Here is a 72089-nt window from a genome sequence, read left to right as displayed (position 1 = left end):
AATGCAATGAATGTGCCACACTAATGAAAGATTTTGGTGATGTGCGAGGAATGGGGGTGAGGAGTGGGGGTATATAGGATTCTCTTATATTTTTTAATGTAACATTTTGTATGATCTATGTATATTAAAAATCTATTTTAAAAATGTATATAGAAGGGTAAGAGATTCTGATTAGCCAAAGCCATTTTGAAAAAAAAGAGCAAAGTTGGAGGACTTGTACTTCTTGATCTTAAAGCAAATTACAGAGCCACAGTGATCAAAACAGCATTGTACTGGCACAAGGACAGACATACAGACCAATGGAATCAAACAGAAATCAGAAACCAAACCTCACCTTCATGGCCCACTGATTTTTGACAAGGACCGAGTCTACTGAATTGGGAAAGAGTCTCTTCAAAAAAATGGTGCTGGGAAAAGTGGAAGATCATATGCAAAAGAATGAAGATGAACCTCTACCTCACACCATATACAAAATTCAATTCAAAATGGAAGAAAAGACTAAATATAGGAACTATAACTATAAAACTCCTAGAAGAAAACATAGGGAAGTATCTTCAGAACTTTGTGTTAGCCAATAGTTTCTTAGCTATTATACCCAAAGCACAAGCAACAACAACAAAAATATTGTTTAGTTTCCTGGCTGCTAAAATAAATAACATAGTATGACTTAGTTTAACAACAAGAATTTATTGGTTCATGGTTTCAGAGACTAGATACCTCCTGGAGTTGGTATCTCTTGACTGACTGTCAAACTTTGGGGTTCCCTGGCTTTTCCTTCTCATGGTAATGCACATGTTGGCTTCTTCTCTTTCTCTTCCAGGTTCTGTTGACGTCCAGGTTCTGACAACTCCCTATGCCTCTCTCTCTAACTGACTTTCACTCTGCTTAAAAGGACTCCTGTAATCCAGATTGAAGCCCGAACTGATTCAGTTGAGCCACACATGGACTGAAGTAACATCTGGAAAAATTTTATTTACAATGAGTCCACACCACCAGAATGTGAACCAAGACCAAGAACATGTCCAAACTGGGGTACATATTTCATTCCACCACATAGATAATTGGACTTCATCAAAATTAAAAACTTCTGTATATCAAAGGACTTCATCATGAAAATAAAAAGACAATCTACAGAATGGGAGAAAATGTTTGGAAACCAGACATGTGATAAGGGGTTTATATCTAGAATATTTTAAAAAATACTACAACTCAATAACAAAAAAATAAAAAATAAAAAAAAATAGACATTTCTCCAAAGAAGATATACAAATGGCCTATAAGCAAATGAAAAGATGTTCAACATCATTAGCCATTAGGGGAATGCAAATCAAAACCACAATAAGATACCATTGTGAGTAGCCATTCGCACCCACTAGAATGTCTACTATTAAAAAAAAAAACAAACAGAAAACTGCAAGTGTTGGAGAGGATATAGAGAAATAGGAGCACTTGTTTATTGTTAGTAGGAATGTAGAATGGTGTCCCTGCTGTGGAAAAGTTTGGCCGTCCTTCAGAAAGTTAAATAGAGAATTACCATATGACCCAGCAATTCCACTTCTAGATACATACCCAAAAGAATTGAAAAGAGGGACTCAAACAGATATTTGCAAACTGATGTTCATAGTAGCATTATTCACAACTGCCAAAAGATGGAAGAAACTCAAGTATCCATCCATCAATGAATGGATAAACAAAATGTGGTATATACACACAAAGGAATATTATTCAGCAGGAAAAAAACAATGAAATTCTGATACATGCAACACATGGATGAACACTGAGGACATCATATTAAGTGAAATAAACCAGACACAAAAGGACAAATATTGTATGATCTCACTGATATGAAATAATTAGAACAAGCAAATCCATAGTGTCATAAACCAGGTGACAGGTTATAAAGGACTGGGATGGGAGGAGGGAATGGAGAGTTAATGCTTGATTGATACAGAGTTTCTGTTTGGGCTGATATAAAAGTTTGGTAATGGTTGTGGGTGATGGTAGCACAACATTATGAATATAATCAACTCCCACAATTATATATTTGAATGTGGTTAAAAGGGGAAATTTTAGGTTGTATATATGTTGCTAGAATTTTTAAAAACCTGTACATTAGTGAACTCTAATGTAAACTATGGGCAATTGTTCCTAATATAATTATAATAATATTCTTTCATCAACTGTAACCAAGTTACCACATCAATGCAGAGTGTTAATAACAGGGAAAACTGCATGTGTAAGGGGGTTAAATGGGAACTCTATTTTCTAAACAACTTTTCAGTAAATCTACAACTTCTGTAATTAAAAAGACATTTTTTTAAAATCAGAAGGTAAAGGAATACCTTATTCAGAGACAAGAAATTTAGAAGAATGTTTGTTATGGGGATACGGTGTGTGGGAGAGAACAGACTGAAAAACATTTTGAACAGAATTTTCAAGGGATTTAGGGCCAATTTTTGACAAAGCAAGTCAAGGGGATTTGATTGATTGCCAATTTTTCTGTAGCAATGATATTTATTTATTATTTTTTTTAAAGATTTATTTTATTTCTTTCTTTCCTCTCCCCCCTCTTCTCCCCTCCCCCCTTTTCCCACCTCCCCCCATCCACCCACCCCCGTCTGCTCTCTTGTGTCCAGTCACTGTGTGTTCTTCTGTGTCTCCTTACATTCTCGGTGGCACCAGGAATCTGTGTCTCTTTTTGTTGCATGATCTTGCTGCATCAGCTCTCCATGTGTGCAATACCACTTCTGGGTGGCTGCATTTTTTTTTTTCCACAGGGTGGCTTTCCTTGTGGGGTGCACTCCTTGCATGTGGGGCTCCCCTACGTGAGGGACACCCCTGCGTGGCAGGGCACTCCTTGCGTATGTCAGCACTGCGCATGGGCCAGTTCAGCACACAGGTCAGGAGGCCCTGGGTTTGAACCCTGGACCTCCCATGTGGTAGGCGGATGCTCTATCAGTCGAGCCACATCCACTTTCCTGCAATCATATTTATTGAAGAGTACTGTTGACTTTTTTGCTACTGCTTTTAGTTAAAATGCATTTCCTCAAATATGCCATCACTGTTTCCTAGACTAGGAGGGCCCCAGGTTTTAATTTCTTATAGCACCTTGAATACTTGCCTTATTTAGTTCCCTAAGGTGGCATGCTCATGATTGTGTAGTTTCTGCCACTGAAGGGGCAGCATCTTTCAAATATCCTGAAACTGATAGCCATAGCTGGCTGGCTAGCAATTTTCAGGTCAGCAAGAACTTCACTAGTGTTTTAGTTTGTTAAAGGCTGCCAAGCAATATACCAAAAATGACTGGCTTTTACAATGCGGATTTATTCATTTAAAATCTTACAGTTTGGAGGCCATGAAAGTGTCCAAATCGGGCATCATCAGAAGATGCTTTCTCCCTGAGCTGCAGCCTTGGGTGATCAGGCACATGGCAGTGTCTTCTGATTTCCACCTCTCCTCCGGGTCTCACTGATTTCAGCTTCTGGCTAAAATAGCTTCCTCTCAGCTTCTGTGTTCTGTTGATTTCAGCTTCTGGCTCTTGGGGACTTCTGTCTCAGCTTCTGGGTTCTTCTCTATCTCTGCAGCTATTTTCTGTGCCTGTGGCTTTTTATTCCTCTGCTTATAAAGGACTCCAGTAAGAGGATTAAGACTCACCTGTGTCCTGCAATCGTATCAGAGTCCCCTAACCGAAGTGATTTAATCAAAAAGTTCCACCTACAATCGTTTTACACACACAGGTATGGGTTAACTCTAAGGATATAATTTTCTGGGGTCTATAAAAGACTTAAACCACCACTACTGGGTTTTTGAATCTTTGTAAATCAAGACTAAACCTAGGCTTGGTGATAGTCATTGAATCCAGAGTGCTCAACATTTTACAAGATGTCTTGAGCATTTGTCTCCAATCTTGGACTGTGGTTCTGAAAGCACTGGCAGATACTCTTGTTGTTTTTTAAAAATAAATAGCAAAGTCATGGAGTCAGACTTGCTTCTCATCTCCCATCCCAGCCCCTTCCACCCTACACATGTTTGCACCCTGGCATGGCACCATCTAACTCTACTTGGAAGGAAGGTACAAGATCATCAGCCACACAACCCTTTCTCTCAGCCCCTGCTCCTAAGTCATGGGGCATTTATTTTCCAGACTAAAAATTTCCCTAAGGAACCAAATGACAGACAAATATTGCCCAGTGTATTTTGATTACCATAGGCTGAAAGAAACATAAGAATGATTGATTGAGGTGTATAAATGAATTGGAGCAATATATATAGTCACCATGTATGAAATCACTTAGAAGGAAGCTGCAAGACATTATATGTTTATTTAATAATGGAAAATGAAATGTGCTTTGAAAATGAACCTTTCAACAAGAGAAATGAGATCATATTTTCTGGAAAGAACTCTGTCGGAAATGGAAGAAATTTCCAACATTATGCCTTTGCATCCGAGGATTTTAAGAGGCTGGAGGCCAAGGCTTTTTATGTACCAAGGGTGTGGAGTTGGTCCTGCTTTTTGTTCTTAAAGAAGAAGAATGAGAACATAGAGAACATTTTAAATATCCGTAACTACCTAGAGTCTCACATGATAAACATGTGGCCTAGACAAATAACCAATCTGTGTCTCATTGCCTCTCTTCATAGTCTCAGGTACTTTAATGTTATCTTTGGAAGCTTGTGGAAAAGTTATAGAGAGGAGATTAATTTATTCATGTCTCCATAACCTTCTGGAGTAAAAATGGCAGGTCAATCCCAATCTTGGTGAGAAGAGGGAAAATGGGAGAAGTCACCAACAGAAACAAAGATGATTGAGTTTGAACTTCCAGGAAGACAGAATATTAGAGAGACAGGACTCATTTATCTCCCAGAAAAGTAGCTAGAGGAGAGGCAGAAATGGCCTGAAAAAAGTGTCTTAGGGTTTAGGGCACCAGGAGAATGCTGGACACCACACAGAAGAGAGTGTGTCAATGGGAAAGAATCTTGATAAGAAGACTGTGAGTACGAGCTGCAGCTGCAGGCACTCTCTCCCCCACCCTCAGAGCAGACAGCTGTGAATTCTCCAACCTCTGTCTGGTGGCTAGAGACTGAGGGGGGTGCAGGTGTCCCCCAGGAAAAGGGAAAGAAAGGGATGCAGCCTCAGTCTGATTCAGCTTTTAGCCAACAAATTTGGTCTGCTGTGTCCCATAGCCTTTCCAGGCCAAATGGGGCTGTGCCATTGTTGCCCTGAGAGCGAGCAGGGGTGAAAGAGATCCAGCTCTCACAAACACCCTCCCTATTGACTGGGACTGGTTAAGAGAACGCAGAGGAGAGTAGGACTATTTCCTACCCAGGAAAAGGGAGGAGGTCACCAGCAAAAGTTGGAGATCAAGCTCCAAGAAAGTTTGATTTGCGAGGCTCTGAAAAGCCCTGAGGCAGGATTCTCAGTCACCTTGTTCCAGCTAGGGTTGCCGCAAACACATTCCAACCAGAGTTTGAAATGGGAAACCTGCTGAAGAGCACCATCTGCTGGTTGACCATAGGAAATGCATGGAAGATAATTAAAAGTAAATAAGAAGAGCTTTTTCCTGCCTTTATAGCCTCCCTCCCAAGACCCTTGGAAGAAGGTCTGCAACCCATTACTGGGTCCAAGGCCCAGATTAGAGCAACTAAACATGGGCAGGTTGAAACAAGAATCAAAGAATGGCAATAACACATAGCCTCCCAGCACTAAAACCCTACACAAGAGAGAGAAATTGGGCATTAGAGTAAACTCACCATCATAATCAGATGCTTAAACATCAGCAAAAAAAATTACAACCCATACTAAGAAAATGGAAAACATGGACCAAGCGAAGGAATATATCAAAGCCCCAGATGAGACACAGGATTTGAGACAACTAATCAACAATGTTCATACATATCTCCTATATCACATCAACAAGTTGAAAACAATATGGCTAAAGGAATAAAGGATATTAAGAGGACTGGATGAGCACAAAGAAGAATTTGAAACCTGAAGAGAAAAATAACACAACTTATGGGAATGAAAGGCACAATAGGTGAGATCAAAAACACATTAGAGGCATACAACAGCAGACTCGAAATGATAGAAGATAGACTAATTGATACAGAAAACAGAATAGTTGAAATTGAAGAGAGAGAAGAACAGAGAGAGAGAGGAATGGAAAAAATTGAGCAGGGGCTCAGGGAGTTGAATGACAACACAAAATGCAACAACATATGTGTCATGGGAGTTACAGAAGGAAAAGAGAAAGGAAAGGGGGTGGAAAGAGTATTAAGGAAATAATGGATGAAATTTCCCAAATCTCATGAAAGAAATGAATTTAATGTCCAACAAGCACAGCATACCCCATTTGGAATAAATACAAATAGGCCTCCTCCAAGACACATACTACTCAGAATGTCAAATGCCAAAGAGAAAGAGAAAAATCTGAAAGCAGGAAGGGAAAAGCAAACTATCACATACAAGGGATGCCCAGAAAGTCTTCATGTGGATTTCTCATTGGGAACCATGAAGGCAAGAAGACAGTTATATGATATAATTCGGATACTTAAAGAGAAAAATTGCCAGCCAAGATGTCTTTCTCCAGCAAAATTGTCCTTCAAATATGAAGGTGAGGTTAAAATATTCAAAAACAAACAGAAGCCAAGAGAATTTGTTCAAAAGAACCTGGCTTTGTAGGAAGAATTAAAGGGAGCCTTACAGCACAGAAGAAAAAGACAGGAGGAAGAGCCTTGGAGAAGAGTGTAGAAGGGAAGACTATCAGAAAGGATAACCAAAAGAGTAAAAAAACAGATGAAAATATGATATGACATATGAAAACCAAACAATAAAATGGTAGAAGTAAATAATGCATTTACAGTAATATCGTTGAAAGTGAATGGATTAAACTACCCAATCAAAAGATATAGACTGACAGAATGGATTTTAAAAAACATAAACCATCCATGTGTTGTCTACAAGAGACTCACCTTAGATCCAGATGGCTTTACAGGTGAATTCTACCAAACATTTTAAGAAGAATTAACACCAATCCTGTTTAAACACTTCCAAAAAATTTAAGAGGAGGGAAAATTACCCAACTTATTTTATGAAGCCAACATCACCCTAATACCAAAGCCAGATAAAGACACTTCAAGGAAAGAAAATTATAGACCAATCTTTCTAATGAACATAGATGCAAAAATTCTCAACAAAATACTTACAAATAGAATCCAACAGTATATTAAAAGAATTATACACAGTGACCAAGTGAGATTTATTCCTGGTATGCAAGGGTGGCTCAATACAAGAAAATCAATTAATATAATACACCACATTAACAAATTGAAGGAAAAAAATCACATGATCATCTCAGTTGATGCAGAAAAGGCATTCAACAAAATTCAGCATTCTTTCTTGATAAGAGCACTTCAAAAGATAGAAGTAGAAGGAAAGTTCCTCATCATGATAAGGGGCATATATGAAAAACCCACAGCCACATTGTACTCAATGGGGAAAGACTAAAAACTTTCCCTCTAAATATTGGGAACAAGACAAGGATGCCCAATCTCACCATTGTCATTTAACATTGTGCTAGAATTTCTAGCTAGAGCAATTAGGCAAGAAAAAAAAATAAAAGGAATCCAAATAGGAAAAGAGGAAATAAAACCCTCACTATTTGCAGATGACATGATCCTATAATTAGGAAATTCCTAAATGTCTATGACAAAGTTACTTGAGCTAATAAACAAGTTCGGCAAAGTGCCAGGATATAAGATCAACATGCAAAAATCATTAATGTTTCTGTACACCAGTTGAACAACTTAAGGAGGAAATCAGGGGTCAGGGGGAAATTTTCCATTTACAATAGCAACAAAAAGATTCAAATACCTAGGAATCAATGTAACCAAAGATGTACAGGGCCTATAATCAGAAAACTACCAACCACTGCTAAAAGAAATCATAGAAGACCTAAACAAATGGAAAGACAGTCCGTGTTCATGGATTTGAAGACTAAATATCACAAAGTGATTTATAGATTCAATGCAATACCAATCAAAATTCCAACAGCCTAATTCACAGAAATAGAAAAGGCAATTACCTAATTTATTTGTAAGAAAAAAGGCACCCAAATAATCCAAAACATCCTTAAAAAGAAGGGCAATGCCTGAGCCTCAGCAGACTTGCAACTCCTACCCTCTGGTTTATTGGACTTACCCCGGCCAGCTAACAGGGAGGTGAAGAAGGTCAACCACCACACCAGGGAGCGAAGAGTGCCTACAACTGCAAGCAGGAGAATTGCATCCATCATCCATGTGGAATCTAAGCCCCTTCTCAATATAGAGGTGGAGTGGACATAACCATCCCAGGGTCCACAGGAGTAGGAATAGAGTATGGATTAGAGTGGACTTACTGATATTCTACTATGGAACTATTGTGATTAGTAATGGAAGAAATTGTAGCATTGATGTTGAGAAAGTGACCACGGTAGCTACTGAGGGTAAGGAGAGGGGAGAAAAGATGTGATGTGGGGGCATTTTCAGGACTTGGAGTTGTCCTGGGTGGTACTACAGGGACAGATGCTGGACATTGTATGTCCTGCCATGGCCCACTGGGTGGACTGGGGGAGAGTGTAAACTACAATGTAAACCATTATCCATGTGGTGCAGCAGTGCTCCAAAATTTATTCACCAAATGCAACGAATGTCGCACGATGATGAAAGAGGTTGTTGATGCGGAAGGAGTGGGGTGAGGGGGGTGGAGGGTATATGGGGACCTCATATTTTTTAATGTAACATTAAAAAATAAATAAAGAGAGAGAAAAAAAAGAAGGGCAATGTAGGAGTACTGTCACTGCCTGACCTTGAAGCATATTATAAAGCCACAATGCTCAAAACAGCAGGTAATTGGCATAAATATAGATACATTGATCAGTAGAACAGAACTGAGAGTCCAGAAATAGACCCTCACCTCTATGGCCAACTTGCCTTTCACAAACCTACCCAGGTCCACATTACTGGAACAAAACAGTCTCTTCCACAAAGGGTACTAGGAGAACTGGACACCCATAACCAAAAGAATGATGGAGGACCCCTAGCTCACTCTCTATACAAGAATCAGCTCAAAAAAGATCAAAGACCTAAATATAAGAGTCAGGACCATAAAACTACAGAAGAAAATGTAAGAAAACATCTTCAAGATTTTGTGGTAGGTAGAAGTTTCTTGGACCTTATACCAAAGCAAGAGTATCAAAAGAAAAAATAGATAAATGGGACCTCATCACAATTAAACACTTTTGCACCTCAAAGGACTTTGTCAAATGGGTGAAAGGCAACAGACCCAATGGGAGAAAATATTTGGAAAGCACATATCCACTGAATTTTTCATATCCATAATATATAAAGAGATGCTGCAACTCAACAATTAAAAGGAAAATAACCCAATTAAAAAATGGGCAGAAGTCTTGAATAGACATTTGTCCAAAGAAGAAATAAAAATGGTGAAAAAAAAATACACACAAAAAGTGTTCAATGTCACTAGCCATTAGGGAAATGAAAATCAAAGCTGCAATGAGATTTCATTTCCCATCTAATATAATGGTCATTATTAAAAAGACAGAAAAAGTCAAGTGTTGGAGAGGATGTGGAGAGATAGGAATGCTTATGCATTGTTGGTGAGAGTGTAGAATTGTACAACCACTAGGGAGGACTGTTGGCAGTTCTTAAAGAAGTTGAATATAGATTTGCCATGTGACCCAGCAATACCACTACTAGGTATACACCTAAAAGAACTGAGAGCAGTGACATGAACAGACATCTGCACACGATGTTCATAGCAGTGTTATTCATGATTGCCAAAAGATGGAAACAACCCAGGTCTTTCCAGACTGATGAATGGATAAACAAACTGGTATATGCACATTATGGAAGAAATAATGAAGTCATGAAGCATATGACAACATGGAGAAACTTGGAGGAAATTATGTTGAGCAGAGCAATCCAGACACAAAAGGACAAATACTGTGTGATTGCATTACTATGAACCAAATATACTGTGTAAACTCATGGAGTTAATAACTAGAATATAAGTAACCAGAAAATAGGTTGAGGTTCGAGAATGGGAAGCCGAGGGTTAATCTGTGCAGAACTGTTTTAAAAAAAAAAAAGGTGTTTGTAAATCTTTGGAAATGAATAGAAATGGTGAAAGCACATCATAGTATTTGTAACTAGCAGTGTTAATATATGGGTATGACAATGGCTGAAATGAAAAGTCTAAGGTCATGTATATTACCAGCAGGAAAGCTAAAAAATGTAATGAGAGGTGGTGAAGCTTAGCAAAAACTCACGTGAAGTATGAATATGGGTAATACTGCATATATAAGACTGTTTTTCTTTGAAACTGAACAAATGTATGCTAATGTTACAAGATGTTAATATCAGGCAAAAATACAACCAAAGAAAAATATGGACAGTAGTTTATAGTAATATATGAATAGTCTTCCATTAATGAAGATTATTCCTTCCAAAAAGGAAATATACTAAGTGAAAGAAACTAGACAAAAGATACTACATATTGTTTGACTCTGTCTATACAAAATATAAATACAAACAAAATGAAGAGATGTAAACAGAATCACAGCTATGTATGGCAGGGGAAACAGATTGAGAGGTGATTATTAAGTAGAGCATTTTTGTTTGTCTGCTTTTTGCTTATTATTATTATTATTATTGGAATAATGAAAATACTCTAATAACAGCTTAGGCGATGAATGCCCAACTATTTGATTATATCAAATACCACTGATTGTACACTTTGGATAGACTGTATACTTTGGATGGACTGTCTGCTTTATTAATATGTATCAATAAAATTTATTTTAAAAGATATCAGGTAAAAACTTAGGATAGAAAGCATGGATTTTAGGTAATAATAATGTATCTATATTGGTTCATTAATTTTAACAAATGTACCATAGCCATGTAAGCTATTAATAAAGGGGAAACTGGGTGCTGGTATATGGGAATTCTCTACACTAGGTTCACAATTTTTCTGTAAATCTAAAACTATTCTAAAGTTAAAAGTTTAGGGGGAAAAAAGATGATTGAAGTTGTGAACCTCAGACAAAGGAAGAAAAATGGCTCTCAACAAAAAATGAATAACTAGAGAAGAGCAGCCAGTTCCAATTTGAGATTTGATGTAATTGTAGGATATCAAAGTGAAAACATCCTGACAGAAAGTAGAAATGTGGGGCTGCATCTTAAGTGCGATTACAGAGCTGGTGATTTGAACTTGGAAGGTATCAATTCAGATATATCATTTAAAATTCAAGCTTTTACAAGAAAATGAATTTGAAAAGAGAAAACCTAAGGGGATAATGCCTTACCGGAGCCTGATGTTAGGACACAGAAGGAAGAGGAGATTTAAAAAAAAAAAGGAGGGAAGCGGACTTGGCCCAGTGGTTAGGGCGTCTGTCTACCACATGGGAGGTCCGCGGTTCAAACCCCGGGCGTCCTTGACCCGTGTGGAGCTGGCCCATGCGCAGTGCTGATGCGCACAAGGAGTGCCCTGCCACGCAGAGGTGTCCCCCGCGTAGGGAAGCCCCACGCACTTGCACCCCGTAAGGAGAGCCACCCAGCGCGAAAGGAAGGGCAGCCCAGGAATGGTGCTGCACACATGGAGAGCTGACACAAGGTGACACAACATAAAGAAACACAGATTCCCATGCTGCTGACAACAACAGAAGCGGACAAAGAAGATGCAGCAAAAATAGACACAGAGAACAGACAACCGGGGTGGGGGGGGGGGCGGGGAGAGAAATAAATAAATAAATCTTTAAAAAAAAAAAAGGAAATGTCAGAAAGAAATAAAAAATATTGTGTGGTTCTGGGTTTTTGTTGGAGTAGAGGAGAGAGGGATTTGAACTATTTGAATATGAAGTCTATGCTTCTCCCAACATGCCAGTACTTCCGGAAAAGGACTGCAACTTCTCAACGCAACTCCTCCTTTACTTTGTCTCCAAAGTCTTTCAGAAATACGGAAACCTAGGACTACAGAAAAGGACTTTGACTTAAGGCCACGGGCAGAGAGTTGGAGTGGACCATAGTTCAGACATAGAGGGCACAGACTAAGTGGAGTGCCGCAGAAGCCCAAAGAGTCTCACAGCTGAAAGGTAAGTTGGGATTTCAACAGAAGTCTCCCTGATGCTGGAGGCCAAGCTCTTTTCACAATCCTCCACTGCTGGAAGGAGAACGTTTTGAAAAAGAGATGGGCATTTGTCACCAAAAAATCAGGGAGGCTTTGAGATGCTGGTGAACAGTTTGATTATGGTAGAAGATTATCAGTGACTTTCAAATATCCAGCTTTGGATGGGTAAAGGTTTAGGGAAAAGAAAATTGTTGTAAACCACGTAATCGGGAAACTTGGCCCTGATGGGCATGAGATTTACCAATGAAAGCTCAAAGCAGGCTTAAGGGCACTTAGGATTTGGGGAGGTAGCTGTTTAAAAGCAGGACATAATGAGCTCTTGGAGACTGATCTTGAGATGGGAGCATACATTCAATTCAATCAACCACCAATGAGTACATGCCTGTGCTAAGTACTGGAGATACAATCGTACATAAGACACAGTTCCAGCACCTACAGGAGCTGGAGTGTGTAGGGAGGTGGGAAAGCGGCAGACCCAGAAGTAAACACCTGTAATATGGAGGTAGCAATACTCTTGGCACCAGGCATAAAGCGCCATCTGCAGTAGATGGATCACCTTATGGTCCTGACTCCTCCCTCCTCCCTGTACTTATGCCCGTTGCCCTATAATCAGCCAGGTGACTTGCTTTGTGTTGACCAATGGGATGTTAGCAAAGGGAGCCCCTGGAGGGTTGGAAAGGCTTGCGTGTTTGGCCTTGTTCTCTCTCCTGTTCTCTGCCACCCCACGAGAACATTCCCGGGCTAACCTGCTGGAGGAACATGCAGTGCTTGGGGTCCAGTCAGCCCCCAGGCCCAGCTGCTGCCAGCTGACTGCAGACTCGTGAGTGAGTCCAAGACCAGAGCTGCCCTCCTGAGACACCCATGTCCTCCACCCAGAGACCTATGCGTTAAATAATTGCTTATTGTCTTAAGCCATGAGATTCTGGGCTTGTTTTTATGCAGAGCTTTGTGGCAAGAGATAATGGATACACTATTTGAATAGAAAGAAGGGAGTAGTTGTTTCTGTTTACTTTGGAGGGGTGGCAAAAAAAAAAAAAGAGTTAGAAAAGAGAAGGGATTCAAGACTGGGGGAACTACACGAGCAAGGAAGGGGCACCAAAAAGTATATAGCGTGGGGGCGTAGATATAGCTCAGTGGTTGAGTGCCTGCTTCCCATGTACAACATTCCTGGGTTTGATCCCCAATACCTCCTAAAAACAAAACAAATGAAAAAGCCAACTCTCATTGGGGAACGATGTGGCTCAGTGGTTGAGCGCCTGCTTCTCATGTACGAGGTCCTGGGTTCAATCCCTGGTATCTCCTAAAAATAAAATATAATAATAAGATAAAATAGTACATAGTGTGAAAGAAAGGGCAAGTAGTTGAGTATGGGGAGAGTTTCAGAATGAGGCTGGATGGGTAGGTGGAGCCCAGCTGTGAAGGGCCTTGAAGGCCATGCCAAAAAAGCTTGGATTTGAGCCTATAGGGCAAGGGGGAGAAGCTGATCCTTCACGGGTGGAAGAGATAAGCTTAAAAGGTTAAGCAGAGGGCAAATTTTGAACAGACAACTCTGTGTCCAAAGGAGGCCAGAATAACAGCGAAAGCACCCAGCATTTGTGGAGTAATTTCTCTGAGTCATGCACTGTTCTGTTGCTTAGTTTAAGCCTCACAAGAGCCCGTTCGTCCCATTTACAGATGAGACAAGCATGTCCCAGAGAAGTTAAGCAACCTGCCGAACACACCCAGCTCATAAGTGACAGACTGGGAAGTGAATCCAAGAGTGTGACCTTCGCTGCAGCTCTTTGGTGCCTCTGGAGAAGAGCAAGAGGTAGGAGCAGAGGCCGATGCAAACAAAGCAGGGACCTCTGTTTTCAGAGATGTCGGAGGAAGGTCCTGTAGAGTGACGATTGGGCTGGAACCGGGGCTTAAGAAGTGACAAGACAGGACACAGCTGAAGCGAGGCTGGGGCGGCTGTGCCTGGGAGGGACAGGTTGCCAGACAGCACCGAGCAAAGCTCTCGCCAACTCTGCTCAGCAGCCAGAGGCAGGAGCAGGGCGAGCCAGTGGGGGAGGTTCAGAGTCTGGGCTCTGGTCCAGCGCTGGAGCAGAAAATCGAGGCGGCCAAGGAATTTAAAGTGGGGGAACAGACATGTGGGTGAGGAAAGAAACCAGGAAATCAAAGAGAGGGGGCTGAAGGCATGGGAGAGAGCAAAGAAGATGAGCCAGCGGGTCCCCCCAAGAGCGGGACCGTGTGGGTGAGGGCATGAGAGCTCCCAGGGCAGGGGGTCCGATGGTAGGGGGAGTGGGGGGAGAAGCTACATAATGGGGCACTTGGCAAACCCCTGCCTGTCTTCAGTGCTGCTGAGGTCCCACGAGCCACCACCACGTGTCTGAAAGGGCTTTGTATGGCTCTCTGTGAATATAAGAGACCCTTATCCCGCTGGGCCTGCAGGTGTGAAGACACAAGCTGTCTCTCTGAGATCTTTACAGGGACTGGTGGGAATGGCAGGAGACACAAAAACTCTTCCAAGATCTAAGTATATCCAGGCAGTGGGGGAGAATCGAGCCCACCTCTTTGCCTCTCAAACTTGGCTGCTCCATCGTTCTGCCACTGCGCCAGCCGAGGCCGGCCTGATGGGAAGGCCAGTGGCATCCACGCGGGGGTGGTTGATGGCTCGGGGCTTAGGAACTTGGGCTTCCCTGGAAAAGCCCTTCTTGCTCACCTTGTCCAGGGAAAATATTGACGCTGTCCACAGGGAGACGCAGGCTCCCGGTGGCCCGTGAGACCACCCAGCAGCTGGCAGGGCAGTCGCTGTTCCAGGACGGTGTTAGCTGGTGAGGGGAAAATAAAATTCCCCACCTCTCCTGCCAAAAGTCCATTCAAACCAACGGCACCGAAGGAAAAGGGGGGTTGGGGAGAGCTGGTTGGGGAGAAGCAGGATGTAGACAGAAAATGAGCCGTGCGATAGCTCGAAGAGAAGCAGGGGGTCCAGGGGACGGCTTTGCCAGCAGCCCAGGGGACTGGGGACTCGGTTGGCCTGAATTTCCAGAAACAGGCCCTGGGTGAGGCCTGCCAGTGGGCGTTTCCTGCTCCAAAGCCCGGGAACTCACGACTAGGGTGCATTTGCCTCTGGGCCTCCACTCCTTTCCTTCTCTGCCTCCACGTCCCCACGGCTGGCCCAAGGCCGCAGGCCGGCCACCGAGGCTGGGGCAGGAGGGTCTGAGAACAAAATGTCTTAGAACCTGGTCGTCTGCCTGGTCCAATCTGTGGAGCCGAGTTCTCAGGAGGCCATCCTCCCAAGCCCCGGACTGCCTCTGTTGATAAATATCTGACCGGTCCTAAAGAGAGCAGGAAAAGAGCAGGTTTTTAGGTTTTGTGGAGGAAACAGACAAAACTATTTCTGTGCATCTAGAAGGTGGGATGTCTTAGTGGGCTGTGACATACCACAGGTGGTAATTTCTTTTTATCCAGAAAATGATCCCTAGGTTGCAGGCAGCACCTAGTACCAAATCACACCCAGACAAAGGGGGACGGAGGCGCTGAGCTGGGCCAGCCATCCACCCAGGAGAGCATGAGCCTGAGGACAAGGAGCCAGAGGGAAGGATGACAGCAGGAGCACCTGGTTCCAATCACTCGGGCAAGGCGCCCCACTCCACGGCTGAGGGAAGAAGCACATGTGTGTCCAATTGGCGCTTCCTCCCCACCCCCAGCTTCTCCCCCCAGCCCATCGCCTCGGGGCAGGATGCAGAACCGCTCCATCTCCACAGCTTTAGAAGCCCTGGACGCACCACGCAGGCCTGGAGTTTAGACCTCTGGATGGTACGCGATGGAAAGAGCCTCGGGCGCCACTCTGTATTCTTAGTGTTTTTCTGGGTCATGGGCCCCTTTGAGAATCTGAATTTTTAAAAAGTTACTGGCCCTTTCCTCAAGAAAATGCACAGAATTTTAAAGGATTCATAGGGTCAAAATCCCCCGTTGGTCAAAATCCCTTATCTCCTCTGTTTCCCTCAAGTTACAGATGGAGAAGCTGAGGCATAGTAAGATGAAGGGACAGAGCTGATTACTTGCGGAGCCGGGACTTGACTCCAGTTCTCCCACTGCAGGGCTCTCTTTCCTTTCCACCACCACATCCAACTGCCTGATGGATTTCAGCGCCTTTTGAGACGCCCTGAGAACTGGAAGCTTCCTCATCTCTGTTCTAACCTGGGCCACATCCACCGTTGTCATAAGAGTCCCAGTCAGGCCCTGAGGCTCCTCCTACCACCATGAATTGTGGTGATGGCCTGGCTTGGCATCCCAAGCCCCTGGGTCAGTAACTCAGGGTTGTGTGGGATTGAGAAGTCACAGGCTTGTCGTAGAACTGCCACCTCCCTGAAATCACCAGGATTGGCCTGTAGCAGGCCTCAGCCAAAAGATCTCGTCTTGGCCACAGGGTACCCAAGAAAGTCATAAGGCATACCACAGGGATTTTTCCAGGCCCAAATTGTAGCCTGAACTAAACAGATGGAACTTGCTCATTACATTAACTGAATTCAATGGGGAAGCAATCAAGGAATGCAATTTTTTCCTCTATTGATGACAGTGATGCTAACTCTATCAATTCCCTCTTCTCTCTCTTGGACAACACCTCTGACATACCCTCATAAGGCCTTCTTGGGAACAATGACTCACTTCCTGGTACTGAAATGTCCATTTCAAGCCACCTTCTGAGTGTCCCCTTGACCTATGGGGGAGCCCCTGCATCTTGACCACTCCACGTGGTGGACACGCAGGCTGTTCCTGCTGCCCTCCTCTCCTCTAGCCCAGCTTCCCACTAGGGACCAAGATGAAGAGCTAGAGCAAAATGGCAGCATGAGTCAGGACAGACACCTGCTACCTGCCAGACAGTGCTCTGTAGGGGCTGGCAATTCAGCCAGACTGACAGAGTCCCTGCCCCCCAGGAGGCTTGTGTTCTAGAAGACATGCAGGTAAATGGTGCTTTTACGTGTAGCAGGAAGGTGAATCTGTTCTGCACTATGACTCAGCTCTTTTTTTTTTTTTTTTTTTTAAAGATTTATTTATTTTATTTTATTTCCCCCCCTACCCTGGTTGTCTGTTCTTGGTGTCTATTTGCTGCGTCTTGTTTCTTTGTCCGCTTCTGTTGTCGTCAGCGGCAGGGGAAGTGTGGGCGGCGCCATTCCTGGGCAGGCTGCTCTTTCTTTTCACGCTGGGCAGCTCTCCTCACGGGCGCACTCCTTGCACGTGGGGCTCCCCCACGCGGGGGACACCCTTGCGTGGCACGGCACTCCTTGCGCGCATCAGCACTGCGCATGGCCAGCTCCACACGGGTGAAGGAGGCCCGGGGTTTGAACCGCGGACCTCCCATATGGTAGACGGACGCCCTGACCACTGGGCCAAAGTCCGTTTCCCAGCTCTTAAGGCCACAGAGAGCAGGCACTTATTCCTGTGGATTTTTATTTAAGTTGAATGCAGAAAATGTTGAAAATAACACATGTCTTGTGCTTGAGACTTGTGCTTGAGACTTGTGCTTGAAACTTGTGCTTGAGAAAGCAGACTTGTGCTTGAGAAAGAGGGCAGTTTGCTGAGCCCAAGAACCTGCAGGCTCTGAGGATAGGTAGGGAGGCCTCCTTCCTTGTGAACCTAGCGCAGGACTTGTATTAAACACCTGGATTTCTGACTTGCCTTTGCTATTGAAGATAAATATTGATGTGGCAAAACTGTGAGCCAAGTATGCAAACTACCGAATAGAGCTGTCACAAAATTCCAGGGGGTTGGGGGCACTTCAGGGAGTTTGATTTCAGACTGCTTTACTAACTAGTGAGATAATAAAAATAAATGACATTTATTAAGTAAATATTTGCTCTGTGTCAAGCACTGTTGAATATGCTTTACATGCATCACTAATTTAATCCTCTAAACAAACCTATGACTTTGAGCTATTATTTTCCCATTATCATAAATGAGGAGCACAGAGAACAGAAAAGTTACCTGTCTTATGTGACTTATCAAATAAGAAGGTACTCAGAAAACAAAAATTTTTGCTGTGGGTAATTAAAGAAATTGGTAGTTGTGGCCCTGACTGGTGTGATCACAGAAGGGCAGGAGAGGCTTTTTGTAAGTGGCCTGGTTCTCAAAAGAGGGCAATTCATAGAATATCATATTCTCGTAAGTGGCATTGCAGAGTGGCCGGGGCCAGAGCCCTGTGGGACTTGGGATGCAGCAGGGAAGTGTCGGGGAGGGAAGCTGTCCAAAAGGGCCAGCCTAGAGAGCCCCAGGAACTACCAGAAACACTGCTTCAGCATTTGCCAAGTTAGGGATAGAGGCTGACAGCAATAAGAGATTCAAGGAGAAACAGGCCGCTCTGCCTGCTTCTTGTGGAACCCTGGAGCCATGCTGTCTGCCCTTGCATGGCCCAAGTCGAAGGAGAGCCAAGACCCCAGGCTAAGCAGAGCTGGATCTGCAAGGGCTGGGAGACAGAAAATAGTCTGCAGGCCCAGCCTGCTGGGACCAAAGCTGGCCCCCTGCCCTTCCAGCTGCCCAATTCCTGCCAGGACTGCTCAGCACTTATCTCCATCCACTGTCTCCAGTGCTGGCATCTGCCAGGCACCCATGTGTCTGGAAGGAGAGCTGGGGAGCTGGGCAGGCAGGAGGCTGGAGGATGGGGGCTGCATGTTGGAGGGAACTACCAAATTTCAGCCTGGCCCAGCCCAGACCTCTATACAATCAGGCCCTGGGAGTAGGAGGGGGGCCAGAAAGAGGGAACAGCAGACGCAGCAAATCACACTGCACGCAGCCTGCATGCAAAGTGGGCATGCAGGTGAAAGCTGATTAAAATGAAGATCAAGAGCAGTCCACAGATGGGAAAGAAGTCACCAAGTGGCATGACGCCCTTTTGGAGGATGGGCAGAACCTCTGGCATTGACTTGGAGATGGTGGAGAGGAAAGGGCACGGGAATGTAGCACCAGTTGGCTTCCTCTCCAATTGCCTCCCTGAGTCATTGTGGAATTGCTAATAAAATTACTGGCTAGATGTATTAGTCAGGGTTCTCGAGGGAAACAAACCCAATAGGAGATATCTGTAAACAGTATGAGATTTCATAAATTGTCTCACATGACTGTGGGGATGCACAAGTCCAAATTCTGCAAGGCAGGCTGCAACCCAGGGGCTCCAATGAATGTCCTTGATGAGTTCCCTGGAGACACTGGCTATCTGAAGTAGAGCTGGGAACTCTCTCCCTGAATGCTGAAATCACTTCCCCTTTTAAGGCTTTCAACTGATTGGATGAGACGTCACTCGTTGCTGATGTTAAGCTCCTTAGTTAATTGTAGATGTAACCAACAATTTATGCAATCAACTCAGTGATGATTAAACTCCATGAAATGCCCTTGTGTTACAATTAGCCCAATGCTTGCTTGATCCAACAACTGGGCACCATTACCCAGCACATTACCCTAACCCTCACACTGCCCTTTACGGAGTGTTTACTCTGTGCCAGGCATTATGTTCACAGCAATTTTTTCGCATCCTCCCTGCAAGGTAGATCTATCCTTCTGGCCAAGGTTACATAATCTAAAAAATCACACAGTCGGGATGGAATCTCAGTCTGTATGACTCCAAAGTCTATTTTTAATCCCTCGACCCTTCTGTCGATACTTACCTGGAACTCCTAAAGCTAAGAAGGGAGGGGGCAACCACCAGGTCCCCACCCACTGAAGAGCAGGTGAGTCGGTGTTACTGTTCCTGAGATTGAGAAGGAATGAAAACTCAGTGGGAGTGGGCACATGATGGATCCAAGGTCACGGAACAACCCCTCTAAGATTCGGGATGATTAGGGCTGAGGTGTCTTCAGTTCCCCAGTTCTAGTAGCCTCACCTGTACTCCATGCATCTCTCCCACCCCAGCTGGGCTCTTGGTGACCCTTTTGTATAAATTGCCTCTTTTATAAATTTTAGAGGCAGTGACTTCTTCCTGAATTGTTTTCCCTTGCTAACCAGCAGTGGACCCCATAGAACCCTCTGGCAAGGCCCCTCTGAGGGTATCTTCCAGCTCCAGGCCTCCAGCAATGGCATCTGGGGTGACAACTCCAAGCCAGGACCTTAGCACAGGTATTGGGCTGACCCTCCCATCGGGTGGGGTAGAAAGCCGAGTTTAACACTAGGCCTGAATGTACCACGAGGAAGTTATTGCACTCAGGAAAAGACACCATTAGACTATTCTCCAAATCTCCAAAAGAGAATGTCTCCGAACTATTCTTGTTTAAAAGAGCATTCATTTATTGACTGTGAAGGCCTTGGGCACTCCCCTGTGCATGGGTATTTCTGAAGCGGCCTCTGGGGTCTCTGAGCAGCAACCAATTTTTCCCCACCCCAAAGGCTGCCATTGGGCCAGCTGTCCAGGTCCCACATCCAGCCCTTCTCCCTTCTCTTCCCCACTCCCCATGCCCCTGCATGCTGTCTTGGCTCTACAGTTGGATGCATTTACAGAGAACTCAACCTCTATGTTCTTCTGTTTCTTCAACTGGAGACAATTATCATTACCATCTTCCTTGGGAGGTGAAGAAGTCCTTGTGAAGAATAGTCTCGTAGGCCTGCCAGGAGCTGCATTATCAATGACTGGGAGATGAGGGACACCATAATCTTCATCTTCTCCAACAAGCAGGACCTGCCTGACACCATGAAACCCCATGAGATCCAGGAGAAACTGGGCCTGACCCAAAATCAGAAGAGTTACTGGTATGTGCAGTCTTCCTGTGCCACCTCAGGGGCTGGACACTCTGAGGGGCTTGCATGGTTAACCTCTAACTATAAATCCTAATGAGCCCTTGATATACTTGACTGCCCTAACCCATTGGGAGCCACCAATTCTCTTGGAGGTACGATTCCCTCTGATAGAGAACATCAGTCCTCCCCAGGATGTGGGTACACCTTCACTCTCATTATATGAGTCTCCACCCAATGATACAACCCACTATGACAAAATGAGCACTCACACACTCCCTAGAAGCCTGCCCTGTGTCAGATGCCCCCTTTAAGCATCTTAAACAGGTTACCTTCCTTATTATATTTTCTGAAGAGTTTTCTCAACATTATAATTTCAACCACATACCTGTCAATCTCCTATGTTCAAATATTCCCCCTACACTCCCCCAATTTCTTGGGCCATCTGACCCATCCTCCCATCCCTAGTTCCCCTCAAGCCCACAAAGCCCCACCCAAAGGTATCACTATGCCCCCATTTTATCCCATCCCTGTACAAAAACTGATAGGGAAAGGGAAGATGAGATATGATGTGGGGGCATTTTCAGGACTTGGAGTTGTCCTGGTGGTACTACAGGGACAGATGCTGGACATTGTATGTCCTGCCACGGCCCACTGGGTGGACTGGGGGAGAGTGTAAACGACAATGTAAACCATTATCTATGTGGTGCAGCAGTGTCCCAAAATGTATTCACCAAATGTAATCTATGTCCCACGATGATGAAAGAGGTTGTTGATGTGGGCAGAGTGGGGTGAGGGGGGTGAGAGGTATATAGGGACCTCATTTTTTCAAAAGTAACATTTTTAAAAAATAGAAAAAAAATTCCTAATGAGCATTCTCAGCCCATCTCCCTGAAGAAGAGCTACCACAAACCCATCCATAGGGTTGTCACCACCATCACCTTTCAATTGCCACTTTCTCTCTCTCTCTCTTTTTTTTAGGTACCAGGGCCAGGGATTGAACCCGACCTCCTTGTATATGGGAAGCCAGTGCTCAACTACTGAGCCACACTGGTAACCCTTCTCTTCTTTTTCATTTGAGCTCTGGAGTTACTGTTCTACATTTTTGGGGGGATGTTTTGGGGGTTTTCTTTTTCTTTCTTTCTTTCTTTTTTTTTTTTTTTGCTTTGCATTAGGATGCTATGATCTGACATTTGGCATGAATGCAAAGTGTCAAATGGGATGGGGGAAATATAGCAATTCTTGGTAAAGTCCTTTATAATAATGGTTTGGTTTTTTTAATTTCAATAATCTTTTTTTCCAATGTATGCTTTTATCCCCCTTTTGTCCAGTTTCCTTATCAGTTGCTGTGGATGGCTTATTTTGCATTCATGCAGACTATGTCGTGAGTCTGTTTCATCTAGTAAACTGAAAATTATTACTTAAAGAAAAAAGAATAATGTCTTAAAGTTTCAAAACAACATTGATTATTTAGAAGAAAAGCAGTGTACTATTCTTTGAGATCATCTTAATTTCTTTCTTGGCTTGCAATTCTGAAAGGTTAAGGTCGACCAAAAGGCAAACCTGCCCTTTCCAGAATGCCTTCTCCTGTCAAATTAATCTGACAACTCTCTGGAGCAAGAGGCTGGAAGAGAAATGTACCCAGGGGGTCAGTGGTGGAATTCCCCGCAGTAGGCAGGAAAGAACGCAGGCCCTAGAGCCATGGGTCTCCAGCCCAGGCTTGGAAAACAAGCATTTACCTCTCTGGGCCAAGGCTTTCTCACCCATATGAGAAGGATAATGATAATGCCAACTTTACCTAGAAGAGTCTTTTACATTGTATGGTGCAAGCTTCATGAGAGCCCTGGGAAGCTGGCAGGGAAGGGTTATTATCTCCATTTTACCAAGGAAACTGTTTAGTGCGGTCACGGGGATAACAAGTGGGGCTTACATTTCAGGCCCCAGGTGCACACGAATCCTGGTTGTCCAGTATATACCTTGACCTCAGCCCAGAGCTGGTACCGCAAGGCCTTCTGGAAAAGGATAAAGCTCTATAGGACGCTGTCCAGTGGAAATGTATTGCAAACCACACATGGATTTTCTAGTAGCCACATTTTTAAAAGTTTAAAAAAAGGTGAAAATGATTTTATTATATTTTATTTATCCAATATTTCAACCACATATATATATATATCCAAAGTATTATCATTTCAACAAATACTCAGGACAGAGGTATTGCACGTTCTTTTTCTCATGCTCAGCATTTGAACTCCAATGTGCCTCCTGCACTTTGAGCTCATCTCAGCCCCATTTCAAGCACCCAGGAGCTGCATGTGGGGCAGCCCAGCTCTGTAGCCAGCAGGAGGCATTTCCAATTCATATTGGGTGGGAAATATGAGAGCAAACACAGGTCCAGGCTCAGAGGAGTTGGAGATCTCAGGGTCAGAAGTCAAAGCAATCTGAGGGGTTATACTGTCCAGGGATTTCCAAACTTTATTATTCTTTTTCCAGTGAAAACTTTTTCACAACAAAAACCTGGAAGGAAACCTCAGTGTATGAAAGAGAGCGCATCCGAGCATCTCTAGCTGAAGGGGTCAGACTTCTCCAAGATATCCCCTGACAAGTTCCTCAGAGTTTTAAGAATTTAACTATCACAGATTTGAACTATTGATGGTCTCTCCCTCCCCTGCTGCCCACGGACTTGGACCCAGGGCTCAGTGTTGTGGGCAGGGACCTCCCAACTTCCCCTCCTTCCCCTCGTTGGCTGGTGCAAAGGGTCCCCTGGGTCACACTGAATTCAGAGAAGATTAGAAACACCCAACCAAAACTGGACCGGTCAGGTTCCCTCCATCTCTCCCCAGAATTTGCTAACTTGAGTTGACAAACAGGATGAAAGGTGATTGGAGCCAACTCAATTTTTGCCAACATCCTAGAGAACAACTACAGACTACTTCAGGCTTAGAAACAGTCTACACCTTTTCCTAACCCAACTTTCTTTGCTACCCTCTTTCCTCTGCAGGGGTTAGACCTGCACAGCAGCCCAAGAACTCTTCTGGCCTTCTTCACAGCTTCCTTCCCATTTTCTCTCAGGTCTTACCACCTATTACATGTCTAATCCTCTCTTGGTGCTGGCTTTTCAGAGGACCCAAACTAGTAAATCTAGAGTCTTCATGGCAGAGGCCCAGCTCCTGATATTTCCTAAGACCTAATTTGCTATCCCAGCAGCCTTCCAATAAATACCACTACCACTTTCTCCAATGTTTTCTTTTAGATGCATTGTTTTAGTTTTTCTGCTTACCTTTATGATCCATTTGGAGTTAATTTTTGTATATGGTGTGAGGTAAGGGTCAAGATTCATTTTTTTCCCCCAAATGGATATTCTTCTAGCACAATTTTTTGAAAAGTCTATCCTTTCCTCATTGGGTTATTTTGGCATGATTGTCAAAAAGCATATATATATATATGTATATATATACACACACACATATATACATATATATAAATCTGGAGCTGTTTTTGGACTTCCTGTTCCATGATTACCCTTATGTTAATACCAGAATATCTGGATTACTGTGGCTTTATAATATGTGTTGAAATCAGGTAGCATATGTCCTCCAAGCTTATTCTGCAAATTGTTTTAGCTCTTCTAGGTCATTTGCATTTCCAAATACCTTTTAGAACCAGCTTGTCAATTTCTACCAAAAGAAATCCTGCTGAAATTTTATTTGGATTGCACTGGATCTGTAGATCAGTTTGGAGAGAATTGATATCTTACAAAACTGAGTCTTACAAAGCATCAACATTGTATTTATCTCCATTTATTTAGGTCTTTAAAAATTTCTCAGAACAGCAACAGTCCCCCAAGTGCAACAACAAAGACCAAAAAAGAAGAAAGGTCCAACAATGAGCCCTTGATACTAATGACTATGCTTGTAAGCCTGTGCACCTGGAATAAGAACAAGGCCTAGAGCTGCAGGGTGCCTAAGAGTTACCTCCTGAGAGCCTCCGTGTTGCTCAAATATGGCCAGTCTTGAAGCCAAACTCAGCATGTAAATGTGTTGCCTTTCCCCCAGCATGGGACAGGACTCCCAGGGATGAGCCCCGCTGGCACCGAAGGATTACTACCAAGTACCAGCTGATGATGTAACTAGAAAATGACCTTGAATAAAAGGGTCAACTCAGACCAGCAGAATATCTCAGTCTACATATAATACCAAGAGTTAAAAATGCTTTTTGACCTGAATAAAAGGGGGAAATGGAAAGGACAAATGAGTTCATATGGCTATGAGTCTCCAAAAAGAGCCGGGAGGTTATCAGAGGGGTTGCCTTTATGCACACCTGAGCAGAGTCCCAGAGACAGATAAAGTAGATACAACCCCAGGTATTGGTTCTTCTGAGGGCTACAGAGACCCACAGGTTCTATGGTCATGGCAGATGGAGTTCAGTGCCATGTCAGTTGGCCCTACCTTGGAGTTTGTGTTTCTCTGTGATGGAGCTGGACTCAGATGTGATCTTTGTCCACAAGTCTCTCCTGTTACTTTTACCGGAACTGTAGTTGGTGCTGGGGTTTAATGTATACCCAGGGGACCTGAATCTCTGGACTGACCATGTGACAGCCAGGCCCTGAGCCTCAACAGACTTGCAACTCCTACACTCTGGTTTATTGGACTTACCCCGGCCAGCTAACAAGGAGGTGAGGAAGGTCAACCACCACACCAGGGAGCCAAGAGTGCCTACAACTGAAAGCAGAAGGATTGCATCCAGCATCCAAATGGAATCTAAGCCCCCTCTTGATATTGATGTGAAGTGGACACAGTCATTCTAAGGTCCACAGGATGGAGGAATAGAGTATGGATTAGAGTGGACTTACTGATATTCTATTCATGAACTATTGTGATTAGTAATCGAAGAAAATGTGGCATTGGTGTGGAGAAAGTGGCCATGGTGGCTGCTGGGGTTAGGGAGTGGGAGGAAGAGATGTGATGTGGGGGCATTTTCGGGGGTTGGAGTTGTCCTGGGTGGTGCTGCAGGGACAGTTACTGGACATTGTATGTCCTCCCATGGCCCACTGGGTGGACTGTGGGAGAGTGTGGGCTATGGTGTGGACCATGAGGTGCAGCGGTGCTCAGAGATATATTCACCAAATGCAATGAATGTCTCATGATGATGAAGGAGGTTGTTGTTATGGGGGGAGGAGTGGGGTGAGGCGGGTGGGGGGTATATGGGGACCTCATATTTTTTTAATGTAACATTAAAAAAAATAAAGACAAAAAAATTTCTCTGTGATGTTTTGTAGATTTTAGCATATAGATCTTGCACATATTTTATTAAAATTTTCTTAAAATTTCATGTTTCTTGATCTTGTAAACGGTATTTAAATTTTTTTCTTTTCCCAATTATTTATCAATAACATATAAAAATGCAACTAATTTTTGTGTATTGACCTTCCTTCCTGTGACATCTCTAAATTCACAAATTAATTCACATAGTTTTTTTGTGGATTCTTTAAGATACTCTATATACACAAGCAGGTCAAATGAAAAATAGAGCCTTACTTTTTCTTTCCATTGCTTTATTTTACTGCTAGAATTGCCAAAACAATGTTGAATAGAAATGGGGAGAACAGCTAGCCTAGCCTTGCCTTCTTTTCAATCTTAAGGGTAAAATATTCAGTCTTTCATGATTAAATAAGATGTTAACTGTGGGACTTTCATAACGTGCCCTTTATCAAGTTAAGGAAGTTTCCTCCTATTTCTAGTTTTTTAAGACTCTTTATCCTGATTGACTGTTAAATTTTGTCAAATGCTTTTTCTGCATTTTTTGGCATGATCACACAGCTTTTCTCCTTTATTCTGTTAATATGGAGAATTCCAATGATCTATATTACTTGATCAAACCTTGAATTCCTGGGATAAGTCATACTTGGTCATGATGCATTATCACTTTTATTAATAAATAGTTTTGAATTTGATTTCCTCGGTTTTAAAGGAATTCTTACATCTATATTCATGAATAATATTGATTTGTAGTTTTCTATTCCTTTTTTATTGTCTTTGGTTTTGATATCTGGGTAATGCTGGTCTCATAAAATTAGTTGGTAAGATTCTCCTATTTTTGACAGAGTCTGTGTACGATTAGTATTATTGCATATTTAGTAGAACTCACCATTGAAACCATCTGACCCTTAAGTTTTTATTAGGGTAAGATTTTAAAACTGTGATATGAATTTCTCTATAGCAAATTCAAGTTTTCTCTTTCTCCTTGAGTCAGTTTTAGTAGATGAAATTGATCCATTTCATCTAAATCAGGGGTTCGTAACCAGAAGTCAATGGACTTGAATTTAAATTTAAAAAAAACATTATTCTTGTGAGGACATGTTGGTGCAGGTGTGATATATTTATTAAATAATACATAGTATAGTGTAGACTTAGCAAGGGGTCCATAGTTTTCACCTGACTGGCAAAGGGGTCTGTGGAACAAAAAAAGTTAAGAACCCCTGATCTAAATTGTCCTACTTTTGACACAAAATTGTTCGGAATAATTCTTTATTATACTTTTAATGTCTGATGGATCTATAATGTTATTTCCTATTTCATTATAATATTAGTAATTAGTGTCTCATTTTTTCTTGATTAGCCTAGCTAGAGATTTAGTCCTTTTATTGATATTTTCAAAGATCCACGTTTTGAAATCATTTTCAAATTATTTCATTGCTTGTCTATTTTCTATTTAATTGGTTCCCAATCTTTATTATTTCCTTCTTTCTGCTTACTTTCAATTTAATTTGTTCTTCTTTTTCTAGTTTCTTAAAATAGGAATTTAGATAAGTAGTTTTAGTCCTTTCTTCTTTTCTAATATATGAACATTTAAAGCTATAAATTTCCCTTGAGGTTTTAGTTGCAGTCTACTGGTTTCGATAGACTGTGCTCTCAGTTCAAAATATATTCTAATTTTTCACGTGATTTCTTCTTTGACCCATGAGTTATTTAGAAGTATTTTGTTTACTACCCAAGTACCTTAGGATTTTCCAGATACATTCCTGTTATAAATTTCTGATTTAATTCCATTGCAATAAAAGAACACTCTGTATGATTTCAATCCTTCTAATTTTATTGAGATGTTGTATATCTCAAGCACATGTTCTGTCTTCGTGATGCCTCAGGTACAACTTGAAAAAATTGTATATTTTGTGGTTGTTGGATAAAGTATTATATGAATGTCAATTAGGCCAAGTTGATGGATAAGAATATTCATATCTCCTATAGCCTTACTGATTTTAATCTCTAACTATATATGTACAAATTTGTCTATTTCTCTTTTTAGTTCTGTTAGTGTTTGCTTCATGTATTTTGAACTTTTGTTGTTAGGTGCATAAAATTAAAGATTGTTTCATCTTATTGATTCAATGATCCCCCATTTATGATGAAATGTCCTTTGTATCCCTGATAATACTCTTTGTACTTGGTATAATTCATCTAATAAAAATATATCCACTCTAGCTTTCTTTTGATTTGTAGCTGCATAGTATATTGTGTTTGATCCTTTTATTTTAACTTATATGTATCTTTATATTTAAAGCGTGTTTCTTGTAGACACCACATAGTAAGCCCTTGTTTTTCTATATAGTCTGAAAATTTCTGTCTTTTAAATGGAATGTTTAGACCATCTGTATTTAACATAATTATCAACTTAGCCCTGTTGAGAATCTACCTTCTTGGTATTTATTTTATATTTGTCCCATCTGTATGTTTATTTTCATTTTTCCTCTTTTTCTGATTTCTTGTTGGCTACATTTTAGTATTCCACTTATTTCCACAATTGACTCATTACCTATACATCTTACTTAAATGTTTTAGCAGTGGCTCTACAGCTTACAATTTTTATGTTTAACTTATCACACTCTGCCTTCAAATAATGTACCACTTAATGTATAATGTAAGATCTTTACAACCATGTACTTCCATTTCTTCCTCCCATTTTTTTAATTATTGCCATACATTTTATTTCTACGTAAGTTCTAGACCACACAATTCATTATTTTTGCTTTAAACAGTCAATCATCTTTCTAAAATATTTAAAAATCAGAAAAGTCTTTTATATTTACCCACATATTTACCATTTTCTGCACTCTTCATTCTTTTGTGTTGACCCCAAGTTTCTATAGGGTAGCATTTTCCTTTTGCCTAAAGGACTTCTTTTAACATTTTTTGTAATGCAGGTTAACTGGTGACTAATTTTCTTAGCTTTTGGCTGTCTAAAAGTTTTTACCTCACCTTCAGGTTTGAAGGATACTTTCCATTGGACATGAAGTTGTAGGCTGATAGTTCTATTTTCCTTTAAGCACATGAAGGGCATCGTTGCATTCATTCACTTCGTGCTTGCATATATTCTGATGAGAAGTCTGCAGTTCTTTCTTTTTCTCTGTGTTTAATATCTTTTTTTCTGACTGTTTTTATATTTTTTCTCCTTATTACTGCTTTTCATCCACTTTGGCATTCTTTAGTATGTTTCTGTTTGTGTATATCTGTGTTTACCTTATTTGAGATTCATTGCACTTCTTGTATCTGTGGGTTTATAGTTTTTATGAAATATGGGGGAATTTGGCCATTATTTCTTCAAATATTTTCCCCATCTCTCTCTCTCTTGCCATTCTTTCTGGGAGTCTGATTACACACATATTAGGTCACATACGATTTCCTCACATGACTTTAAGGCTCTGTTCTTTTTTTTTCCCCCCAACCTTTTTTCTCTCTGTGCTTCACTTTGGGTAGATTCTAGGCCTTTAGGTTCATTTATTCATGCATGTATTATCTGATTTTAATCTCATCCAGTAAATTTTTACTTAAGATATTTGTCTTCAAAAGTTCAATTTCTCTTCATTGTTTGCATATATTGCTTTACATCCTTGAGCATATGGATCGTATCTATAGCTGTTCCAGCATCCTTGTCTGCTAAGTCCATCATCTGTCATTTCTGGGTCAGATTAATGACTGATTTTCCCCGTACTAATGAGTCACCTTTCCCAGCTTATTTCTACCACTAGCAATTTTTTATTGGCCACTGAACATTGTGAATGTTATGTTGTTGAGTGCTAGATTTTGAAATATTCCTAATATTGGAATTATTAGGAATTATTCTGGCAGGCAGCTAAGTCATTTGTGGATTGGTTTTATCCTTTCATGTCTGTTTTTTGTTTTGTTTTGTTTTGTTTTGTTTTTTAGCTCTTTCAGGGCAAATTTAGAGTAGCCTTTATTTTAAGGCAAATTTAGCCCTTCTAATGCATGGCCCTTCAAGGATCTATAATGCAGGAGCCCCACATATTCAACAGTTTGCACTCTGGCTGGAGGGAACTTGAACAATTCATGGTCTCTGAGAATTGTGTATCTTACAGCTCCCTGATAATTAGTATTTCCTTGAAAGGTTTTCTTGCCCAGCCCTTGAGGATTTTGGTCTATACATGTGCAATTGGTCTCTAGCCAAAGACTTAAGAGGGGTTTAGATATGTGCATATTTCTGGAAATCTTCCTTTCTGGAGCTTTGTCCTATCAGTTCTAGCCGCATTGTCCTCTCCAACTCCAGACTCATTCTCCTCACCTAAGCAAGATTTCCAGGTTCCATCTGAATTTTCCCCTCCCTACACTGCATTCCAAAAACTGCCTTTACCCACTCAGGGAGAACACCATGACTATTTCTAGAACTCATTCTCTGCATGGCATCTCCTGTAGATTCCAGCCATCTTTTCCTCCCCAAACTCTATCTCAGCTCAGTGAACCTGCCATGCTCTGCTTGAGAATCCCCTTTTTGTAACACAGTCTGAAAAATATGTGAAGTGAGACAGCCAGGACAACCATAAGGCTCACCTCATTTGTTTCCCTTCTCTCTGCATTGCCTATCTTCCAAAGTTCATAAACAGTTATTTCATATATTTTGTCCACTCTTCTGGTTGCTTATAACAGGAGAGTAGGTCTAGTTCCGATTACTCTATAGTGGCTAGAAGCAGAAATCTTGGTGTTTTGTTTTTTGTTTTATTTTGTTTTTTGAAGTCCTGGGGCCAGGTTGAACCCAGGACCTCGTTATGTGAGAAGCTGGCACTCAACCACTGAGCCACATAGGCTCCCCTGAGTTTTGTTTTTCTTTTTTTTTTTTGGTTGTTCTGTTTTTTTATTTTTTGTTTTGTTTTGCTGGTTTTGTTTTTTTTTAGGAGGCGCAGGGAACCAAACCCAATACCTCCCATGTGGGACGCAGGCGCTCAACTGCTTGAGCCACATCTGCTCCCTCAACTATAAAATTTTGGTTATGTTTACTCTGTCTTCTCCACTAGAACATGAACTCCATGAGATTAGGAAATCTGTGCTACTCACTGCTGAATCCCCAGTGCCCAGCACTAGACTGCAACATAGTAAAAACTATGAAGAAAAGAATAGGACGGCATTCCTGGGGCTGGATGTTGACACTTAAGCGGGGTGGGGGGGGCACGACACAAAAAGAGGGGGTTGAAAGAGAGAAAAGGGAAGGTATGACACAAAGAGAGCGATCAGGTCACATATGGTTTCCAGGCTTGCATTTGGACTTCCATCTGGACTGGTGACTGTGACACATGCTTTCCACTTGGACCTGGAAGTTTTTGTAATAAAAGATCAGAAATAAATGCTTCACAAACTGGTATTGTGTCCAAGCAGCAGACTATGATTTCCACATTTTCTGTAATGTAGTTAGAAATTTTAAAGCAAATTTTAAAGGGCTTCACACATTATTGTCTGATTTTATGGCATGACAAATTCTTAGTAGGAGTAAATTTCAGACTGCTGTGGTGGTCAATGGATTAAATCATTCTCCCCTGCTGTGTGCCCTCCCCCATCTCATGTAGCTGTGTGATTTCAGGCCCTCAAGGAACAGGGCATCAGGTGTCCCTGATTTTCACCCTCACTCTCCTCCCAACCCACTCAACTACCCCACCTGAGTTGATCCACTGGGCTGTGTAGATGTTGGCTGTTGTCTGACTATGGAGAGTCACAAATAGCAACCAGAGCCAAGCCACAAAAGATCTAACCAATGTTGGCCAAGGGCCATCTCTGACCTGATACAAAAGCTAAACAAATCAGTCTCCTGTCTGACGTGAGAGATCTGTAAGAAACCTAGGTCACGTGACACATCACATTTCTTGGCAAGAAGCACCTACTGGCACGTTATCACCATTGGTCCACTCAGAACTCCCTTACATTTCCTTCCTGCCGCTTCTTTCTCCCTATCCTCCCACAGACAACCATTTTATACTGTTAAATGTCTCGTCTTTGTGTTTCTAGTTGATGCAAATAGTATTGTTATATATTCCATTTTGTTTACTTTTTCACTAAGTAATGTATTTTATAACATTATATTAAATGTTGCCATGTGTACATATCATGTGTTGCTTTTCATTGCTGTATAGTACTCCATAGCGTGAGTCCATCACATTTTATCTAGCCATCCTTCCAATGACAGTCATCCAGCTTGCCTCCAACTCCCACAAATAACAATACAATGACTAGCTCTGTGCCAATTTCCTTAAGTACCTGTGTAAGAATTTCATTGGAATACAAGTCCTGGAGAATTACGGAGTCACAGGATTTATGTGTACTTGTTTTGGCAAAATAGTGCCAGATTACCCTTGACAAAATGGCTGCACAAGTCCTCTATCCCAGGGCTTCTCCACCATGGCACTACTGATATTTTGAGCTTGATTAATTCTTTTGTTGTGATAGGCTGTTTTATGCATTATGGGATGTTTAGCACCATCCCTGGCTTCTACCTCCTGGGTGCCAGCAGCATCCCCTACCTAGCTGTGAACAACTGCTCTATCCCATTCCTGACATTTGGCATTCCCTAGCTCTCCAGTTTTTTTCTCTGATTGCAAACTATTTTTAGCATTTCTTCATATCCTTGACAATTCGTAGAACTTTCTTTAATGTTAATTTTCTGTTAAGGTTGCTGGCTGCTTCTTGTCGATTTGCAGAGGTACCCTATATGTTTTTTGTGTGTTTTTTTAAGATTTATTTATTCCCCCACACACAGACTTGTACTCTCTGTCTGCTCTCTGTGTCCTTTTGCTGCATGTTCTTTTGTGTCTGCTTGTCTTCCTTTTCTGCATCATCTTGCTGTGCCAGCTCTCCCTTTACCAGGAGGCCCCAGGAATCAAACCCAAGGCCTCCCATATGGTATGTGAACCCAACTGCTAAGCCAAAGCCACCTCCCTATCTTATATATTTTTCTTTGTTTGTTTTGAGGTACCAGGGCTGGGGATTGAACCCAGGACCTCATATATGGGAAGCTGGTGCTCAACCACTGAGCTGCATTAGCTCCTGAGTTGTTTTTTTTCATTAACTGCTTGTTGTTTGTTTTTAGGAGGCACCAGGGGCTGAACCTGGGACCTCCCATGTGGAAAGCAGGTGTTCAACCATTTGAACCACATCCACTCCCCTATATGGTCTTGATACTTATCCTTTATTGGACCAACATAGCAAATAACTTCTCCCTTTCTTTCAGCTAATCAATTCTATTCACAGTGTACTTTACTGACAGAAATCCCAAATTTTCAAGTGATCAAATTCATCAATATTTTGCTTTATGGTTTGTACTTTTGCGGTTTTATTAAAGAAGTTCTTCCTTGCCCTAGGTCACAAGATATTAATATTTTCCTCTATTAGCTTTATGCTTTCATCTTTTATAATGGGTCTTTAGCCCATCTAGAGCCCAGCTTCTGGGCTACCCAGGGTTGGGTAGGAGTCCAAGTTTATATTTCTCCAGACAGGGAGAATCCATCTCACCAGTGAGGGAAACCTCACCAGTTTGTGGTGCTACCTTGATTCGCTGATTAAGTTCACACTTATGAATGGGTTTGTCTCTGAGCTCGCCATTCAGGTTCATTAACCTAATGATCTATCCTTGCACCATTACCCACAAATTGTATATCTATGGCCTTGTAACATGTTTTCATAACTGGTAGAATAGTCCCTCTCTCCCCCCACCCACACACGTACCTTTATTATTCTTTAGTGACTATTATCCCTTCCTTTACAACCTGAGTACTTCAATCACATTTCTCAAAACATCCAACCGGAATTTTAATTGCAGTTGCACTAGCTTTATAAAATGATTTGGAAGAATGAACATTTTTGTAATAAGTTGCCCAATCCAAGATTAATCAGATCTTTGTATAACTCTTTTATTTGGTTTTTATAGCTTTCTCTTTTGTATATATATATATTTAAGCTGATTCCTGGATACCTTATATTTTTTTTTAAATTTTTTTATTTTTTATTGACTTTGTAATAATATTACATTAAAAATATATATGTGAGGTCCCATTCAACCCCATTCCCCCAACTCCCCTCTCCCCCCCCTTATATTTTTGATTGCTGTTATGAATGGTGATTTTTAAATTTTCTAGGTGGCAGTGCTACCCTTGATTTTTGTAAACTGGCCTTATGTCTAGGGTTGCTCCCTTGTTTTCTGCCTGAATTTGAGCGGGGTTCAGAATCACTCCAACTTCCCCCTAGGCCATCTCGGTCTTGGCATCAAGGCACCAGGAAGATTGCAGATGAGCATGGGACCAGACCAAAGAAATTGCTAGAAAAGCCCCGTGACAGGCCCCATCCAACAACACAGAGAATTTTTGTTCCTCCAATACAGCATCTTCTCTACCTGGCCACAAAGTGCTGAAGAAACCCAGATGTATTCTGTCCCCATGTTGATGGCCCCCTCTTGTATAAACACTTTTTTTAGATACGTTAACATCACGTACTTAGCTACCATAAAAGCTGCCAAACTTAGAGCCTTGAGAGCTATTTCACCTCTTCCCGTAAGGAGTAGATGTAACTCTCCAACACTTGACAGCTCATAATCTTCATTGCAAATACTATATACCAATAAGTCAGCACATAAAAGTCCAGAGGCAGCAAGTTCCGTCCGCGCAGGAAAATAAACTAGAAGTCTGTCAGCTTGAATCCCCATCTCTTGAGGTGCATTAGTTTTGAAAACGTATTTGATATGGAAATGTGACATTTAAGCATTCTTCTTAATCTATAGTTGGTAATTTTCCACCTGCATTTTAATGAACAGAATGCAGCTGACTGGCCATGCTTTATTTTGTACTTTTCCACTAAAACTCAGCTTCAATTAGGACTCAACTTGAAAGCTTCCAGGGAGATAGGATTTCATTTTCTGAGTCACAGTCACCAAATGGGATGAGCTGGCCTTTGGGAAAGACTTAGAGTAGTTTAAACTTTCCTCACCTGAGGCCCTCGAGAACCGAGCCCACTCCTTCTGTGGAGGCTGCGTGCATCTCAGCCATGGCTTCCCCGCAGGCTGCAGAAGGTACGGCGTCAAGACGGTGAAAATGGGTTTTCTCAAGAGGTTTCAAGCTCGCTTTACTGAGCATTAACCCCAAATGGTGCCCAGTGGGTGGGAATGAAGGAACTCAAGATTTAAGCGGAGTTGAAAACCGGTTGGATGTTCCCATGTGCTAAAGTTGCACACTTGTCTAATATCTTTGGAAATGGAAAACATGTATTAGTGTATGCTGGCATGTTTCTTTGGGCAAAGATCTTTGTTAAATACAGAGATTCCCTAATTTGTATTTAAAGTGAATGCATTTAAAACACAGGTTTAGCTGATGGTAGCATTGTTATACCATTGATAGTTAACTGTAGAACTTATGTTCACATTTAAGTTGTACAAAGTGTGTAAAACCTAGTACTCTGTACCCAGTAGGCAGTCAGAAAATATTTGATTCTTCTAACACCTCAGTGAGTTTGACATTTTTACTACTTTCCTGCCTGTCTTTGTGACCTCACTGAATCAACCTATGGACCAGAGTGTTAATGAAATGCTACTGCAGAAGAGATTTTGAGAAAATTGGCATATCATGCAGCTACCATAAACTATTTCCTTTCTTGTAACATTTAAAAAATGCAGTTTTTATTACTGCTTGTGTCTCAACTGTTTAAGTGAATATTAAAGGACTTGGAGAGAGAGGAAAAAAACTATTAATAGCATTAATTCTTTTTTTCCTCTTCTGTGTTCAACTGCAATCATCCTAACAGGCTTTCTGTATTCCAAAATATATACATCTGGCATATTTTAAATGGCTTTATTAAAGGTCATTAATATAAAATATTACAAGTTACAAGTTGTCAGTAAGAATGTATCATTTTTTAAAAAGTGTATCAAAGGAAGGCGGCGCATTGACCCCAGTGGTGGCGCTCTGGCCCTCCGGTGGGGCAGCGGTGCAAGCTGGGTGATGGGACAGCTGTTCCCAGGGTGGGCAGCCCTGCACCAGCCCAGGGAGCCAGGGGGGTGGCTTCGGGTGAAAGAACAGAGACTGGTTTCTCATTTCCTTGGGGAGATTTTGTAAAATGCGGCCACCCAAGCAATATACTAAACCCTTGAGCTCCATCCCAAGTGCAAAGAGTGGGGTTGGGATTGGGGATCCAGAATCACATCTAGGCTTCAGCTGAGAAGTGTGTATTCTTTAAAAAATAAATAAATATATACTCCTGGTTTTAAATAACTCCATCCTGACGCACAGAGAAAACATGGCAGAACTAAGAGTTGAATTTCCCTACTTGGGCCCATGGCACCTTGGTTCCCATGAGAAAGGGAAGGGAAAACCACCTGGTGTGGGTTGAATTGTGCCTGCCCACTCCCTGCCCAAAAGCCATGCTCAGCACCTAACCCCTGGAAGTGCTCAGGTGACCTTACTTGGAAATAGTGCCTGCAGATGCGATCAAGTTAAGATGAAGTCAGCCTGGGTTAGGGGGACCCTGGTGAGAAGAGGGAAATTGGGACACAGAGGAGCCCCACCCAAAGAGAGGGTGGCCATGGGCAGAGGCAGGGCCTGGAGGGCTGCGGCCACAAGCCCCGGAAGGCCTGGGGCCACCGGAAGCTGAAAGAGGCAGGGAAGGACCCTTCCCTTGAGCCTGTGGAGGAGGGCGGCCCCGCCGACACCTGGACTTGAGACTTCTGGCCTCCAGAAGTGTGAGAGAAATGTCGGCTGTCTGAAGCCATGGGGTTGGTGGTAATCTGTGGCCCAGAGTTAAAAGTAAGGTCCCGGAGGTCAGGGCAGGATGACACACCCGGAAAGCTCGTCTTTCCATCCTCCCCTTCTCCCCTTTCAGACTCCACGACTTCCCAAAACTAGGGCAAGCCCACACAACTTTCAGGACTCCCTCCATGATTTCCCAATTTTTGGCTTTCCATTTAATTGTGGGAGGCTAGGTCATTAGGAAACTAAAAAATATTATGGTTAACTAAACACTGGCGGGAGCTGGGCCCAAGAGGTACTAAGCATGGCAGAAGCTTTCGACAATCCCCACATCCCTGGGGCTCCAGGGAGAAATTTAAGGGACTATTGGGCTTTATGAAAAGGTTGGATGAAAATTAAAATCATCTCTCAAGAGAACAGGCAGATCACCTTGGGCCAGAGGCCCCAAATCACAGACCTACCTTGCTTGCTACAGAGAAATACAAATGTCTATGTATCTTTTAAAAAAAAAAAAAAAAGAGGAACCCAATTTCCAGGCTGGGTTTTGAACACCCTGTGGCCCAAGAGGCTGAGCGTGGAGGGCAGCTATAAGCCAGGCTCTGGGGCTCTCTTTGTGAACAGGGGCTGGAAACCAGGAGAGGAGCTGGCACGCTGCTCGGGCCAGGTGGCTGGGATTTCTAAACTCCTTTCCCCCTCATCCACGGCTGCAGAGTTGTTTTTCCCCCTTGCACATATCAATTGTACTTGAGCAGTAGAGGAAAAGTCTATATTCCCAAGTGATAGTCACCACAGGAGGAACATAAAATCTGAGACCCCAAGGAACCAAAGGAGGTTTGGGGACATGAAGCGATTGGCAGGAACCAACCCAAAAGCTGGCTAAGCCCTCTAGAGCTTTGGCAGAAACTTTTCTGGGGGGGAAAAAAAGTTGCCACATGCTTTACCTCAGAGCCAGAAACAAATGGAAATCATTTCAGAAGAAGGTCGTACAAAACCGAAAAGCATTAAAATTTTAAAAATAGACACTTTGGCACTGAAACCAAATGCTCCCTGGCCGGGGCTCAAAGGAATTAAGGCTTCAGGTGAGGACAGCACAGTGAGGCAGCATGTAAGCCCGCTATACCAGGGTCTGCAGCGCCGCCTGCAGCACCCCCGTGTGCCCATCAGCTCGGGGCATGGGCCACCATCTCCGCCGGGCAGCCTTGCCGTCTCCAGCAGCAGGCGGTGGTGACCGGAGCAGCAAGGAACACAGAGGGTGGCAAAGTCCAACAGGAAGAGACTCCCCTGCGCTGAGCCAGAGGTCTCCAGGAAGGGTGCTGCTGGGTGATGCAGAAACTTGACTTGTCCACTTCGGGTGGTGGTCAGGGTTGGGGCAAGATCCACCACGAGGCAGTTCGGCCAGTCCTTGGGATGAAGGATGCCCTTCTCTGCCAGCCAGTCTCACCCTGGAAGGTACTAGCACAGCTAATTAGAAGAGCCCTGTCCTCCAGCAACGCCTGCCACCTGAGGCCAGTACCGGGTAAAACCAGCCAGTCCTTTAAGTAACAAAGAACTTCCAAAAGGAAACTGGTACAAAACTAGGAAAAGTGGTAGCCCTGTGGCTGCTAAACTAGATACAAAATAATGAAGGGTTAATACAAAACTTTCAAACATGCAACTTTTTTTTTAAACAATGATCAATAGTTTCAATAAGTATGAGGGGAGCTTAAAGACAACATTTACTACATGTCAATAGCCTGCTTCTGAGAAATGATGTGTGGGTGGAGGGTGGCACATAACACAGGGAAGGGGGCTTCACCAAGAGAACCCCTGGGCAGGCTGGGAATGTCACGGGGGCACTAACTGGGGACAAATATTTCCCTGGTCACAGCCAGGATTCAGATGCCATCTTGGCTGAGGACATCACCAATAATCTCTTCAAAGTTAAACCCATACAGTTAAAATAAAAAGGGGGTGCGGGTTAAAGGAGAAATAGATGGACATCATTTTTACAAAATCTGTGACATGGTTGAGGAAAACTCTCTTTGAAGAACAGGAAAATTGGGTGAAACTGGGAACAGAAGTTTCATGTACAATATTTACTGAATTCCTAAGTGTTTAAAAATTCCCAAGGTAAAACTTCTGTTATCAAATCACTGAAAATAGCATATATATCTGAGCTTACAAAAAAAAAAAGGAAATATTTGAACAAGGCATTATTTAACAGTTTCCAAATGATTAAGAAAAGAGTATACAGAAACTAGGAAAATACACAGGTAAAACGCTGCCCTTTTTATCCTCCTCCACCACACCACTTTGAGGAAAACCTTTTGGGGTTCCTGATTTTATTTTCTTGTCTAACTCAGTTTACCAATTGTCCAGAAAATCAAATCCCGTCTTCAAGACGATATTACTCGAGCCAACCTGTAGAAGGACAAAAGGACCAAAGTAAAGCAGGAGGGTTTTTTTTCTTTCAGATGTCCATAATCTAAAAACAGCATCTCATTTAAAATGACCCAGATGAAACAGCCTGCTTCTGTCTCAGAGGCTTCCTGACCTCGATTTACGTCAGTGCTTGGAATCAGAAAATTAAATAAAATTCAAGGTAAATTACACCCTGCCAGGCCCCAACATTCCCCCCCACCCCCCCCCCCCCCCCAGGCACATCTGTGAGCAGCTTATAGATCTAGGTACAAAGAAAAGAAGAAAAAAAGAACTTTTTTTTTCCTATTTCTGAATGAAAGAGACATGTTGAAATTTATTCCTGGTGAAATAAGAGAACTGATCAAAGATATTCTTTCCAATGTTAAAGCAAGCATGCACACACACAACAACAACAACAAAAAAAGAATTTGCGAAACTCAGGGAATTGAGAAATATGGAGAATGAATTTAAAGCGTATTTCTCCCAGATCATGTTAAAGGTTCTGGAGTGATATCCCTAAACCAAGACCAGTCTCGGGGTTTGAAGCATTTGGGGCTTGATGTCAGGGCTGTGTGCCTGATGGTGGTCTCAAGCTGCTGCCATATTTCTAAACATTCCAACACGCTCGTGCTCAGGGGCCTGTGATTTAAGATGCCTGTTGCCTCCACTTAAGACAAGCAGATATTCATCTGGTCAGCGTGATTTTCCTGAACAAGGAAACCAGACACCATATCCTCCAGGCAAACAAAACGCTTACGTGGGGGAGCCAGGGAACCGCAGCCTGGACTCAGCAGCTTAGCCTGGAAGATTTGCTGCCTCTGGGACTGCGAGGGAAATCCAGAGCAGCTCCGTCCCCTTTTCTACAGTGGTGTTATTCAAAACACTAGTCTCGGTGTTCTCATTCTCTGCCCCATCCTAACAGGCCCACCACAACTGGGGTGGCTTTGCGTGTCCTGGGAGGCCTCAGCTGGCTGAGCTGGGGGGTGGCCGGGCCATCGCTCCTCCCACCGGCCTCCCGGAGATATGTCCTGCCCCGGCTCCTTCTGCTAGCGATGGCCAGCACGCCCAAGTCACTGTTCCCAGGAGTCACTGGCAGTGAGGTCTTCTATGGCACTCCCGCCTTGTGCCTCACCTGCCCTTCTCCCGCAGCTCTGACACTCTCCTCCTCCCGCTCTGTCCCCCGGGGCCTGCCAGGACCGGCCGAGCCCCTCAAGCCCCTTCGAAGGACTGCTCGAAGGCTCCTAACTCCTGCCTACAGCGGGGCTCCGGGGACCACGTAGCCTGGCAGCCACTTCCCAGTCACCGTTCTGGAGATGGGGGGACCTCAATGCCCTCCCGCCAGCGTCCCCAAATGCCTGCTGGCTCTCAGGGGGGATGGGAGGAGAATGGGAGCCCCAGGCCTAGGCTCAAACCTCGGCCTTGCCGCCCAGGAGGAGGAGATTTGGGCCGTGGTGTGAGCAGCTGCCGGAGCCCACCCGTGCGCTCGTGCCAGCGCCATGGCCTGCCTGGGGGCAGCAGCCACGGCGGGTGCTGGTGGAAGGCCCCGAGCAGGTCCTCGCGGGGCGCGCCAGAAGAGCGGCCCTCCAGAGGGGCCCTGGCGTCCCGGGCAGGCTGCTCAGCAGAGGCCCGGAGCTGGCGGCGGCAGGAGGGCAGCTGCCCGGCTGGGACGTGCGGGCGGCCTCGGGCCCGCCTGCCCTCCTCTGGCCTTACTCGTCTGGTGAGCAGCCTGGTCTCTTCCCTCCTCTCCCTCCCTCCTTCCTGTGAGACTCCCGAAAAAAAGCGGAGTGACCAGATGGCATTACTGGGAGGGAGAGCATCAGGCACCTGTCATGACAGCAGCACGGCGCCCTGAGGGACAACGCTGGCAGCTGGGCGAGGCGCGCCCTCGCTGATGTCGGCCCAGATGTAGGCACGGTCCACGTTTTCTCCCAGACATCGTGCTTAGGCTTGCTTATGTCCAAATTTCTTGCTTTATCATAAAACAATGCCTCAAAACCAAGGCCTCCCTCACAAATAAAATGACTGTTTTTTAAATTTTTGTTTAAGCCCCAACACTAGTTCCACTTGCCGTCACCAACAAACATTTTGTCTTCTCTGCCGCTTCAACTTCTTAACAAATTAACAAATGCAAGTAAAGAGCAATGGTCACCATTCCCACACACACAAAATAAAATAAAATAAAAAATGGGGAAGGAGTTGAAAGAAGCCATTTGTGCCATTTAGTCTCACTTCAGGACCCACCCCCCTCACCCACTGAGCCACCCGGATGCCCCTGGATCTTTCTTTGGCTTCTCCGCCACCCCCTGGCAAGAACACTTGTCTTTAGAATGCCTCTCTGAACACCCCGCCTGGCCCTGCTCGCAAACCAGCAGGAGGGTCCTGGCCCCAAGCACCACACGGATGTCCCGGGCCGCGGCTCTGTGCTCCCCCCGCTTCTTCTGTGCGCCCCTCAGTCCTTTCCTCACACCAAACGCCCTGCTTTCTCCTCCTGAGTGGCCTTGCTCGCCCTTCCCTCCTGCCAGCTCCTCCCTACCTGGTCCTCACACGCCTGGGGAAAACGGCAGTGGATGCACCTTGGGACACAGCCACTCATCGGCCCAACAAGTCGTGGCAGGAAGGCGGACCCGCTAAACACACCCAGTTGCACAGGTGTCGGCGCTGAGCAGACCAACAGCCCAGCTCTCCTGATCCCAAAGTCCTCGAGGAAGAGAGTGGGGGAGAGGAGGGAGGGGACAAGAGGAATCCCTGGACACCCGTGTGGGCGCCCGTCCCAGGAGCTGGCCCCTCGGTCCCTCTTGGGGGGACCCCTGAGCTGACCTGACGCAGCCGCTGGACAAGGCCACTCACCTGTGCTGGCTTGGATTCCAGCAGCAGCGGCTCCTCCACATCGTCCTGCTGGGCATCGGGAGAGGCCAGCTTCCCCGTGGCCTCGGAGGCGACACTCTTGCTCGCCGCGCTGGCAGGGGTCTGCTGGGGCCTCTCGCGCTCGGCGCCCACGCTGGGAAGGACGCACTGCTCCTGGCGGAGGAGGCCGGGCCTGTCCGCCGCGGCCTCCCGGTCCTTCGGGGCGGGCTCCTGCCGGTAGCAGGCGGGCAAGACCTTTTCCCCTTTCTCCATGGACTTGATCTGGCTGGGCGTCAGCGACGGGAACTCCGCCTCAGGCCCCTCGCCCCGGGACCGCTCGGCGTTGATCTTCCAGAAGGAGGCTTCCTCTTCCTTGCGAGCTGGCCCCGCAGCATCTAGGCCAGAGCCCTTGGTGCCCTGGGAGGACCTGGGGGCCTGCGCGCCCTGAGACGCCTTGGAGAGTGGCCTCGGCTCGCTCGCCGTGGTGCCAGTGCTTGGCTCTTGAAGGGATAAGGAGGAGATGCTGAACTCCATCTGACTCTGACCATGAGCGTGGGAAAGGAGAAAGAAGACAGGATCCTTATCACCAGCGGCCAGAGCTGTGCCAGCTCGCACGTCTCCCCAGCATATGTCCACCAGCAACACTGTTCACTAACTCGTCTTTGGTATTGTTTTCCACTTGCTGGGAATGGCTGGCTGTCCTAAGCGGTTATTTTCAGGGGCCCCAGCACATACCTGAAACACATCGGGCACTTTGGTATCGAGGTCCTCCCTGCCCCAGCAGGCCAGGCCATAGCAGCCTGGGTGTCACAGAATCTCACTGATGTAGAAAGGTGCCCCCCACACGCCCCTCATATGTGATTCCTGCACCTGCCCAAGGAAGAGCTGGCCTGGCGCCTGGCGCCCGCGTGGAAAACACAAGGAGATAGAAGCCAGCTTTGCCCACCCAGGGGGCTGGGGCACGGGGCCACCGCTCGACAGGACAGCGCAAGGGTGAGGGCCACGCCCGCCTTCCAGGCCTCCACCCTCGCCCAGCCTGGCAGTGGACGAGGGCAAAGGAAAGGCGACTGAGCCAGACCCTGCGTGACGCTTTCCCAAACCAAGCGAAGAGACACTGCCGTGGGCCCCACCGCCTGCCTGTGCCAGATGCCACTGGGTGTGACATCAAGGCAGGCAGCAGAGAGCCAGTACGACAGGGGCCTTGAGTTACTACCCAACACCCTGACTCGGTGTCGAAAGCACTGCTTTGAGGGCACCGAACTGAATACTCCGCATATTTCCAACTTCTAAACAGGATACAGAGAGATTGCAGGCAGAGAGGAAGGTTTCCTTAAGTAAGCACACTGCTAAAAATAGCTCGGAAGTGGAACCCCGAGATTCTGAGAACAGAGGCGACTTGTATCTGGAAATTGCGGTGTAAGGGAGGCACTTAAAACTAAGTGCATCATCAAAGCCCAGGCTTTTTTAAGATCAGCAGTTCCCCCAGGCAGGACCTTTGCTTGGAAGCCTCTGGCAGGGGCTGATCGTTTTGTCCGTGTGGAGGGCAGCAGTGGGCCAGGGTGAGAGGGTAGGGACCGTGCCTCTGTCCACCTGAGAAAGGGAACTCAAGCAGCACGTGGCTGGACAGGTGGTGCCCACCTCGCCCTGGATAATGGGAGGTCTTGTGACCGTGTTCTCGGGAAGGCGTCATCTGGTTAGAAGGGGGGCTGTGCTGGGAGAAGAAGCTACCTAGGTTTGGGGATTTGGGGGAGCAAATATGGAGAAAATAAGAATTTAAAGAAGGGAAACAAATTTGCTCCTACGTCTTTTTTTTTCCTCCTTATGTATGTTATTTTTAATTTTGCAAATAAAATGACTATGATCTCCTTAAAAGAAAAGACACAAGAAAACACAAAAAACCAGTCACCATGTCCCATACTAGTTTTCTTCTCCACTCCTGCCTCCCCTCAACCCCAGAGGAAAAGGGTTTGTCCCCTAGTATTTCTAAACACATACCTATGTTTTAGAGGGAGAGGGGGAAGGGGAGGAGGATCTCTGTCCTGTCTGGAGCTCATTTTAGCTCCAAGAACCCTGAGAACCAAGATGAAAACAGACTCTAGCAGGGTCAGGTGAGGGTCCCGGGGGAAAGCAAGCCTCCAACGGGGTCTTGTGGCCTCCAGAGACCTGCTCTACCCTGTGGGGGTCTCTATAATGGTACCTATGAGAGAAAGCATCAGGACAGAGTGAACGGTGACCCCAAACCCTCTGTCAAAGACTGGGAGGTACGTGAAAGTGGCGCCTTTTGCCTTTTAAAAACGTTTCCGTGCTTTTTTGGCTTCTGTGCACTCCTTCTGTTTTCCTTGTCCCTGCTGACCACTCTGCCTTCTCTACCAGTCCAGGCTCAGTCCTGGGAGGCTGCTTCCCTCGAAGGTGTCAATTACCATCTACCTGCCGATGGACAACAGGTTTGCTCTTAAACTCTGAAGCTCTCGGCCGAGCTCTGGGCCTGGGAGCTGACCTAACAAGACGTTTCCAGGGGACTGCAAACCCAGCAGGCTCCAAACTAAAGCCACACTCTTCTCCCCAAACCTGCTCCTCCTCATAAATGGCAAAGCCATCATCCAAATTTGGGAGTTGTCCTTGACTCCTCCTCCCCTCCCCCATCCATTACTAAGCCCTGGCCATCCTTCCTCTAAGTATTCAGTCCACTTCTCTTCATCTGTCACCTGCACCTGCCTCCCAGCTGGTCTCTGCCTCCACCTTGCCTCCTTCGAATCATTCTCCATACGGCAGGTGGAGACTGAGCTTCCTTTATTTAAAAAAAAAAAATTTTTTTATTAGAGAAGTTGGAGGTTTACAGAAAGATCATGCAGAAAATACAAAGTTCCCATATGCCTGTCCCCATTTTTAACATTTCACTTCAGTGTGGTACCTCTGTTACAACTGATGAGAGAATATTATTATGATTGTCCAATTAACCGTCGTCCACCGTTTACGTTAGGGCTCACTGGTAAGACAGCCGCCACAGCGCCTCCTCCCCACCTCGGACCACCCCTCCCAACAGGAAGTGGGTCTCCCTTGGCCCTGGCCTGGCCCCGAGAGAACGAGGCCAAAGCAGGGCCGTGCCAGCCCCTGCTTTCCTGCTGAGAAGTCAGCCAGGGGGAGAAGGACCACCCTGCGGAATGCTGGGCTCGGCACCCCCAGCGCCAGCCCGTCCCACGCCCCAGCCTCAGCCTCGCTGCCCCCTACTCGGCAGCCAAGTCACCGCCTCGGGGTTGACGTGGCCCTGCCTGACCGCTGTACCGGTCCCCTCCGCAGCCCCCCACCCGGATGGATCGTCCTGGGTAAGCACCCGCAGCCCCGGGATCTCCTTCCAGAGGGCATCACACTTATTGAGAAACGGCCTCTCTGCCAGACCGCAAGCTCGAGAGGGTGAGACCGTCTCTCTCCTGTTTGTTGATCTACTCCAGCGTCAGAGGGGTCCCAAGGGGCTCCGGTGCTCTCCTCACACCTGTCCCTCAGGATCTCTGATTCACATGACCAATGGCCAAAGGTGCCTTCCAAGGCCTTTGAAGGTAAGGTGGTCACTCAGGGCCCCCAGCAGTCCCTGAACCACAAGGCTCCTCGAGCCACAAGGCTTGACCACGTCCATGCAGCGTCACGGGCCCACACCACGCACTCCAACGGGAGGACTCCAAAGGGCGAGTCCATCCAGACACACCCGGCTACACGTCCAGGGAGCAGGTAATGGGCAGCAGTCCACACCCCAGGGTTAGGGTATAGCATGAGGGAAGCCAAGGCCCAGTGGCCGCCAGGAATGCCGCTGGTGTCCTCCCTGCTTCATGCCCCGGGAATGGCAGGGGAGCCGCCCTCGCTGGACAGAACTCCAGAGTGGGGCAGGGCTGCTGAGGCTTGCCGATCACGCTCCAGGGTCAGGCGGTGTTAAAGCCCCTTAAACCCACCCACTCGGTTCAACTTCACAGCAGCCCAGCGAGGCGAAAGCAATTCTTCTTCCCAGGAGATGAAAGCCCTGCACACACTCTGCAAAACCTCTCCCCAGAACCTGGAACAGGCAAAGGACCTGGAGAAGACGGAAGGATGGCCAGGTGGGCAGACCACGAAACTCCAAGTGGAGTTTTCTCATTTCTGGAAACAAAGTCCATTTTTCCAGGTGTGGAGAAATGGCAGGGCTAGATGTGCCTCGGGAAAGGAGGTAACGTCAGCCCCTCTCCCACAGGACTGAGCGCCCCCAAACCCAGTACCCCAGAAGGATACACACATGAAGGACGGCAAGGAGGTGATGGATAACGGGCCTCAACTCATCTGTCCTGGGTAAAGGCAAAACAGCAGGGCGGGGGGAAATGAGCTCAGTGGCCTTACACAATATTTGGAATAGGGGAGAGGAGAGGAAATAAGGAACCACTGTGCCCTGGCAGCAAAGCTGGCAGCCCCCAACCTTCATACCCCAAATGCTCAGGTCGAAACCCGAGCGAGGCTCTGCCAGAAGACTTAGTGCAGTCAAGCCAAGATTCGGGCGTCAGTCACCTCCTGTGGGGAACTGGGTCTCAGCTGGCCACGTCCGTTCTAAAAACAGAGAGACCACAACTGAACCCAGCAACTATTTTTATGTCCTATTCACTGGAGAAGAATGTGTAATATTTCATTAAAGCGGGGGCGTGCATGCCAGTCAAAACTAATCATTTGGCTTGGCCGCCTCCGGCAAATCTAAACTGTGGAGACAGAGGCTACAGAAACATTGTTGGAAAATATAATAGTTTACTGGAGCAAATCCTAATAAGCTCAAAACTCATTTAACATCTCTTCTCCCTGCCGCTCCCGCCAAAGGAGGAAGAGGGGGAAAAAACGCCAACACTAAGAACTTTTTGAATCCCAAAATTAGAAAGTGACAACTTGACAGGGAAGAGAGAGCAAGATGAGGCCACTGGAGACTGGAGTTTCTGCTTTTGCTGCCCCACAGTGTGGCTGTGGGCAAGCTGTAACAAGTGGCAATTCCTGGATGGACAGCTCCTAGTCCCGAGTCACTCAGCATGGACACACGGGCCCAACAACACGCACCTCTACTTCTTTCTACCAGACCAAAGCCAACGGGGAGTTCCAAGGACCCGAAGGCAGCAGAACTGGGAAACATGGAGACGGCAAGGAGGTGATAGATAGAGGGCCCATCTGTCCAGCTTCATGGCAGCGTGCGCCTGGGTACCCCAATTCAGACCAAATGCTGGGTGGATGCAAAGGTACGTAAGGTCCTCTGCTAGTTCCTGGGGTTCTAAGGATTATGGCATAAAATAACAGCCTCTGCGCTCAGGGAGTGTATCATCTAATAGGGACAAAGACACACCAGCAAATATTTACTAGAACACCAGCATGCACCCTATAGCTACTAGCACTTCTCAACTGTAACAAGGCAGAGAGGAAGCATTCAACGTGGGGCAAATTTGGAAGCTGTAGCATCACACCATGGGCTCTGGAATCTGGACTGTCTGGGTCCAAATCCCTCACTCACTGCTTTATTCCTTGGTTTCCTCAGCTGTAAATTGGGGCGGTTGTAAGGATTCACTGAGGAAAAGGGCCTGGACACAGGCAGCCACATTGGCTGGCGTTATGATAGGACGATCAGGGAAACCTGAATTTGCGCTGGGTCTTCGGGCTGTTTGGACTTTCACAGATGGATGCGGGTGGCAGTGGTGGTTGAAGGCACTGGGGGTGGGGGTTGCTTGAGCACAGACAGCGGGGGAAGAAAGATCAGGACCCCTTGAAGTAGGAGGCAGAGTTCCTGCAAGGCTGAAACACCTGCTGAGGGGCTGGAGGGGAGCCAGCAGGACAGATGCTCTGGGGCCAAAGGGCAGGGCACTGACCACTGCCCGAGGCAGCTGGCGACATGATCCCTCACATAACAGAGCCGGGAAAGGTCTCAGAGCCAGGGAGCAGCCAGGGGTCGGCGGTGGGTCTCAGGAAGGTGAGTGAGGGTCGAGGGACGACTGCACCCCTGAACCAAGACAGAGTGCGTGCAAAGAAGGCGCCTGATGAGAAGCAGGGCCGGCGAAGACCAGGGGGGACCTGGCTTCTCAGAAAGGCCATGGCAGCAGCGGGGAGGGACAGCCAGTCGAAGCCGTACTGAGGAAGCCAGGCGATCCCCCAGGGACAGAACACCCTCATGGAACGGCCATGCTGTCCCTCCGTGGGCAGCAGACACCTGCAAGCCACAGACGGACCCAAGTTTCAATCCCACGTCAGCCACTTAACCCACCAGTTACCTAACTTCTCTGAACCTCATTTCTCTCAGGGGTGTCGTGACAGAATTCAAAGCGCATAGAGATGCCTAACGTGGGAGGTGCTCACGCTGGGAACATGCTTACTTCCCTGCCTGAGGCCAGAGGCTTCCCTTGGGAGTTCTCTCAACACCAGAAGAATCGAGGAACTAACCCCCACCCCCAGTCTACCCACTATCCCAAAATAGGCAATTGACCATCAAGTGGAGGATGGGTAGACAGAAAGGAAAGCGCCAGGCAGCTCAGTGGAGGAGTGCAGAGTGGGGGTGGAGGTCCCGGGAGGCTGGCTGACCAGCCGTGACCTGACCCCGCTCCTCAGGCATTCTCCTCGGATCTCTCCAAGCCGAGTTGACTGGAGAATGCAAAGAATCCTCTCCACTCCCTGCCTCCCTGTCGGGAGCATTCCAAGTGCTGGGTTTTTTCCTCTTGAAACATCAGGAGCATGAGAGAGAAAACCAAGAGTGGGTCTCAGAGGCAAACTCTCCCCAGCAGTCCTGCCACCAAGCCGATGGATGAATGGAAGGACGACCACAGCCACCAAGCTCTACCGCTAGTACCACCCCCCCCACCACCTCCCCTCCTCCACCACCTCCACCTCCACCACCACCTCCACCACCTCCACCACCACCTCCACCACCTCCATCACCACGACTACCTCTACCACCTCCACCACCTGCGCCACCTCCGCCACCTCCACCACCTCTACCACCACCTCCGCCACCTCCACCAACTCTACCACCACCTCCGCCACCTCCACCAACTCTACCACCACCTCCACCACCTCTACCACCACCTCCACCACCTCCACCACCTCCACCACCACCATCTCCACCACCTCCACTACTTCTACCACCACCTCCACCACCTCCACCACCTCCACCACCACCATCTCCACCACCTCCACCACCTCTACCACCACCACCTCCACCACATCCACCACCTCCACCACCTCCACCACCACCTCTACCACCACCACCTCCACCACATCCACCACCTCTACCACCACCACCACCTCTACCACCTCTACCACCACCTCTACCACCACCACTTCCACCACCTCCACCACCTCTACCACCACCACCACCTCCACCACCTCCACCACCTCCACCACCACCACCACCTCTAATGCTTCTACCACCACCAGCTCTACAACCTCTACCACCACCATCTCCCCTACCCTGGCTGGAGTCAGAGAAACTGAGGTAGGAAGAAATGAGCTGAAAATTTTAGCAGGATTTGAAGAACTGGTGTACATAGCTGTTACACTTGAGACCACTTCTACATCTGCTGACCTTATCAGAGGTCTCTCCTAACCAAAGCTGGTTTGACTGGGGCAGCAGCCTTAGGTCCCAAGCACAGCACTAGGTCATTCTGTATAGGTAGAGTTGCCATGGGCTGGCCAAAAAAAGGCTCATACAGAGGTGCAGCCAGGGGGCAAGAAAGTAAAAATCCCTGGGATTCTTAGCTCTGCCTCCAATAGTCATGTCCTTGGGTTGGGTTTACTATCTGTTGATCTAACTGTCAGGGAGCTAAGAAGTCAGAGCTGAAAAAGAGCTGGGTACTTAGTTGGCATTCTGCTGAACTGAATAAATATTTGTTAAAATAATAATTTTTAAATGAATGGGAAAATATGATTGAAGGAATGGTTGTATAGCTATAGCTTTCTCCTGAGTGAGTTTTGTCAAATGTTTCTATCTCCTCAGTGGGCTAATTTTTTTTTCTTTTTGGGAGTAGAAACAGTGTCTATTCATCTCTGATCTGCAACATAGGGTCTGTCATAAAGTAGGTGTGCAATAAATGTCCACTGAGTTTTGAAAACTCAATGATGGATGATGGATAAACCATCAAATGAAATTACCTATGGAGCGACTACAGATACTTCACAACTCCTTCCATTGAGAGGAGTGAATGCGAGCTAGCCTTATACCTTGACTTGACCAGCAGAACAAAGTGGAAGCAACACTAAGTGATTTCTGAGCTTAAGCACTAAGAGGTCTTGCAGGCTTCCCCTCACACCCCCTTGGTACCCTGCCACCCCTACGTGGAGAAGCCCAGGCTGGCCTGTGGGAGACCTGAGGCCCAGCTGACAGCCAGCACCAACCAGACATTTGCATAAGGTTATCTTAGAGCAATCAGCTCCCATCAATTGGCCGGCCAAGGGCAGTCCCATGAGGGATCCTAGTCAAGGCCAATAGAAGAACAGCCTGCTGAGCCCTGCCCAGATCGCTGAGTCACAAAATGATGATCACAGAAACGAAACTGGCTGCTTTAAGCCACTAAGTTTTGGGGTAGTTCTGCATCGGGAGAAAACTGCTATCATTGGCCAGTTGAGTTGCAGCCAACTCTACTCTCCAGTTCTTTGGGCCTGCACAGGGCAACAAACAAAACAATGAGGATGGACAAGCCCCATGCCAAAAAATACAGAGTATCTACAACCGCAAATAAAACAGTTCCTTCCATCTGCCCCGTAACATCTAAGTCTCCTCTCAGCCTGAAGCAGCCAGAGCGGACAACACCCCAAATCCCTCAAGAATGAGGAATAAACAAACATAAGGGAGGAGTTAACCTCAGACCAAAGCAGATTTATTGTTATCATAGTTATTATTGCATGTTAACGGGGTAACTTGTAATATTGATATAAAGATAGTAGTTGCCAGGGGTGCAGAAGGTAGGGGATGGGATGAATAGGTAAACACAGGGCACTTTTAGGGCAGTGAAACTGTTGTATATGATACTGCAATGATGGACACATGATGTGATACATTTGTCAAGGCCTATAAAACTGTAGAGCACGAAGTGTAAACCATAATGTGAACTACAGACTTTGGTAAATAGCGATGCTTCAATATTGGTCCAATGACTATAACAAATGTACCACACCAATGTAAGATGTTAATAGTAGGGGACACGATGTGTGTGGGTGTGGGGGGAGGGGGTACATGGGAATTCCATACACTATTGGTATAATTTTTCTGTAAATCTAAAACTTCTCTAAAAATAAAGTTTATTACTCACAAACAAGAGAGGGAGACAGAACTGAGAGAGTGAGGAAGGTGGCACAAGAGAGAGCAGAGGAACGAGGTCTGCCACTCATCCTGCAATTAAGATCAGCGCCATCCCGCCCTCGCTACAGCCACCTCCTGTTTGCAGCTCTCCACCAAGGTTCTTATGAATATTTAAGTCCTAAGGACTTTTTGGTAGAAGTTAGAGTGTGATAAAGTGCCTCAAAGCAGGGAGGCAAGACACTCCAAGGTTAAGGTAGAAGCAGATAAGAGGGAGTGGGGGCTTTTTAAACCTCGACACTGACTAGTGAAGAGGGTGAACGGATAAGCTGCTTTGCTCTCTCTAGTGCTCTCTAGGGGCCTCTGCAGAGGTTCTAGCAGGAACTAAAGGAAGTCGGACCGTGCGAGAAAGCACCGAAAGGTCAGGAGGCAAAGTAAGCCCCCCGCAGTTCCTAAAAAGAACTGGCTCTCACACTGGAAAGGAAGCATGAGATTGCACTGAGAAGTCTAAGCCCCAGACCAAGACTACACTTGTTCTCGAACGGTGTGCCAGTGATAATACATAGGGAGTTGATTCGAGCTAGGTTTCTCAATTTATATGCCTTCCTAAGCAGCCCTGCTGGTATCAGTGGACAATTAACATTAGCACAAGCACGATCCAAGTGGGCTGACATTAGCTCTACTTGTGCTCCAGTCAAAAGACTGAGCACTTTGCCAGGAACAGTTTGCCATGCTGGCCCCAGCATTTATCTCGGCCACCACCCCCCACACGGCACCATCCTTATCCCAGAATGTCATTTGCAGCAAGTTAATAATAGATGTAAAGTCCTATCACACCACTAGCTGAATCAGGTACATTTAACAAGGCAAGTTCTTAAGAGACCAGAAATTCTCCTGAGGCCCACAATGGGCTCCGGTCTTCGGGGCACTTTAACTCTGACTTCTCTGTGCCCTCCTCACTATGGAATCATCAACCTAGGGCCCAGCACAGGGCAATCTATGCTTTCGGGACCATGGCACTGTTATTGTCTAATATGCAGAGTAACTACAGATCACCTCTAGACACCATCTAGAGGATTAGTGCTTCTCACAAATACCCACACTGAGAACCCACTTAGAACTACTGAGGATCCCAGCTGAATCCCAGTGTAATGACGGGCTGTCGATCCACCTACCATTTCCTCTGCAGTGTCACCAGAGACCCAGGATTTGCTGTCGGATACAGAAGCTATTGTAATTCCACGCTGCTCTTTAATAACCTTTGCTCCCTCCCGCCCCATCCCCCAACCTCAAGCACCCCTTCACCAAGTGTCCAGAACCCCTAAGGAGACCCCAGCTTCCAGTCAGACCACTTTCACTCGCCAGCCCTCTGTACAGACCTAGGTTATTCACCTGCAATGGAAACTAAAAATCAGACATATGGGATGCAGATGTTTGTCTTTATTTTTAGGATGTTTAGGAGACAACGTAATGATGCACTGAAGGCAAAGGGAATCTGTGCCTGCCAAACGAGCACGTTCATCTGAATGAATGCCATGTGCTTTTAAAACCCCCTCTTGGTGCTAACATAAGAATAAGCTCAACTTTCAGTATGCTTCCATGTCCTGAGGCCAGCTCCCCTCTCTTAGGGCCACCTGCAATCATTTTTTACCTGCCGCCTTTATACAACAAACAGTCTAGCTGTCCTTGTCCATTGGAACCCTTGTGAAATATTCATTGTAAGGCGTAGCTCATGTGATAGCCCCTCAGGGGCCCGTGCCACCCCCTCATTGCTTCCCCCAGCCCTGACCCATCTCTTCACAGCTCGCTGGATGGCCAGCATCCTGCCCTCTCCAGCTGACCCTGCTGGGATGAGGGGCTCCAGTCAGCAGCCGTGCGGGCCAAGTGAAAATCCAGGAAGCAAACCGAGTAGCAAGGCGTGAAAACCCTGACCTGATGCCCAGTCTAAGCCTTATTCTAGGCACACGGTCAAATTCATCACCCCCACTGGGGAAAGAACCCTTCAATACGTAGAATGGATTCTTCCAGTCTTCAGAAAATCTTGGTCTTTTATTTCTTTTCCTAGGGTTATGGACACAAGTCTTTTTGTCATTTCATTCATTATTAATGCAATTCTCCTGTGACCATTGGGGAGATAAGGAAATAAATTATAATCAGTCAAACTTGATGCTTTTAAGCAACTAATAATAATAATAATAATTGAATGAATGAATGAATGATTGTGAGAACAGAGAGACTCAAACAGTTGAAGTCACTGGATTATACTCATAATTCCCACAAAGTTTTGTATTATTGAGCAACTAAGACTCTGAAACAGGGTGGAGGAATGAGCTGAGAAGGGGTGCCTGGCAGGCTGACCCCACTTTCCCAGCACAGATAAGAAACCCAGTCAGTGGGCATCACTGGAGCCAGGCCGACAGTCCTAGTGACTCCTGTACATTCCACCACAAAACCACACACACGCTGGTTTCCTAACTCGTGACAATTCTCTCTCCTCCTTCTTTCCTTCTCCACCGACAAGGGGCATGTTATTAATAACTGCAGCCTTCCAAGTTCATCAAATGCTAAATACAAATATATACATAATCACTCAGTTCTTTTTAAAAGTAAAAATAATTCTAAATTTAATCCAACTTACCCTTGTTTCCCAGGAGAAAGGGGCAGAGTGCTCATCTTGCCAAGTTATGTCCTGAAATAAAAGTTCAAGAATAAATCTAAAATCCAAACCCAAACATACCACGTGCAAACACTCACCCAAAGCCATGGGGAAGCCAAAACAGGAGCAAGCCCAGCTCCTGGCTCTACACGAACCTGCTTTTGGATGGTCTGAGTAGGACAGGCTGACCTCTGAAGTCTAGTTCCACCCTCGCCTGTCGGAGGCTGCACATCCATTTCAGGTGGCCAGGTACTCCCTCCCTTTCCCCACCAAATAGACACTTACTGAAGGCCTGCTAGGCCCCACAAAGGACTCGATGAAATGGGGAAGTGAAGAGAGAAAGGATAGGGCCTGACAGTCTACGCAACATGGGCTCAAGTCTTGGTTCTCCCAGCGCTTGACCATGTGACTATGGGAAGAGGACTTAACTGCTCAGCAGCTCCTGATCTGTAAAAGGGGGCTCCTTTCCCTGCAAGGTCGCTGTGAGGACTAAATGAGGTAACCTATGAAAAGAAGTCTGTGCACTAATCTGCACAATCAACACCAATACCCCTGAGCCCCCTCCTTCACCCATACGCACACCAGAGATCTGGAAGGTGCCCACCCACCAAGTCAGTGAAGAAAACGACAATTTAATGCAAGGGCCTAATTATATGGGAACTCAGAAATCACTTTCCACCCTACCAAGCAGAACATGAGAGAAAGTGCCCTTCAGAGTAATCACTGCGAGATTCATCTGGGGTCCAGAATGTTCCATTCCTGTTGAAGGAATGACTTGGGGAAATCGCCTTTCCTTGGGTAACCCCATCCCACCACTCACCCCTAGCATTACTCCTGTGCTAGCTACTATTTCATTTGTGCTCAGCTCCTATTGGGGATATTCCCTGAACCAAACATTGGGACACGGTGTATGACACGGAGTAAAAATGGGATAAGACATTTAAAATTGAGGCTGATGATAAGATTATGCCGCCCATGCCTTCCCCCCACACACATACACACAATCCCCAGGTAATGGATGTCTCCCAGGTAGATTCGGTCTTTTTCCCATCCAGAGTTCCCTGGCCCCAGAGTTAGGTCATCTGGTTCTTCCTCCCCCAGAAGACAAACTGGTTCTACAGACAGACCTACTTTCTTGAGCTCCTGCGCCCAACTCCACCCCCAGCTTGAAAGAACCAGAGCCTGGGGGAAAGGACCTGGGGCCAACAGTGGGGAGCATGCCTTCTCTGCATGCTTTCTGGCCCCCTCTGCATTCTTTCTGCAGACCCCTCCTAAGTGAGTGATGCGTGGGCAGTCAGTCTTTGACCTCCAAGAATGAAGGTATTTCAGGGTCTTGATAGTAAAGGCCCTTTCCCAAGGAGCTGGGGAGAGGAAGGGCACTGGGTGATGACCCCCCAGCACAACCCAAGTTCCTAGGCAACTCTAGCTGGTAAAGTCCACCTGAGCGGGGCCTTGTTTCTTCACGACTGTCTCCCCAGTGCCTGGAAGTGTCGGATCACAGCAGACGCTCAATAACTAGTGCATAAATGACTCTGCACGAGCCCAGATGCTTCTTTCCCAACCTCCCACACCCGAGACACACCAACGTGCGGAGGCAGCGTTCAGGCTCCGTGGGGCTGCCCTTTCTCCACCTCTCGCCTGTGTCGCCCTCCCACCTCTCGGCTCCAGGAGGTTGAGCCTGCCATGCACAGGGTGCAGAGATTCTGCTTTGCCCCCTGCCTCCCTGGGGACTTGGTAGAGCTGTGGTTCAAATGCTTCACAGAATCTGAGGAGTCAAGAAAACGGCAGACCCAGGAAAGAAGCTATTGGCAGGTCAGGGTTCAGGCTTTTATTTTTCCTTAAGTGTACACATAAAATGACTAAGTACATTTATATCAGGAAAAAGAACACTCACAAAGGTGCCAGTTGTAAATACTGAGAACTACAAAGGAGAAAAAATTTAAAACACCAGAAACTGGGAAGTGGACTTGGCCCAATGGATGGGGCGTCCACCTACCACATGGGAGGTCTGTGGTTCAAACTCCAGGCCTCCTTGACCTGTGTGGAGCGGCCCATGCACAGTGCTGATGTGCGCAAGGGGTGCCGTGCCACGCAGGGGTGTCCCCCGCATAGGGGAACCCCACACGCAAGGATTGTGCCCCATAAGGAGAGCCACCCAGGGTGAAAGAAAGTGCAGCCTGCCCAGGAATGGTGCTGCTCACACGGAGAGCTGACACAACAAGATGATGGAACAAAAAGAAACAGATTCCCTGCTGCTGACAATAACAGAAGCGGACAAAGAAGACACAGCAAATAGACACAGAGAACAGACAACCGGGGTGGAGGTGGGGAGAAAGGGGAGAGAAATAAATAAATAAACAAATCTTTAAAAAAAAAAAAGAAAAAAAACACCAGAAACTGGGTTGAGCTGCATAAAAATAGTTGTATCCACCATGAATTTTTGAGAACCGTGTGCTGAGTAAAACAACTAAGTACCATGTGCACAGTGGGATTATCCTCATCTTTAAAACGTCAGATTAATTTTCATTCAATTTGATTTGATTAAAGTCCTGACTTCTGAAGGGGTCTGCATCGTCTCCTATCGTTCACGGTTGTCAGATAAAACTTTTATAAGTGAGAGGGAGCATGAGCTGCCACCTTCCTATCTGGAATTTCACTTACATCCAAGGTGTTTCCTTACAAACTTTTTGTTCCTCCAAAATCAGAAATGGGCTTCCTAGAGGAACGTGAGTTAACCGGGCTTGGACCAGAACTTTCCCGTAGAGGAGGAAGGCCCCCCGCCAGCCCCTGGGTGGTTCCTGGGTCGGCGTCTCGAGGCGCCTGTGTTTGGGCTGGGCAATGCAGTTGTGCTAAATGTCCCCAGAGTCCGCAGGGTCTGAGTCTATGATCTCAGAGCCCTTTAAATTCCTCTTACTCGTAATAAAACAAGAAGGACTTTTTTTTTTTTTTTGAGATGGAAAAAAATAAAGGAGGCTGATAGAATACAAATGTCATTTACTCTAGATTTGGAGCTGTGAAAAAAGGTAAAGTTGCTTCCTTATTCAGAAGGGGGAAATTCCACGGCCCACCACATGAAGGACACGCAAACGTGGTGGGAAAGGCAGAAAGCAGGGCCAGGCACACTGTGGCTGGATGTCCCTTTCATGAAAATATGATCTAACTTCTAAATATTCATTATGTAATTTGAGTCCCTTTGGGATCTGTAAAGAGTAAAGTAAGGCTTTTGGCTTCGGACCATGAAGTGGGCACAAAGCTCCGAAGAACAAAGATTTAGCCCAGAGCTTGGTAAAAGCCCTGCATCTCCAATGACTGGCCCCTGCCCCGCGTGAGCCGAAATTCCGAGGGAGTCACCCACTGAGAGAGGGTCACACTGATTCCTCCCCGGTTTGGTGTCAAGTCAATGGTCTTTTGTTTGCTCCAGCAGGAAAATAAGTCAAGGGGCAGATTCCTTGAATTTCGGCAATTCTGAGCTCATAAAAAATAATTAAATGCTTAACAAAAACAAACATGCCAAACAGAAATGTGACGAACATGCTGCTGTCAGCTGCAGGCTGCACGTTCCAGCCGCAAGAAGCGCTGGCAGCCAGAGCAGGCCCCGGGCTGCGGATGCCCAACGGCACAGAGCGGCAAAGGACGCGTGTCCCTGAGTGCAGCCAGGCCCACGTGACACATCACCCGCGCCCTCTGGCTTTCCGGAGGGTCACCTGGCAGGCTCATCCCAAGACCTCAAACCACCTAAGCCCCGCTAACCCACAGAACCATACAGAACGGGTTTCCCTCTGGCTCAAAGTTGTCCTCGCAGTCAAATTCCTCTTCCTAAGAGAAACCAGATGACACCGAGCTTCTCCGGAGACTATTCTTTCTCTGGAGAATGCCACAGGAAGATGCCATGGGTCACCACTTCCCAAGGGGAAAATCAAAACGCAGAGGGGACTCCGCCGGCTGCCGCCGACACACAGGGCACCTGGTACTTGGCGGCAGCCAGAGCAAGGGCGAGGCTCGGCCGTGGCCCTGGAGCAGTGAGCACGCTGGGGTGGGTGGATGGGCACAGAAAAGCACCTTTTCCTCTAAAGTGCCAGAGGCCTCCAGCTGATCTGAGAGATGAATGGCTGTCTTATCTGAGAGGAATGCTCATCCAACATGGTTATTTTTTTAAAACTCGGAACCTATATTCTCTGCCTGAAGTAGCTGAGCACACGTTCACACTTGGTAAAGAATGGAAGCCAGAGCGTTTGGGGCTCCCCGTGGACCCCTTGGAGGCTGCACCCACTGGCTGGAACAGGCCTGGACCAACTCACAAGAACTGTTTATTAAGTGTGCGGGAATTTTTCGAGCCTGTTATTAAATACAGCCATTATTAAAAATTCGATTATATAACCCTATTAAAAAGTCAATTATATAGAGTTACAACTAAACTATATTAAAAACAAAGATAATCAACATGCAAAACTCATCATTTTCTAATTATTTTAGGACATTTCGCCACTCTGCTGTCTGCAGGTCAGCTACACGGGCTGCGTCAGGATGGCGGCAATAGCACCTACTGGCGCTCTTGGCGCAGCTCCTCTGCTTCTGTGTTGGGTGGATCGCGCTGTTGGGTAGCTTAGAACAGACCATGGTGGAGCATTTACTCCGTGGAAATCAGCAAATGCTACAAATCAGGGTGGGCTCCCCCACCCGCCTCCAGCACACCACCGCCTGGGTTATGATCTCTCTGTAAAAAGAATGGTGGCTCTTCTAGAGACAGCGGTTGCCAGGGGTTCAGAGGGAGAGGAGAACGACGAAGAGGCGGGTGCAGGGTACTTTTAGCGCAGTGAAATTATTCCGTCTGATACTGTAATGATGGATAGGGGACATTATGCATCTGTTAAAACAGATGGAGCTGCACAGTGCAGAGAGAACCCTAATGTCAACTAGGGACTTTAGCTCACAGTAATATATCAATATTGGTTCATCAACTGTAGCAAATGTACCACACAGACGCTGAAAATAGGAAAAACCTGACAGGGAAAGGAACTGGAGGGGAGTATACAGAAACTCTCTGGACTTTGTCCACAATTTTTCTGTAATCCTACAACTGTTCTAAAGAGCAGTCTATTTTTTAAAAAGTGTCCCAATTTCCAAAATCCTTCTAAAATGAGAAAAAGTCTTCAAATGCATTTCAAATATGGTGGCATTTTATAAATATTAAAGTGTCCTATTAATGAAGTTGATTATAGACCATGGAACACTTATCATTTTCTAACTTTCTTTCATAGTTTTAGGGCCAATAATTCTATTGCTATGGATGCCACCTAATGGCCAGCACTGTCCGAGTGGATGTCCCATCAGGCTCTCCACCAGCAGGCCCCTTTCCAGGGGCCAGGCACAAGCGCCTTTCAGAAGTGGTTTCTGAAGACCAACTGCACAAGGCCAGGCCACCCAGCAGCCTCAAGACAAGGAGCAGCACCTTACCTGTAACGTTCCAAGACCCTTGCAGCACTTGACAAGTCTGTCCTAAAATTCAAGCATCTCTGCGGCTAAAGGCTCTCTGCAACCTCACCCTGAAAACCTCAGGCTCCCCACAAGCACCCTCTGTGCCTGTCAGTTGTGCCCAGTGGAAGCTCCTTCTCCCTTAAGGTGATTATCCCGGGTTTACCTTGGAGCTGGTTACAGATGCCCGGACTCAAAGTCAAGGACCGAGAGACTTCAAGGAGCCTCAAGCCCAGTTTGGCTGTTTAATATGCAGAATCTTAGGGTCCCACCCCGACCTAATTTAAAAAAAAACCCAAGAACCTAGCCAATTCTAATGTAGCCATTTCAAGGCAGATCAACCCTGCAGAGGATGCCTGGCCCCCTCCTCGCACCCCGGCTCCTCTCTGGGGCGCCAGGGCTCTGTCTGTCTGCCCAGCTCTGTGTAAGGCCACACCATAGCAGAGATGCCCTCATTCATTACTCTAGGTGGACTCTCAGCACCCCCAAACCAAAAACCCCTCCGAAACCCACGCAGCTGCAGGTTCCACTCCTGAGGGGTGACCCCAAGTTTTCTGGATCTACTCTTTCACCAGCCACACTTTGGAGCAGGAAAACTATGGCTCCATGCTTTAGTGTAGCCCACCAGAGCAAACCAACAGCTCCTAAAATGTCACAAGACTCAGCATCATGAGCAGCACGTTTCAAGGTTCCTCTTGTCCTTCCCAGCTTTCAAAGATCATGCACAGAACTACTGGAACTGCCCTTTGAGTAACAGCATTTCACAGTCACCAAAACTATGTTTCTCTAAACAGAACACACCTTAGCTGGTAGAGTTAGAACATGGGTGTACGTTTTGTTACGCACCACCTCATACCTGGACTGCCGAACTACTAAAACTTAGAATACAACACTCCTCAGAAATTTAAAATTTCTTGAGATTCAGAAGCAAGTTCAGGATCCTGCAGTGCTGCAGGGTGTTCAATGGCATCCTGAATTGTCCCCGTCCTCCTGAAGCACTTGACTTAGGGAAGTTTCTGGTTGGTAGGCCATGGCCATCTTGGCTTGCAGGTAAGGAAATTTAAACTGAGAAATAAGGCCCAGAGTGGGATGCGGAAAGGGGACAGGAAGTCCCCTGTACTGAAAACGGTGTCATCCCTGGAATGACATCCCTGGAATCTGGGCCCATCCATGGTGGAGCTCGTTGTTCCTGCCGATCTGTTTAGCTTTGGTCTGTACCTTGAAAATCAAGTAGCCAGCCCTTCCTGTGGCTCAACTTCAAGGCTTACGCCCCAGCCATTTCGCACCGCCATGGAAATGCTATGGAACTAGCCTCCCAGCCACGGCTCCATTCCCCAATTAAAGAGTGCTTCTGCCATATTCATATTTCCATACTAAAAGGGGGAGGAAGGAAAAAGAATGAAAATATGCTGTTATGCCAGCTGCTTAGTCTTAGGAGTCTACAGTTTATATATTTATGGAAGCAGTGCTTTTCCCTTTGACTTGTGATATATTTAACTGCTCTCAGGCAAGGGGGTTTCCATAACTGGAAAGACCAAACTGCAATTCCGACGGCAGACGAGACGAGCAGTTATGACTTAACTGTTCGGCCAATTCCAAATTCAGAACCTCAGGCCTCCACGGGTTAGCGGAAACCAACCCTCGGCACCAGAGCAGGCACAGGGGAGGGGAAGAGTGGAAGCCACTTCTTAGGAAACGGGCTGACAAGCGGGCAGGAAATCTAAGCAGAAAGGTCTGGCCTTATTTACTTTGTTGAGAAATCCATACAGGCATACCTCATTTTATTGAGCTTCGCAGATACTAAGTTATTTACAACCCAAAGGTTAGTGGCACTCCGGCATCAGGCAAGTCTACTGGCGCCATTTCTCCAACAGCATATGCTCGCTTTAAGGCTCTGTGTCACATTTTAATTAAAATATGCACATTGGTTTTTTTGTTTGTTTGGTTTGGGGTATTTTAAATATATTTCTTATTTATTTTTTAAAAGATATATAGATCACATGTACATTGTTTTTTAAAGATAAAATGCTTATTGTGCACTTAATAGATTACAGTATAGTGTCATCGTAACTTTTACAGGCACTGGGAAATCAAAAAATTCTTGTAACTCCCTTTATTGCGATATTTGCTTTACTGTGATGGTCTGGAACCCAACCCACCATGCTTCTGGGCATGCGGTTATTTATTTCCAGTACTACGGACACCTCTTGCTGAGTGCCAGAGTGACTCCTGTCAATTAAAAGATGACTGCCAACGTGCTTCCCAGCTCTGCCCCTCCCTCCCTGGCAGAATGGCGAACAAATCATCTCATGTGTTTGCAAGGACAGTGCCTGGCAGTCCTGGGCCACTCCTCCCACAAGAGCCAGCAGGCAAAGGAGTCTGAAGCACACCGGGGCCCCTGAGCCAGGCGGGCCTCACCTGTGTAACGCCTTCTTTCCTGGGACCCTCAGTCGGCCGGGCGGCAGCCAGGCGCGGCTCAGGGCGGAAATCATCCACACTGCAAGGGAAAGCCTGGCGGGAGGGCCCCTCCCCGGCTCCTCCTCCCAGCTTTTGGGATCTGGATTTGGGAGCAAAATCCCGTCCCCCATCTCAACTCCCACCCAGCGCTGGTGCGCAGAAGCCCAGGGGAGGGCAATGGAAAGCAGCAGCCACCGCCTTTCTGGAAAAAAAACCATTATCTGCCAGACAGGAGGAGAGAGTCATGATCACACATTCCACATTCTTTATTTTAAAAAATGAAAAAAAAAGTCCAACACTGAAAAAAGCAGCTCCTAACTGTCCACCAAAGTCTGGAAAAAAGGTCACACTATTAAAAGTGGAAGGGGGTGGGAGAGATCGTGTCTCAGAGTCCCACATCGCAAAGCCACACATTCAACCAAACTCAAATGTAACAAATATTTAAAGTTTGAATAGGCCCAGGAAAGTTCCAGAAAGATACTTGTCACTCTTTCACAATGCTTCTTCCGCATTGTTTGAAACTTTCAAAAGCAACATACAGGCGTAACTTTCTAATGTCTCTTGTCTGCTCAAAGCCAGCACTGCACATCTGAAACAAGCCTTGTGGGCCATTTGGGCCAACCCCTTCATGTCACAGATGGGATAACCAAGCCTTAAGAGGTGACACGACTTGCAGCTGGCAAGACCCAAACTGGAATCCAGGCCTTCGGACCCCAAGAGCGTCTCTTCTTTTGCTGCGAGATAAACAAACCTCACGGCAGCAGCTCCAGCATCTCTCTACAGGAGGAGACTGGGGGAGGCAAAACTGGTTGAAAGAGGGACTGGTGGCTTGTGCTGAAGCTGTGTTTATGGCCTTTTTCACTGAGATCCTATGGTCACACAGGACAAGTTTTAGTGGGGCTAGTGACAATTAGAGGAGGGCAAGCACCCTCAAGCTAGAATGCCCACATTCTCAATAAAATGAGCCTTTGTAGATATTTGATAAATTGATTCCCAAAGAAGAAGCAAAAACAAACAAACAACAACAACAACAAAAAAAAAAACAACCAGCTTAAACGATCAAAGGCAGCCGATCACTTCTCTGCAGAGGACCACACTGCTCCTCAAGGCAAGGATGGATCTAGGCCCAGGACTGAGACTTCCTACTTCACAGAGAGCTAGATTAAAAACAAACACTCAGGGAAGCAGATGTGGCTCAAGCAGTTGGGCTCCCACTTACCACAGGAGAGGGCCCAGGTTCAGTTTCTGGTGCCTCCTAAAGAAAAGCAAGACAGCAAGCTGGTGCAACCAGATGACACAACCAGAAGACCCAATGAAGAGACACAATGAAGAGACACAATGAGACACAACGAGAGACACAACAAGCAGGGAGTAGATGTGGCTCAAGCAATTGGGCGCCTCCCTCCCACATGAGATCCCAGGTTTGGTTTCCAGTGCCTCCTACAAAGAAGACGAGCAGACACAGAGAGCACACAGCAAGCGCAAATAGCAATAAGGTTGGCGGGGGATAAAAAAATTTTTTAAATCTTAAAAAAAAACACAAACACTCAAGCTGTTGTAGCTCAGTGGTTGAGTGCCCGCTTCCCATGTACAAGGGCCCAGGTTCGCTCCCCAGTGCCTCCTAAAAAAGTAAATAAGTAAAAAAGCAAGCAAACATAAAAACCACTCAGCAAATTGCGGCACCTGTCCAGACAGAGTGGTATCACAACACAAAGTATTCTGGTGTGTGAACTTAGCCCCTGACTGCCTAGATCTATGATTATCATCATATAATTTGAGTTCCTATTTGCTTATTCCTGCAATACACAAAAATGACTAGTTGAACAGGCACCACATATGGAGACTATGTTTGCATAGTCTGACAAAATACTGCTATGTGGAAAACAAAAATGCTAACTACTGTGGATGGGGACAGGAGGGTATTCAAAGAAACAGGCAGTCATCTGTCAGGGTAGCTGAAACAGGCACAAGCTGAGGCCCATGTGATTGCTGATCAGGCCAAATCACAGCCAGAGCTGTGGCCAGAGCAAACGATGGTTTTAAATGTGTGCTCCAAGACACATCAGGGCCCATTTACACAGAGCTGCTCCTCACACGGGCAACTCTACTTGGCCAGTTCCAGGGTTAGGAACAGCAGGAGCCAATTTATTTCACAATAGTCAATGATTTTCCCCAGTACAAATGGGGAGACCAGCTAATACAGCAGCAGCAACCACTTTCATGGTCCACAGATGTTCTCTCTCCTACCATACTGTCCATGTTATTGCCACTGTACAGGTGAGAAAACACAAGCTCAGAGAGGTTGGTAAATGACCATAGCCAAAAGGCCAGGAAGTGATGGTGTTAAAATTCAAATCCAAGACTGACTACAAAGTCCAGGCTCTTTCTCCACTAGCCCTTTAAGAATCCAGTATTCCCTGGTGGCCTTTCACTAAGCATTAACCAGGACCACCCATTGATCTTCTAAGGTCAGACATCCGGCTAAGTGCAGGAGCGGCGGTGCACCTGGGATCTGCATAGGTCGGTCTGTGGATGCTGGCGTGGGTCAGCTGGTCACCCCCCCCCCCCCCCCCCCGGCAGCCACGGCAGGAGGCCCCTGGGACTGAATTGGAAGATGGATCAACCACTACACACCTATTCGAATGGCTAAACTCCAATGAGTTGCCAAACGCTGGTGAGGATGTGGGGCAACAGGAACTCTCATTCATTGCTGGTGGGAATGCAAGATGGTGCAGCCACTGTGGGAGACAGTCTGGTAGCTTCTTACAAAGCTAAATACAGTCTTATCATACAATGCAGCACTCATGCTCCAGGTATTTACCTAAATGGGTTGAAAACTTTTGTCCACTGAAAACCTATAAACTAATGTTTACAGCAGCTTAATTCGTTATTGCCCCAAACCAGAAGAAATAAAGATAACCTTCAGTGAGTGAATGGATAAACAATCTAAGATACATTCACACAATGGGATCTAAGTCAACAATAAAAGGAAATGAGCTATTAATTCACTTACACACACACACACAAATCATGGAGGAACTTGAAGTACATATCACTAAGTGAAAGAAGCCAGTCTGAAAAACCTACATAATGTATGATTTCAACTGGACAATCTGGAAAATGCTAAAATACAGAGACAGTAAATGGTGTTTTTTTGTTTGGTTTGGTTTTTCTTTTCTCCCCCACTCTGCTGGTTTGCTGTCTTGTCCATTCCCTGAGTGATCTTCTGTGTCTGTTTCTTTTTGTCTTCTCTTCTCATTTTCTCCTCTAGGCTTCACCAGGATTTGATCCCGGGAACCTCCAAGGTGGGAGAGAGGTTCCCCGTCACTTGCACCACCTCAGTTCCTGGTTTCTGTTGCATCTCGCCTTGACTCTCCCCTGCATCTCTCTTTTGTTGCATCACCTTCTTGCTGCACTTGCCATGTGGGTACATGTTTACCAGGAGGCCCTGGGGATCGAACCCAGGGCCTCCCATATGGTAGACAGAAGCCCAATCACTTGGGCCACATCTGCTTCCCAGTAAATGGTGGTTTTATACAGAGACCAGATCAGTGGCTGCCAGATATTTGGGGTGACTACATGAAGGAGGACAAGTAGTTTTTAGGGCAGTGAAGCTATTCTGTATGATGCTGTAATGGTGGATACCTGACATCAGACATTCCTCAAAACCATTGACATGAACAACACAAGGAGTGAACCATAGTGTAAACTACGAACTATAGTTAATAATGATGAATTGACATTGGTTCATGAATTATAACAAAGGTACCACACTAAAGCAAGATGTTAACAATAGGAGAAACGATGAGTTTGGGAAAGAGGTGGTATCTGGGAACACTCTGTATTATCTGCTTTACTTTCTGTAAACCTAAAACTGCTTTAAAAAATAAAGTCTAGCCCACCCCAGATAAAGCTTCTCCATACCCCCCACAGAAGCTTTGAACAAGAACTGGCAGAAACATCTTTCTCAGGGTTCCAGAAAACAGTTAAAGGACTATGGTAACAGGGTGAACATCAAATCAAGAAAAAGCCTGCGTAAAAGGCAGGCTCCCTTGGCACCCTGGTTGGCCCCTCCTCTGCCCCTCACAGCTCAGCGTGGAGCCAGCCCTCACTCCCAGGGCATGGATCCCTGGTCCCAATTCTGGAGGGAGCTGAGTAACCCTTCTGCACATACTAGGAGCATGAATCTCTGACCCAGTCTACCTGGTGGTAGCCTGAGGGACTTGCCATCCCAGAACTTGCCCTGTGTACAGAAGACAGCTCAGAGAGTTCTCCCACAGAACACTTTGGGAGAGCAGCCAATTTCTGCTACCTGGGGTGTGGGATTAATGATTATAGGGCATATAGTGCAGTGGCCAGGACTGCGAGGAAACTATTTCCTATGAAAGAGGGGACATTTGTAACTATGTAAGCAAAGGAATTCCTAGGAACCCACACTCATGCCCCAGACAAGGCACCTGGGCCAAAAAGACCAGGGAAGGCCCTAAATTTTGGCCTAGAGCTACTTTTACTACAACTCATTGTATGGATAAGCCCTGAAGGAGAGCACTTGCACTACTCAATCTTCAAAGACTAAGAAAAGTATTTTCTTTTCTTTTCTTTTTTAATTTTGTTAGCTCCTGGCATTCAAGGAAAGCTCCCTCATAACATTAGCCGTATACACACTTAAGAAAGGGATACCTCAGAGTTTAAATTCCAATTAACATGCCAAAACATCAAAAGGTCCAGGTTTCGACAAAAAGCTACAACACATATAAAGAAACAGGAAGCAATGGCCCAAGCAAAGGAGAAGATTAAATCATTAGACACCACCAATAAGGAAGATAAGACTTGGGATATATGAAACAAAGACTTTTTAAAAATGGTCCTAAGTATGCTCAAAGAACTTAAAAAAAAAAAGACAAAAAGCTAGGAAATCAGGAAAACAATAGATGAACCCAAAGAGAATACCAATAGAGTGATGGAAATTATAAAAAGGAACCAAATGGAGCTGAAGACCACAGAAACAGAAATTTAAAATTCCCTAGAGGGCTTCAACAACAGATTGGAGCTAGCAGAAGAACGAGTCAGTGAACGTGAAGATAAGACAATTGAAATCATTCCATCTGAGAAGCAGAAAGAAGAAAGAATGAAAAGTGAACAGAGCCTGAGGAACTTGAGGGACATAATTAAATGTTCCAATGTACACATTGTGAGTCCCAGAAAGAGAAGAAAGTGAGAAAGGGGCAGGGAGATTAGTCAAAGAAATAATGGCTGGGAACTTCTCAAATTTAATGAAAGACATGAATATACACTTCCAAGATGTTCAACAAACTCCAAACAGGATAAACCCAAATAGACCCACACCACAGCATATTATATTCAACTTGTCAAATGCCAAAGACAGAGAATTCAGAAAGCCACATAGGAAGCGGACTTGGCCCAATGGATAGGGCATCCGCCTACCACATGGGAGGCCAGTGGTTCAAACCCCAGGCCTCCTTGAACCGTGTGGAGCTGGCCCATGCGCAGTGCTGATGTGTGCAAGGAGTGCCCTGCCATGCAGGGGTGTCCCCCGCGTAGGGGAGCCCCATGTGCAAGAAATGCACCCCGTAAGGAGAGCCGCCCAGCGCAAAAGAAAGTGCAGCCTGCCCAAGAATGGTGCCACACACATGGGAGACCTGACACAGCAAGATGATGCAACAAAAAGAAACACAGATTCCTGGTGCTGCTGATAAGGATAGAAGCTGTCACAGAAGAACGCACAGCAAATGGACAGAGAGAGCAGACAACTTGAGGGGGGGGAAGGGGAGAGAAAGAAATAAAAAATCTTTAAAAAAAAAAAAAAGAAGAAGAAGAAAGCAACAAAGAGAGAAGCAATGCATCACATACAAGGGAGCCTAAATAAAAGTGCTGATTTCTCATTGGGAACAATGGAGGCAGGAAGGCAGTGGGATGACTGAAAGCAAAAAATTGCCAACCGAGAATTCTATATCTGGCAAAACTGTCTTTCGACAATGAGGGAGAGATTAAGACAGTCTTAGATAAACAACGGAGTTCCTCACCACTACACCATCCCTACAAGATATACTAAAGAGAGTTCCGTGGGTTGAAGGAAAGGACACTAGATGATAGATCAAAGCTGCATGAAAACTAAAGATCCTCAGTGAGAGTAATGACATGGGTAAATACAAATGCCTGTACTACCGTATTTTTGCTTTGTAACTCCACTTTTTACTTCCTGTGGGATCTAAAAAGCAAATGCACAAAATGCAATGATAAATCAGTGGTTTTGGACTCAGTGTATAAGCTTGTAATTTGAGACAAGAACTACATAAAGGTTGGGGGACAAAGAGGTATAAGAACATAGTTTGTGTGTACTTTTTTTTGAGGTACTGGGGCCAGGGATTGAACCTCGGACCTCTTATGTGCAAAGCCAGCACTCAACCACTGAGCCACATCGACAGCCCTGAGATAGCTTTTTCATTTGTTTTGCCTATCATTTTGCTTTCTGGTGTGTTTTTGTTTTGTTTTGCTATGTTTTGTTTTTAGCAGGCACTGGGGACCAAACCTGGGACCTCCCATGTGGGAAGCAGGCACTCAACCACTTGAGCCACATCCACTCCCTGCGTATACTACTGAAGTTAAATTGGCATCAAAGCAAATGAGACACTTAAAAATATAAGTTGTTAAATTTAAGCCCCTTGGTAACTACAAAGCAAATATCAAGGAACATGCCAGCTCATAGAGACAGAAATTAGAGTACAGGTTGCCAGGGACAGGAAGCAGGGAGGATGGGGAATTAATGCATAATGGGTGTAGGGTTTCTGTTTGTAAAGATGGAAAAGTTTTAGTAAAAAAGGTGGTGAGGGTACCTCAATTTTGTGAATGTGATTAATCCCATTGAACAGTATGCTTGAGGGTGATTGAGATGATAAAGTTTATGTTGTATATAAATTCCCACGATTAAAAAAAGAAAAAGAATGAGCTAAAGAAACAATATAATTGCAATACATGATTCTGAATGGGATCTAGCAAGGGAGGAGAAAAGGCTCAAGGAGACATTATCGAGACATATGAAAGCTTTACATCTATGTTAAATTTGCTGAGCTTGATAATTGCACTTATTGTGGTTGCATAAGTGAGCGTCCTTGTTCTTAGGAAATGTACAGGGCAGTAATAAATGTTCAAGGAACAAAAAGTATACACCCTACACTCAAGACTTCAGAAAATGGATAGATGGGTGGATGGGAAAGGAGAGAAGGAAGGGAGGTGGGGGGGAGGCAAAATGTTAAAATTGGTGGATCTGGGTATCTGCAGACTAGGTGTAGGTTGGAGTTGTCTGTACAGGGTTTGTATTATTTTTTAACCGTCCTGTAAATTTGAAAGTATTTCAAAACAAAATAAAAGTCTAGTAATTAAGAAGAAAAGAAGAAGGCAGATCAAGTGGGCAGGGACAGAGTACCCCACTCAATCTAGTTTGTGGTCATTTCAAATGAATCAGGGCCCACCTACTTGGGTCCGTCTAACTGCCTACTCAGGAGTCACCATCCCACCTGGTCCTTCTCCATCATCCTCTTGTGCCCAGGGGCTGGCACTCCCCACAAACCATCTCTCGGGGGCAATACTGAGACCTCCAACTCCATGCTGGAGTCAGACTCTTCCCTAGTCCAGGTAAGAGTACCATTAACCCAGGGCAGCCACTGGCAATTTCACTAGGTACCTCTCCTGCAATTCAACATCTCTCTTCCTCTGCCCTCTGCACTAAAGATGCTCAGATACGGTCAGAGGCATGTTCATAATCACTTTTGCAAAGCCAAGATTCAGCTCTGAAAAACAAGGGTAGTTTATTCCTGGAAGGGCACACAGATACATAGCACATAGTACTGCTCGCTTTTAAATGACCTTGGGTTTTCAAGTTCAGAAGCAGCTTAGTCTGGCACCAGATAAGGATATAAAGTTAAAAAAAAATTTTTTTGGCCCTAGCCATCACAAAATTTAGGGTGATATCAAGCTCCTCCATGGCATGAACTTTTAAATTATGAATAGCATGTATATATTCTTAGCCAGACACCAAGCTAAAGGAAAATGATAGACATTTTCCAACATTACTAAGTACTTAATAAGCTTATTTCCTCTCACATTTATTTATTCATGACTCTTTCCAAGAGGAACTACCTACTTTTTCATCACTCAAATCTGAGCACAAATAATATCCACAGGTCTTTGTAGATATGCATATTTTTGCACAAAAAATATTTCAGCTCTAGGAATACATTTAAAAACCTATATTTTCATCGCCCCAGTTTACCACACCCTAGCATTTCCCAGTAATGGCCTCAGAGTTTAAAGCCCAGTGGATAAGTTTCTTTTAATTCCATGAGAACACGGCAAGGTTAGCAGTATATATCTGTCCTCTCACACTCCCCTCACACTAAAGTGGGTTTACAACCACATACATTATATGGGAAATGTCTCAGCACACCTCAGCCTAAAATTTAGATTGAAACTTCATTCTTAACATGAATTACTTCAACAGTCAACAACTTCCTAAGCGAGAATGCTCTAAGCGCAACTCCTAACAGCCTTAACAGAGTGTGGATTTGATTTCTACACTTTTCACTCCTTTTAACTTTGCCCTTCCTTGCAAAAGTTTAGTTTGAAAGGCCAAATAGCCACCGTGCAAATTCTAACGGCACCAAGCAGGTTCTGGTTAAACACCCTTCAACCTTCCCTCTCTTACATTTTCAGTGGAAAACTGGGGCCACAACGCTCACCCCAAAGCATAAACTGAGCATAATATATGCTCCTTAGGGAAACATCGGAGAGAGTTGACTTTCGCCTTCTAATCTTGGGCAGCGGCACCTCTTTCTTCTTATCGAGCTTGGCAATTTCACTTTCTCCACAATACTCATCATAAATACCAATATAATAACTCTCCTTTTACTGAGTTCCTTCTCTGGCGGGCACTGCATTAAACATTTACCTTCTCTCTGTTGTCACAACAACCCTGTGGGGTTAGTACAATTACCTTCGATTTAAGCAGGAAAAAAAAAAAAACTGAGGCTCTAAGAGGTAAGTCACCGCACCCAGCGAAGTGACAGATCCTGGATTAGCATCCAGGGTTACTGACTTAAAATTCTTTGCTCTTTTCACTTCGGGCTGCCCAACTCCAGGGGAAGTCACTGCCCTGTGCGGCCCCCAGAGCGGCAGATCTACATGGAGACCCCTCCCCAATCTTGATCTCTCCACTAAACTCAGCCCCGGGAGAAGTCGCTCCGGTCCCCCGCGGGACCTCGGCTCCGGGACGCCGCTCCCACCCGCTCCCATCCCGGCCGCCTCTCTCGGTTCCAGCCACTGCTTAACCGAGGCCGGCTGGGGCGACCCCGCCCACGCAGGTGCCCTCCCGGCAGGGGGCGACTCGGGGCGTGCGGGGACGAGGAAGCACCCACCTCGTCCCCGAAGTGCACGATCTTCTGGCCGGTGGGCCCGCGCAGGCCGGGGAAGCCGGCGGGCGTGGGGTCCGCGGGGACCGCGGCGCGGGGCGCGGCGAGGCGGGCCTGGAGGTGCGGCCCCACCATGTACTGGTCGATGATTTCGTCCTGCTGCTTGGGCGGCAGCCGCTCCCACTCGGGCCCGTACTTCTCGCGGATCTTCTCCTTGTCCTGCATGATCTTCCTGGCCATGGGGCTCAGCGACGAGAAGTACGTGAAGCGCTTCCTCTCCTTGTCGTCCAGAGGCCGGTTCCCGTTCATGACGGCCGAACGCGAGGCCGCAATCGCCGCCGCCATGGAGGCCATGGCCCTGGACCCTTCCTCTCGGCCGCCTCCTCTCTTCTTCCCTCCCCTCGGCGCCGCTTCGCCACGCTCCCGCCCCCTCAGCCCCTCCCCGCCGCCAGGGAGGCGGGCCGCGGGCCGGGCGCGGGCCGGGAGCGCGCGGAGCGCCTCCTGCGGCCCCGCGCGCCGCGCCCCGCGCTCCTCCCCTCTACCCCCACGGCCCCGCCCCCGGCCCCGCCCCGCGCCCGCACTGCCCCGCCCCTCCTCGCGCCCCGCCCCCTGGCCCCGGCCCCGCCCCAGGCCCCGCCCCCGCGGCTCCGCCTGCGCCCCGCCTGCCTCTGCCGCCCGCCCAGCCG

The 72089-nt window shown here is 45.9% G+C and overlaps 1 protein-coding gene across 1 annotated transcript; it reads right to left on the bottom strand.

The window, feature by feature from the left end:
- Nucleotides 1-35973: 35973 nt before the first annotated feature.
- C13H1orf198 (chromosome 13 C1orf198 homolog) lies at nucleotides 35974-71886 on the bottom strand. The gene is made up of 4 exons (XM_058309551.2): nucleotides 71410-71886; nucleotides 54032-54082; nucleotides 42129-42665; nucleotides 35974-39281 (listed from the first exon to the last, which is right to left on the bottom strand). Exons 1-4 carry the CDS (start codon nucleotides 71755-71757, stop codon nucleotides 39225-39227), a joined length of 993 nt encoding a protein of 330 aa, XP_058165534.1. The 5' UTR covers nucleotides 71758-71886; the 3' UTR covers nucleotides 35974-39224.
- Between the last annotated feature and the right edge of the window lie 203 nt (nucleotides 71887-72089).

This window comes from Dasypus novemcinctus, chromosome 13 (assembly GCF_030445035.2).
Source record: "Dasypus novemcinctus isolate mDasNov1 chromosome 13, mDasNov1.1.hap2, whole genome shotgun sequence".
NCBI lineage: Eukaryota > Metazoa > Chordata > Mammalia > Cingulata > Dasypodidae > Dasypus > Dasypus novemcinctus.
This window is presented reverse-complemented; position numbering and strand designations above follow the sequence as displayed.

What these genes read in the sequence shown, in the direction of transcription:
- C13H1orf198 (XM_058309551.2), bottom strand. Translation starts at nt 71,757, where the DNA reads ATGGCCTCCATGGCGGCGGCGATTGCGGCCTCGCGTTCGGCCGTCATG. An exon ending in CTTTCTCCTGGGAAACAAGG is followed by an intron (nt 42,666 to 54,031) that starts GTAAGTTGGATT and finishes GCTCATGGTCAG; the next exon opens with AGTCAGATGGAGTTCAGCAT. An exon ending in TGGAATCCAAGCCAGCACAG is followed by an intron (nt 39,282 to 42,128) that starts GTGAGTGGCCTT and finishes GTCCTTCTACAG; the next exon opens with GTTGGCTCGAGTAATATCGT.